Source organism: Nicotiana tabacum, chromosome 3, assembly GCF_000715075.1.
Source record: "Nicotiana tabacum cultivar K326 chromosome 3, ASM71507v2, whole genome shotgun sequence".
Lineage (NCBI taxonomy): Eukaryota > Viridiplantae > Streptophyta > Magnoliopsida > Solanales > Solanaceae > Nicotiana > Nicotiana tabacum.
The window spans coordinates 30,775,659-30,847,747 of record NC_134082.1 but is presented as its reverse complement, the minus strand read 5'-3'; the positions used below and the strand labels follow the sequence as shown (position 1 = coordinate 30,847,747).

Here is a 72,089-nt window from a genome sequence, read left to right as displayed (position 1 = left end):
ACACTCTGTGGATGTGTGGTTATCTTGGGATGATTCAGGTGTGGTATTCGAGGTGGAGGTAGTATTCATGGAGTATGGATTTAACTAAGTTGCTTAGAGGCGTGGGTTACTTCTTAAGGTATTTGTGTGCTAATGGAGCAGAAGTCGTTCGACCCATTTTGGTGGTACCTTAGAGATTTGGCCAGTGTGGATGACTCTCGAGGAGGTTCTAATGGGTTCAATATTTATGTATGGTATTTGAGGAATATTTGGATTTGTAAATGGCTAAAATCTAGGATTTATAGTGGATGGTGTCAAGACTTGCAGTATTTATATATCATTTTGGATTCTACATTTTAGCATCTGAAAGGTAAAGGAAACAATCTCAAATTCATATAAGGTCTCTTTAGAGTGTGTATCTCGGATGCGACATTTTTGGGTACTTAAGAGGGAATACAATGGCTTATGGTCTTTGAGGCGATGTAGTTTCATGCTAGGATCTATTTTGGTGAGTGTTGGGTTAAAGATCATAGTGTATTGAAAATGAGAGGTGTTAACTTGAAATCTAGTCGTGAGGAACTCGAAGAAATAGATCATCTTGGTAGTGGTTTAGATCGGCGTGGTAATGGGATTGATCAACTCTTTTGGTTCTCTTGCTGTGGTTCTACTAGTGTTTTGTGGAAATACTCTTAAGATGAGTAACTTGCGTGACTTGGTTGAGTTAGATGAGTTCTGTTATGATGACTTGGTCTTGTGCTAATGGGTTTTGAAGAGTTCTCGATGATTTCTACCACGATTTGAGATGGATATTTTCTACTGTCATGAGGAGTATGTTGTGTATCATGATTTTCTCCTGGATGGGATCAAGTGGAATGTTATTGGCTGATTGAGTATGTATCCTACATGTGAATCAAAGTTAATAATGGAATTATTGTGCTTTTATTTGATGGTATGTTATAAGAGATCTGCATGTGCAAGTTTGCGGTTCAGTTTCGACGGCAATGCCCTGACATCTAGATAGTATGGACGATTTTTGATGTTTAAAAGAATGATGGCACTCTCTGCTATCACCTGAGAAGAGTGCACATTTCAGAAGGCGCCTTGTGTTTTGACTTACGGATGCTTCATTGGTATTGCGGTACTCGCCTGGTTGATCGACTACTGATGTTATAATTTTTCTATGTGGTATGGAAGAATTATAGAAGTATTTCTCGTGAGAGGATTGTGTATGAGGGATGTGAGTCATTTTAATGGTGGATTTGGGATCGGATATGGTGATTTGTGTATTCTAGGATTTGGAGCCTAGGAGTTCTCAAAGGCAGATTGTTCCTTGGTTGCGGCCAGTGAAGGTGTGGTCATGTTAGACAACTAATAGTATGTGTTATGGTTAGGCTATTGTGGACTCTTGAAGGGTTATTTATCTATTTGGGGATGATTGGAGTTGATTTGGGGGCCCATTGGTAGGTTTGACGAGGATGTGTATTTTGACACCTGGTCAGATTTGTTTACTCAGCACATCTATTATGAAGGACATGTCATCAATTAGAGTTGATCTTATTTGTGTCTATTGGGTTCCATGTATTGCTCTTCGATGCTGGAATGGGTTGTGAGACTGTTTACTATTTACACACATAATGCGTTCTGTTTGGGCCTAGTGGTGAAATTCGAGCGAGATTGTCCTTGGGGTGTTGAATGGGTGAATGCGCCTTGGTTATGGTCTTCCAATTTTTGGTATATTGTGCTATCCATTCCTCCATGATTATGGTCATGCACTTCGTGTGTTAGTTGTTGATTTGTTTATGGTTGTTGATTTTGAGCATTATGGCTCGAGGTATTTCATGTGGACCGGTGTTTGGATTGGGTCATGCACTGCGGTGAAGTTATGTTGGGATATGATCCCTTGTGTTGATTACGTGTGTTTTTGTTTTCCTTGTGTGATGGGTTCATAGCATTGCGCTAGTGGTGTTACCCATTGAGCTTGCGAAATGGTTCTCTCATTTGAATCTCTTTCCATTTTTAGGTGCATTTGAGTTGTTTCTTATTGGTGCACAAATTGCATGGTATGTGGCTCTAGGTGTTATTGGTGTGCCATGTCAATCGAGTAGCTTGTACTGGGTGAGATGAGGTTATTGAACCTGGAATGAGCACTATCGAGATTGAGTAAGGTATGTTTGGAGATATGATGATGTCACTAGTCGGCTTAGAATTTGGGCTATGGTTCTTGTTGGGAGAGAGAGCTCCACGAATTGTTGATATGATGGGTGGTTTTGAGACTTTGCATGTTTCTTTCATCATTGACAATGTACACAGAGTTAGAACAAGGTTTAATTTGATATGAGGTTTGTTACCGGTACCTGATTCGTTATTGAGCAGCTATTATGATCGGAAATTATTGCTATGAGTATCTGAGTTATGTGGTATACCATGTGGTTACATCTTGGGTTATGGTTATGACTTTGATACAAGCTTGTTCAGACTTATATAGTGTATGAGTGTGAGAATAGGATCTCGAAATGGATTCCGGATGTTAGAAATTGGGTTCCAAAGTTTATGGTCGACGGTTTGTGACGATTCGGCCGGTTGTCTTAAGAATTTACGCCCCAATCCCCTATAAACTGCTTTCCCCGTGTTTATTTATGCTATTTTTAATTGTCGGGATGTTCGGTTTTGAGTTTCGGAGAGTTTTGGGACATTTAGTCCCTAAATGAGAGCTTAAGTGTTGTAAATTTGATCATAGTCAGAACAACATGAAGATGACCACGGAATGGAATTACGATGGTTCCGTTAGAGTGTTGGGTGATTTCGGGCTTAGGGGCGTGATCAGATTGTGTTTTGGAGGTCCGTAGCTAATTTAGGCTAGAAATGCCGAAAGGTTAAATTTTGAAGTTTCCGGTTCGATAGTGAGATTTTGATCCGAGGTTCGGAATGGAATTACGAAAGTTGGAGTAGCTCCGTAGTGTTGAATATGATGTGTGTGCAAAATTTTAGGTCATTCGGACGAGGATTGATAGACTTTTTGATCGAAAGCGTATTTTTAGAGTTTTGGAATTCTTAGGCTTGAATCCGTGGTTTATTCGTTTTTTCGATGTTGTTTTAGGTGATTTAAGGATTTGTATAAGTTTGGACAGTGGTATTAGACTTGTTGGTGCCTTTGGTTGAGGTCCCGAGGGCCTCGGGATGATTTCAGGACGTTGTCGGAAGAATTTGGAATTTGTTTGAGCAGCTTTAGCTGCTAGTTTTCTGTCATAACCGCACCTACAGTTGGGTCCCGCAGGTGCATAGCCGCAAAAGCGACATTTGCCATTGCAGAAGCAGAAATTGGGAGGAACAGCAGGAACCGTAGAAATGGCATATATACCGCACATGCGAGACTATAGATGCGGATTTTGGGTCGCAGGTGCGGCGGAGAGGTTTTAAATGAGAACCAGAGAAGCGGTTCCCCAACCACAGAAGCAATATCGTAGATGCGATGGGTGGACCGAAGATGCGGGATTGCTGGACAGAACATATAAGTTCTTGCCTTCGCAAGTTTGAGCTATTTTTACCTCTTTTCAAACGGGAAGAAGCCTTGGGGAGCATTTTCAAGAGAGATTTTCAAAGGAATTCATTGGGGTAAGATCTTTGGTCCATAAACTCGTTATTGGGGTGATTTTTATCATTATAAGCATGAAATTCAAGGAAAATCAGTGGTAATTTGTGGGTTAGGGCTTTACTAATTAGAGACATAGGCTCGAGGGGCGGTTTGGTCCTTTTACCTAATTTCGCGTATTAGCTTTGAATTTCTTTGTAGAATTAGTTACTGGAAGTGTTATTTACATTATGAAATTGAATTAAATAGATTTGGGCCATTTGGAGTCGATTACTCGTGGCAAGAGCATGGTTTCAGATTGATTTGAGCTGGTTTAAGGTAAGTGGCTTGTCTATCCTTGTGTGGGGGACTTTCCCCTTAGGATTTGGTATTGTGATTATTGAAATGCGTTGTACGTGAGGTGATGAGTACATACTTGTGCTAATTGTTGAAAATCTGGTTTTCATTAAGTAGCTTTAATTGTGTTTTCCCTTTTTATTTATTCTACTTACACTTTTAAACCTGTTGTTAGTTTAGAGAAGCATGTGTAATTTACTTAATTGCTTTATTTGCTTTAACTGCCTTATTTGTATTACGGGAAGCATGCTAGGTTAGAATTGTCTGTGTTACCTTGTTATGAAGTTGAGTTTATTTGAGTATTCCTTGTGCCATTGTTGTGTGTTTTACTTTGGGACTACGAGACGGCATCCTCGGAGATCCCCTATACGCATTTACGATTTGAACTAAAGTGCCGGATACCGAGAAGTCCCTAGCACGTATATTGAGGATACCAAGAGATCCTCGGGATACCAAGAGTTCCTTAGCATATATTGAGGATACCGAGAGATCCTCGGGATACCAAGAGATCCATATCATACATTGAGGATACCAAGATATCCCTAGCATATATTGAGGATACCGAAAGATCCTCGGGATACCAAGAGATCCCTATCATACATTGAGGATACCAAGAGATCCTCGGGATACCAAGAGATCCCTAGCATACATTGAGGATACCAAAAGATCCTCGGGATACCAAGGGATCCCTGGCATATAGTGAGGGTACTCAGAGATCCTTGGGATACTGAGAGATCCCCGGTTATTATCCTTGTGAAGAATGGTATCTCCTTGTGATTGTTTTTGTCTCTATTTTAGTTATTGAGTCACTTATATTCCTGTATTTAATTCTTATTGTTAGCTTTCAACTATGCTACTTACCTTATTCTGTCATACCTTACATTTTTAATTATCTCCGTAGGGCACTGACCTTCCTCGTCACTACCCGACCGAGGTTAGGCTTGGCACTTACTGAGTACCACTGTGGTGTACTCATGCCCTTTCTGCGCATGATTTTCATGTGCAGATCCAGGAACTTCAACTCAGTCCTATCACCTTTGAGGCGAGGTGAACGCTCCAGAGACTTCGAGGTATATCTGTCGCGTTCGCAATTCATGGTGTCCCTTTTCACTCTATCTTGTAGTGATAGCCCTTCTATATTTTCTGTTGATGTAGACATTCCGGAGTTAGAGCATTTTTATTATATTCGTAGCTTGTGATTCATGGGTTTTTGGGTTCTGGGAGAAATGTATTCATTTTTGAGAGTTAATATTGTGTATGCCGAGCGGCATTTTTAAACATTGTTTTATTACACTATTTCTGTTTTAAATTATTTTCTTCTGCAAATTTAGGCTTACCTAGTCGTAGAGACTAGGTGCAATCATGATGGTTCACGAAGGGCAAACTGGGGTTGTGACAAGCTGGTATCAGAGCTCTAGGTTCATAGGAGTCATGAATCACAAGCCGGATTATTAAAGTCTCGCTGATCGGTACAGAGATGTATGTACTTATCTACGAGAAGCTATGTAACCGTTAGGAAAATTCCACTTCATTTGATTTCCCTGTCATGCGAGATATTTGACATCACAATCCTAAATCTCTGTCTTCCATTCTCTCACAGATGGTGAGGACATGTGCTACCAGATATGATCAGACACCCGCGCCCCCTGCGAGAGCCGTCAGAGGTCGGGGCCGGGGTAGAGGCCGAGGATGTGCACGCGGTGCAGCCAGAGAATCCGCGCGAGCTGCCACCGAGGAGCCACCAACAGTTCTAGACAGAGCCCAGGCATCAGATACGCCTACTGCCACTACTACTCCAGCATTTTAGGAGACGTTAGCACGGTCCTGAGCATGTTTGGTACATTAGTGTCGTGCCCCCTCTTTTTTCTTCGCAGAATCGGGTTTATGACATTTTGGTTGGGACGAATCTTTCCTTTTGGAAAAGGGGTTTGCATTTTTGAAGAGTCGCCACCTAATGATTTAAGGTGCGTTAGGACACCTATGGGGTTCATTTATAACTATGTTAGGTAACGAGAGACAGGGCAAGGGCTTGAAATTATCTTAAGGGGAAGGTGTTAAGCACCCCTCAGGATCCACTAGTGTGGTTCCCGGCCAGATAATTTTTTGTGAATTATACAAGTAGCAAATAAATAAGTATGGCTCAGATAGTAGGAGATTTATGTTTAAATATACAAGTGCTTGAAAAAAAACAATTAGTGAAAAAGCGAGAAAGAATTACAATCTAATCATATTCGGGAATGTAAAGGGGGGGGGGTGTCCTAGGTTTGTTTATAATATGGATCACATCAATGCAATACCCGGTATGACACTCCTTAAAGAGGGGGTATACGTGGTATTAACGCACCGGTCATCATGTCCATATCTACCCTTTCCCGCCCAGTGAAGGAAATTAAAGCGAAGGTTGGTCTCGACCTCTATTGCATGCTGTTACCCGTTCCTTCCTATAAGTCCCGGAGGAATTTAGGACTCCTATCCTATAAAGGGGGTTCTAGGCAGACCCTCAAGTTTAAAGGTAAAATACTAAGGCGACATACAGTAAACAAGTAGGACTTCAATAAAGGGGAGCATGGAAGACAAATGAAAGGCTCAGATATACCTCTACACACAGTACACATAAACAACATGACTCATACGCAATTAAGGTCTAATTTCAGATCCTAACAAGGTATCTAAGTTATAACAACAGAACCGGATTTATTACATGACTCAGAAAAGAAGTCCGAATCAGGCTTGCCTCCTGATTTTTAATATGTTGACAGTTAAGCACTAATCACAAAAATGGTTCTCGTTTTATTTTAAAGTTGATTGTCTAAAGCTTGCCTAGGTGTAAAACAACATGGAACAATTACCAGAATTATTAAAACAGTTTGGAAATTATTTTACCTAAAGCATGCTATTCTAAATATTGCAAAGACATGCAGGGATTGTGACCAGTTTTACTTAAACAAGATAGTCGAACATGAGACTGTTTTATGCCCTTTTTTATGCATCAATAGTTTATCTAGGTGTGATTGAGCGAGTGTGAACAAGATCCTAAAATAAAGTATCTAATATGTACATATGAAAAATGCAGAATAATTTCAGGACCTGCAGAATTCCTAAAGCATGATTTCTAAATGGCCAAAGGGTTACAGCATGATTTAAAGATGTGCAGGAGCAACATTTTATATTAATGCTGTTATTTAGCCTAAAGCAGGATTTCTAAGTGGTAAAATGATGTCAAATGAGATACTGAAATGGTAAACCTAAGAGCATTGTATCTAATGCATGACATGCTTTGAATGGGTTGATCTTACACATGGATTCTAATGCACACATAGGAAATGTAAACTTAAGACATGGTTTCTACCCATTGATGTTGATAGCATGTATAACTACCCTCCCATTTTCACTAGCCAACCCTAATACTTGTTTACAACGGGTTATTACAGACAAACATTAAAAATGAATTACATAAGCAGAAATGAAAAATAAGAAGTTACACTATAGAGAGCCTGATTAGGACTTCCTCCCTGAGTTATGTAATAAATCACCTCAAGTGCCAAGATTGTTCCATAGTCTCATATCCGGGTGTGTCAGAGTTCCCTAAGGACCACAAGGGATCCCGGGTAGTGCTCACACCCAGATTTCATAGACAAGACAGAGTAAGTGCAGTGTGGAAAGGCCAGTTTTTATGTGTCCATGTTCAAAGGGATCTCAAGGGTCCCAAGGCAAGACTCACACAAAAGGGGCAAAACCTAGTGCTCCAAGAGTATTTGTGAGAGTACTTGGTATAGATTTAAAAGAGTTGAGTTGAAAACAGTTTTGACAAATTTAGTTTGAAATAATTTGTGAAAAGCAATAGAAGAATTTGCCTTAGTGAAAACAAGTTTGAAGAAGAAAAGAAACAGGACAATCAGCAACTCAAAACCAAATTAACATACCTAGTTCAAACACAAACAGGGAAAGGAGGAATTGGGAAAAAGTAGTTCATATGTGAAAGCATATTTGCACACAAGTTAACACCAGAGAAGTACTACGGAACTTAAATAGTCACAGCAATAGTCTATCACAAAAGGTTCATGCCAGGAGATGAACAATATTAGATTTAAGGGGTGCTAAACAGAGTTACTCATTAGGTTTGGGGGGAAGGGTTCAGGATCACATAGTAACTAGGTGTCATGCTTATAATGTATTGGGGGTTAGGGCAGAAAAGTAGTAGAAAAAAATTAAAACGGCAGTAGACATGCTGAATTACAGGGAAGGGGTAATCACATGGCAAAGTAGGCATGCTATTTGCAATGTGAGATAGCAAAACCACAAATAGAAGCATAAGAGAAACAAAAGGAAGTGCAATACAAATAGAGACATATTGTTTTGGATGTTGTAAGTTAAACTGAAAACATACCAGTAAAAATGAGAGAATAAGTGCAGAGTGAGGAGTGAAAGTAGTAAAATGAAAGGAAGTAGAGCAGTAGAGCAATAGCGCAGCAGAGCAATGTAACCACTCAGTTTTGGCTTGCAGCCGACTGAATATCAAGTAAGAGAGTAAGTATGTGTGTAAGAGAGAGTTCAGAACAGTGTAATTGTTCCTGTTTTATGCTAAAGAGAGGATAGAGCATTTATAGTCTGAGAACAGGCAGGAAAATAAGGTAATAAGTACTGACTTAGTACAATTATAGAAATAATACAAACCAGAATCAATTAAAGACTCGGACTCCCTTCAATTAAGGAGTCATAGTTCAAATGGGTACAAGTTAAATCAAATAGGGAAAACAATTACTTATAGGAATAATTTTACCAAAGTAGGAGTAGTAAAAGCATGTAGCATGTAATAAGGACTAAGTATAGAATATTTTCAAGTAAGAAAAGTACATGTTAAATAATTAACAGCATATTTGTGCACATAAATAAGGTAGAGTACAATTTTAATTCTGAAAGTTAGTTCAAAGAATCACGAATGAGATTGAAAATCATACGGAATCAGCACTAACAAAGGAAAGTATCACAAAAGTAAGGAAGCATTTCGAATAATCAATACAAAATTATAAGGAAAATACATAAAATCACAGATTCAGGGATGATATCGCAGGTCTGAGGAGATTACAAAAAATCAATATAAATTATGTGAACAATCAATAAAACAAATAGTCGGACCTATTAAAAGATAAATAACATGTGTTGAACAAAATCAGAGAAACCCTAAGAACAAATTAGAGCAGGAAGCACAAGAGCATATAGAACATACATGAAACCTAGAATGTTCATGAGAGACATGCAAGCACATCGCAAATAGATTCAAACTTCAAATGAAACCCAGAAGTATTAGGGTTTCTTAACAAAAATGAATCGAGAAAAAGGAAAGACTCAAGTGATGTTTAAACATGCTAAAAATCATAAAGTAATTACTAAAAATCAGAAAGAAATCGTTTTTGCAAAAGGGTTTTGAAACCCTAGTCATCGTTTGAAATCAGAGAAATCTTTTGAGGAAAACAGGTGAGAACCTTAAAAGACACATATATCCATCACATATCTAAAAAGATCGGATGATTTAAAGCTATGGTTTCCAGAAAAGTAGTAGCGATGATAGAATAGGTCAAGAACCCATAGATCCGTAATAAAACAAGAAGAAGTTCTTACTCACAAACGGAAAATGGCCTGAGACAGGCTGATAAACAAAGTTCCAAACCGGAACCAGTTGGGGTTCCCTTGAGAAAATCTTAAGGATCTAAGAAATCGAAGAGCCATGGCATATGGAAGACCAAGTATGGTCGGAGAAAACATAGAAACATCGTAGGAGGGGTTCACGCCGGTGACGACGTTTTAGGGTTAGGGTTAGGTCTCAGAGAGAATTTGGAGAGGAATGGATACAAGGGCGGTGTAAATGAGAGAGTGGGGTAGGGTTTGAGGGGTCGTTGGATTAAAAAAGGAAAGAAATAACGTGGACCATTGATGTGGGAGATCAAGACTAAATGGGGTAGGTGGGTTCCGAGTTTGGGTATGGGTTAATAGGGTGTGGGTCGGTTTTTTTAATTGCAAAATTGGGCTAGGAGTTGGGGTCCGATTTGGCTATAATTGAAAGCCAATTTGGCTATAATTTAATAGCTAGTTTTTCCCTAATTAATTTATAAAAAAATAGTGGATAATTTATAAACAATAATTTAAAATGATTTATAATACATAATTAGCAATTTAAAAATACAGGATCCAATTTTATGCATATAAAACATAATTAAATCCTAAAAGGGCTAATATTGTAATTATGTGCAATTTAGCTTTAAAAATACTAAATATAATTATAAAAATATATAAAAATTACCTTAGCCATATTTTGGCATAAATATAGAAATCTAATAGATGAATTATCAAAACAATAATTTTGGAAATAATTATTGGGGATTTTATGGATAAAAAGGGAGAAAATAAATCAATTTAAAACCTTAAAATTATGGAAAAATAATAAAAACCTTGGACATGCTTATATATGCATTCATATGCTTTTTTGAAGGTATTTTGCATATTGAAAATATAGAGGGAAAAATTGGGTATCAACAACTGCTCCTCTTTACCCCGGAAGAATGAAAGAGTTTCCGGGTAACGAAATGATGGTCAATTTTGACCAAGCGAAACGGTTTGAGAAATTAGGCCGCACTCTGGCTTCTGAGCTGCCTACATATCCTTGGTTCTACAGGAATCAGGTCATGTGTAATTCTGGATTCATCGGCGAAGTGTACCGGTGAAGTCATCTCAAGAGGGACGCAACATCTAGAGCTGGGTGAGTGAACGGTTTATGGGAATGGCTAGATTTGATATGGCTGAGGGAACTAGAGCGGGATCGCTCCTACTGGGATATTCATTGCTTACTGGCTTACTTGCAATAAACGGTACAAACATATATTGCGTAATTGAACAGGCCATGAAGCGTATGATAAAGGATTCACGGGTCATGAAATGATGCTCTCGGGCTATGAAGATGGTGCCTCTGAACCATGATGCCTTTGAATAATGATATTAAAAAGATTGAAAGAGATCCTCAGGCCATGACATGGTGTTCTCGGACTATGAAGAGGGTGCCTCCGAACGATGACGCCTTCGGATGAGTTGGCGACGTTTCAGCTCATGAAGGATGCAGTAGTATGATGCAGACAAGACAGAGCTTAGTCTTGCAAATTGAAGGGCAGAGCTTAGCCCGTAAGAGAAGCGAGATAAATAGTGCTTGGGATGACGCTTAGTTTCGAAGAAAAATGGAGGCAGAGCTTAGCCTCGAAAGGCAGAATGGTAGCCTTATGCAAATCGGAAGGTAGAGTAGTAGCCTTATGAATGCAGATGCAGATGGAGGTAGAGCTTAACCTCAGAAGGCATAATGGTAGCCTTATGCAAGTTGGAAGGCAAAATGGTAGCCTTATGTAATGTAGATGCAGATGGAGGGAGCTTAACCTCGGAAGGTAGAATGCTAGCCTTATGCAAGTTGGAAGGCAGAATGGTAGCCTTATGCAATGCAGATGCAAATGAAGACAATGTTTAGTCTTGGAAGGCAGAATGATAGCCTTATGCAAATTAGAAGGCAGAATAGTAGCCTTATGCAATGCATATGCAAATAGAGACAACGTTTAGTCTCGGAAGGTAGAATGGTAGCCTTATGCAAATTAGAAGGAAGAATAGTAGCCTTATGCAATACAAATGTAAATGGAGACAATATTTAGTCTCGGAAGGCAGAATGGTAGCCTTATGCATATTGGAAGACAGAGTGGTATCCTTATGCAATGCAGATGCAAATAGAGATAGGGTTTAGTCTCGGAAGGCAGAATGGTAGCCTTATGCATGAAATAAAATAACAAATGATAGTAGAGTTTCCTTAGCTGATAGTTTGCAGCGTTGTGATTACTGGGAGCATTGTGACGTACAGAACATCACTAGTGTGTGCTAATAGCAAATGTTGGCAAGTACAACGGTTCTGAGAGTCGTATTTTGAACAATGTTTGTCCCATAGGCGTACAGTATGTTTAATGATTTCGCAATCCTAGTGACTGCATCCAAAGAAAAATCGTGAGTTTTGTAAGGGGGAGGTTAGTTCATATCCCCGCTGGCTTTGCTTGACTCATTCAACTTTGATCAGGTGATACCGTCTATATCATTTGGGGTAGCGTTGCTAAACGAAGCAGTTTCAATAATAATCATTCATGATTTTGTAAAAATATGACATAAATTAAAAATAGCTTTTAGATAAACTGACGACTGTGACGTGGCTCAGGACATTACAACCTCTCTTGCTACGGAATTTTTAGGGTCCTCCTCAAAATTCTGCCCTAGTTTGATGGGTTGACGTTTTTGACTATTGCTCGTGCGGCGATCAGATGAAATTACTTCGGAATTTTGAGGGTACTCCTAAAAATTCTGCCCAGTTTCCAATTGCGGGGGAAATGGTATTTTTATTGAATTGTGACCGAACCTATAGGGCTGCATATGTATCCCCTCTTAAACGGGAATCAGGTCAGGCATAGTTCAATTACATCATACAAGGAAAGCATAAAGTTTACACATAGTAACGCTTGACTGCATCTGAATTGATCGGCTTTGGATAGACTTCCCCGTCTATTTTTGCAAGTATAAGGGCTCCTCCTATCAAAACCCGGTGAACTATGTATGGACCCTGCCAGTTGGGAGAGAACTTCACTTTGGCTTCATCTTGTTGCGAAAATTTTTTCTTTAACACCAGCTATCCCAGTGCGAACTATCTTGGCTTGACTCTTTTGTTGAAGGCTCTGGACATTCTGTTTTGATAGAGTTGACCATGGCAGACTATGTTCATTCTCTTTCCGTCTATAAGGGCTAGTTGCTCATAACGAATTTTTACCCACTCTAGTCGTCGAGCTAAGCTTCTTGTATGATCCTTAGGGAAGGAATTTCCACCTTTGCGAGAATGACAACCTCTGTACCGTAAACCAGCATATAGGGGGTTGCCCCGGTCGATGTGCAGACTATGGTGCGATACCCTAATAGAGCAAATGATAACTTCTCGTGCCACTGTCTGTGATTCTTTATCATTTTCCTCAATATCTTCTTGATATTCTTGTAGGCGGTTTCTACAGCTCCATTCAACTGAGGTCTGTAGGCTGTGGAATTCTTGTGTTTGATCTTGAAAGTTTTGCACATAGCTTTCATCAAGTCACTGTTGAGGTTGGAGCAATTATCAGCAATGATTGACTCTAGAATTCCGAATCGACAAACAATGCGGTCGCGGACAAAGTCTGCCATGACTTTCTTAGTCACTGCTTTGTAAGATGCTGCTTCGACCCATTTGGTGAAATAGTCTATGGCTACCAGGATAAACCTGTGTCCGTTGGAAGCAACAGACTCGATTGGTCCAATAACATCCATCCCCCAGGTGGTGAACAACCACAATGAGCTTGTTGTGTTAAACTCGCTTGGAGGTACCTTTATCATGTCTGCATGTATCTGACAGCGATGGCATTTTCAGATATACTGGATGCAGCTTGTTTCCATAGTCATCCAAAAGTAACCAGCCTGGAGTATCTTCTTTGCTAAGACAAAATCGTTTATATGTGGACCGTAGGTCCCAGCATGAATTTCCTCTAGTAGCCTGGATGCTTCCTTTGTGTCGACACATCTTAATAATCCTAAATCGGGAGTCCTCCTATACAGGACTCCTCTGCTGTGAAAGAAGTTCTTGGACAATCTCTGAAGCGTGCGTTTTTGAGTAGGATTCACAAGCTCTAGGTACTCTCTTTTTGCCAAATATTCCTTGATATCATGAAACCAAGGCTTTCCGTCTGCTTCCTCTTTAACATGGGAACAGTAAGCTGGCTGATTATGGATTTTCACCGGAATGGGATCATTGAAATTCTTGTTGGGATGCTGTATCATAAATGATAGGGTAGCCAATGCATTGACGAACTCATTCTGGATTCTAGGGACATGCTGGAATTCCGTCTTCGTGAACCTCTTTCTCAATGCCTGTACGTGATGCAGATATGGGAGTATCTTGGAGTTCTTGGCTGTCCACTCTCCTCGTACCTGATGTATAAGTAAGTCTGAATCTCCAATCACTAGCAGCTCTTTAACGTTCATGTCAATGGACATTTTGAGTCCTAAGATGCAGGCTTCATACTCGGCCACATTGTTGGTGCAGGGGAACCTAAGTTTGGCAGACATCGGATAATGCTGACCGGTTTCTGATATTAAGACTGCTCCTATGCCAACTCCTTTGAAGTTTGCCGCTCCATCGAAGAACATTCTCCAACCATCATAGAATTCTGCAATGTCTTCTCCTATGAATGGTACCTCTTCATCAGGAAAATACGTTTTCAGGGGTTCGTATCCTCCATCCACGAGGTTTTCAGCAAGGTGGTCTGCCAGTGCCTGTCCCTTGACCGCTTTCTGAGTTACGTAAACAATGTCGAACTCATTTAATAGGATTTGCCACTTGGCTAGCTTGCCAGTGGGCATGGGCTTCTGAAATATGTACTTCAAAGGATCCATTCTCGATATGAGATATGTAGTATAGGCGCAAAAGTAATGTCTCAGCTTCTAACCTACCCAAGTCAAGGCACAACATGTGCATTCCAATAGAGAATACCGGGCCTCGTACGGGGTGAACTTCTTACTGAGATAATAAATGGCCTGCTCCTTCCTCCCTGTTTCATCATGCTGCCCCAAAATGCAACCGAAAACTCTATCTAACACTACAAGGTAGAGTAATAAGGGTCTACCTGGCTTGGACGGGACTAAGATTGGTGGTGTTGATAGGTACTCCTTGATTTTGTCGAAGGCCTTTTGGCAGTCATCGGTTCATTTGGTGGTGGCGTCCTTCTTTAACATCTTAAAGATTGGCTCACAGATAACTCTAGACTGTGCTATGAATCGGCTGATGTAGTTAAGCCTTCCAAAGAAACTCATCACATCCTTCTTGTTCCTTGGCAGTGGTAGTTCTTGAATGGCTTTGACTTTCGATGGATCCAGTTCTATTCCTTGGCGGCTCACAATAAACCCAAGCAATTTCCCAGCAGGAACACCAAATGCGCACTTTGCGAGGTTTAGTTGTAGGTTGTATCTCCACAGTCTATTGAAGAACTTTCTCAAATCTTCTATGTGGTCAGTAGCTTTCTTGGATTTGATAATAACATCATCCACATATACCTCTATCTCCTTGTGTATCACATCATGGAAGATGGTAGTCATGGACCTCATGTAAGTGTCCCCTGCATTCTTCAGGCCGAACAACATCATCTTGTAACAGTACACTCCCAATGGTGTAATGAAATTCGTTTTCTCAACATCTTCCTCATCCATCCAGATCTGATAATAACCAGCGAAGCAATCCACGAATGACTGTAGCTCATGCTTGGCGCAACTGTCAATCAGGATGTGTATATTTGGCAAAGGGAAGTCGTCTTTCGGACTGGCCCAGTTGAGATCCCGGTAGTCGACACAGACTTTGACCTTCCTATCCTTCTTTGGCACTAGAGCAATGTTGGTTAACCATGTCGGGTATTCTACTACCCTAAGAACCTTAACGTTGATCTGCTTGATGACTTCTTTCTTGATTTTCAAACTCATATCAGGCTTGAACTTTCTGAGCTTTTGCTTTACTGGTGGACACATTGGATCGGTTGGCAGTTTGTGAGTTACAATAGACGTACTCAGACTAGTCATGTCATCATACGACCAGGCGAATACGTCCTCATACTCCTTTAGAAATTTTGTGTATTCTTCCTTCTTTGATGGCGATAGGTGAATGCTGATTCGTGTTTCCTTGATGTTTTCTGCATCTCCTAGGTTGACAATCTCGGTCTCGTCTAGGTTGGACTTAGGTTTGTTCTCAAAGTTCTCAACTTCTTTGACAATCTCGTCAGGTATGTCATCTTCTTCTGAATCCATGTACGTTGTTGCATTGTCTCATTGCATGTCATAGTCATTGGTTTATAAAGACAAGTAATAGTAATGTTGTATTAGTAGGGCAAGGAGAGAAAAATGATAGAAATAAATATCTTATTGCGGGGATTGAAAAATGCAAAAAGAAAATCATTTAGTAAATAAAACAGTGAATAATGCTTGTTTTAGCCTTGCTACCCCGAGGCACGTCAGGCTTTGGTTGTCCTGATGGTCCAATTCTTGAGATGTGCCCCTCTACTCACAACCTGTATGGAAGAGCCTTGCTCCCCCTCCTCCTCGAGAATAATGCAACAGTCCATATTACTGTCCTCTAGAAACAAGTTCTTTACTGTTGCAAGTGCTTCTTCTTCATCTGACCCATAAATAATGTCGGCTGTTGGAAGGTCTACTCCAGATGCGGTATTGGCTGCTCTAGTGGGTAGTAAGGACCGCGCCATGGTGGCGACCAGTTATTAAATTCTTCCCAGGTGTATTCATATCCCAAACCGAAGGTAGTGCCATGTTTCTTGAGTTTTATGGGTTTAGAGATTCCTTGGAGGTTCTTGCTGAGCATTTGGCAGGTTCGTGCCTACTCTAATTCTGTATACTCTCGATTTTGCTATCCCACCATTTGTCTTTGTTGATAACATTGACCCGCTCAATGTGGTAGTAAGTTTCTCCACCCAGCTTTCTTCTTCCCTCGATTTCCGGAATGGTCTGGCAACTGTATATAGGGTTGCTACCGTCGCCGTGAATGATCACTTCCTAGTGATTCCATTCGAACTTTACTGCCTGATGCAACGTTGATGCTACGACCCCAGCAGCATGAATCCATTTCCGTCCCAACAACAAGTTATTAGATGTCGGTTCATCTATTACCCGGAAATCGACCTCGAACCAGGTTGGTCCCATCTGCAAGCATAGACTAATCTCACCGACGGTGGACTTCTGAGAACCATCGAAGGCTTTCACATTGATTGCTTCATCCTTTATCTCATGCAGCCCTTTACCCAACTTCTTGAGTGTTACCAGCGGACAAATGTAAAGACTGGAACCTCAATCGATTAGGATTCTGGTGATGAAATAATCTTCGCATTGCACGGTGATGTGTAGTGCCTTGTTGTGCCCCAGCCCTTCAGGTGGCAGCTCATCCTCATAAAAGGTGATCTTATGGCTTTCCAGCACTTGTCCTACCATATTAGCCACTTCCCCGCTAGTGATGTTACTTGGTACGTATTCTTCATTTAGCACCTTTAATAGAGCATTCTCGTGCGTCTCAGAATTTTGCAGCAAAGAGAGAATGGATATTTGTGCTGGCGTCTTGTTTAACTGGTCGATGACCGAATATTCCTTGGCCTGTATTTTCCTACAAATGTCGTCTGGACCTGTCTTAATAAGGGGCAGCCGATTGGAGGCCTTCTTGCTTGATTCAGCTAGATGTTCAGGGGTATAGACTCTACAAGTTCTTGTCATACCCTGTGTTGCGACAATTTCTTCAATCCTGACCTTGCCCTTCCTTCTCGCCTCGGCTGTATAGTCCCAGGGTACAACATTTGTATAGAATGGTGGCATGGTAGACATCGCCACTGGGACCGACGCGGCTATCCTTACTTCGAACGGAACATGTGCCTTGGGTGGAAAGACTGCAACCTCAAATGATGTGGGTGCATTTGCCGGAGACACGTATTCAACCTCAATTGGTACCGGTGTCTTTGCGGGTGGCACTGCTTCAAACTCAAGAGGTATAGACATATTCACCTCAGTGTTCTCAAACAGTTGGATCTGGACTATGATTGGATTGAGAGTAATTGTCGGTTTCTTCAGGTCATCACCTTCTGCGATCAACCCGATTGATCCCTCGGGATCCCAGTCATCTTCTACTTCAATCATGTGGATACCTCCACTATTATGATCTGGCAAAGGGTTGTTGCGAATGTTTGGAGTGGGTTCTTTTGCCATAATGATCTTGTTATCAATCAAGGACTATATCTTGTTTTTCAAGGAGCGACACTCATCGATGGTGTGCCCTTTCATGCCAGAGTGGTATGCACAGGACTTGTTCGGGTTAACCCACTGAGAAGGATTCTCCGGGGTTGCAGCAGGGATGGGGGTGACATAACCAGCAGCTTTGAGCCTCTCATACAGCTGGTCGATGGGTTCAGCGATGGTCTTATACTGTTTTGGAGGTCTCCGATCAAAATTAGGTCGGGGTCTAGGGATATTTTGGCGTGCAGGGGGTGATTGATAGTGGGATGGTTGAGCATTATAAGTTTGGTATACATGAGCGGACTGGGACTATCTGGGTGAAGTAGGTTGATATGTAGGAGTTGGAGATGACTGATAAGTTGGTGGCAGAACTTGGTATGAGGGTGCTTGGTAATTTGGGGTTGGCTGGTATGTGAGTGGAGGTGTTGGGTAAGCTTGGGATTTGAGGGGAGACTTGGTCCTTTGTGCAACCATCACAGTCCCGACGTCCCTTTTCTTGGACACACCACCAGACTGTAAAGCCTTATTTGTAGCTTGCAAGGCCTCGAAATTTGTAACCATACCACTTTTAATACCTTCTTCAATTCTTTCACCTAATTTGATAATGTCGGAGAACTTGTGGTTCTCAATCATCATCAGCCGTTCATAGTACTGCAGGTCCTAAGCCTAGACAAAGAACTTGTTTATTTTCTCCTCTTCTAAGGGGGGTCTGACCTTAGCAGCTTCGGAGTATTAAACCTGAATCTGTCCATGAAGTCAGACACCATGCCTACCCAGCTTGATCACTTCTTGGGATCTTGGCTGATGTACCAAGATAATGCATCTCCTTTCAAATTCCTCATGAACAGCTTCATGCGGATCCTTTCATCCTTCCCTACTCCAACCAGATTGTCACAATATGTCCTTATATAGACCCTTGGATCACCCGTGCCATCAAACATTTCGAATTTAGGAGGTTTGTACCCCTCAGGCAGTTCGACATCAGGCTGTATGCAAAGATCCTCATAGTTCAGCCCCCCAATTCCTTTGCTTCCCTCGACGCCCTAAATTCGGGTGGTCAGTTTCTTAAGTTCTTTGGCCAAGTTCCTAATAAGAAGAACCTTTTTATTAGACTCAGGTGTGCATGAGTCAGGTTGGGTGGAGTGTGGCATGGTCTCCACGTAGATAGGAGTGTTATGGTGTCCTGGTGTATGGGTGTGAAAATAGTCGTTTGCGGAGTTTTGAGGTTCTGGGATGAGTAGTGGATTGTTGTTTGGGGTATGGAAGGTGTTGCATTGGTTCTTTGGTGGAGCAGTCTGATGATGAGGCGCAGGGTGATTCTGCTGTTTTGGGATATTTTAAGGAGGTGTAGGGTTTTGAGCATTGGGGAAGTTGATATCTGGGGTGCTGAGGGAAAATGACAGGTTCGCCAGATTCCGAACCTGATAGAGCTCTTCTGGGAATTTCAACAGTTTCTGTTCAAGTTGTGACACATTCTCATTAGGAACCCAAATACCCTAGCCATCAGTGGCCTCTACCCGTTCAGCTGTGTTCTCCTTCCTAATGTTGTTTAAATCTTCCATTTTGCCTTTGGTCTTGCCTTTAATGGGACTAAGAGGAGGAGTGGGTGGAGGGCCCTTGGATCTTGTGAAATAAGATGATGATGCCAAATTGCACGAACTAACCTTTGAGGAGGGGAATAATAAAAACAAAAAACAAAAAATAAAAACAAAAGGTAATCAAGTCAGTGAGGATTATGAAATGTATTGCAATATTTAAACACATAGTGCATGAATGTAAAATGTGTCCTAATTTGGGAACTTCTTTGTGCCCAAGGTAGACCTAGCAACAAATAGACTTGGAGAAATTTTAATGCTAATAAATGCTTCATTTCATAATATAAAAATAGACGGATCCTAAAACGATACTAAGATAATAACAAGTCACTACTGGGACTTGGCCTTATTACATTTGGAAAACGAGTAAACCTAATCTATTTGGCCACAGAAGGACCTCCCTAAGGTTGAATGCTCTCGCTGATCAAATCCTCTAGTTCGTGTAGGTTCACCAGTAAAAATGCCTTTGCTAGGTGTTCTCCTTCGTTTCCCTCAGCGTTCTAGCAATCGGTGACTCTCTTCCTCACTTTTCCTTCCAATTCCAGCAGACTATTTTCTAGATATTCCAACTTTTCGCTAGCTTTGGCAGCCTTTCCACTCATTTATTTGGTTATTTGATGAGAGACTCCTCCACCAGTATAGCAAGAGTGGGGGCGTGCTAACCATACCGAAACTAGGGACCTTGTGCCTCATTTTCTAAAAAACAAAAAGGGTTAGACCCTACCCCTACCGGACTTGACTATTTATACATTTATGATCAGCACATCGACATTTAGTTCTCCAAATTAATGCACAGAACGTGGTGATGTCCGTTTGGGTTTAGGGAAACCCAGTGGACTTTTGGACAAGGCTATCTTAAAGGTTCATTATGTGGACAACATAACTGACCCGACTAGGTTTGACCATGGTGCATTTGCAATTTAAACAAAGTAAGGTTTCTATGGAGTTTTAGACTGGTAACCTTGAGCGGACAACTCAAGAGGGAAGGCACAGAACTGTCGACTGCACCGCTGATCTACTAGTTTTACCGCAAATAAGTCTTTTCGAATTTAGGGGTAATGATATAGGAAGGGCGCAACCACTCATCAAGCGTTTCTATAGTATTTGTTTGGCACGAGTGGAGCATGATGTTGCGCATGATTATGCAATAATAAAAAGCATGTTGTCATGTATTTGCACGTTAAGAAAGCGATAAATATAGCAGTTTTATAATTTAAAGCAGCAGTAAAGAAAGGAAACAAGAAAGATATGTCAGTTTTGCTTTTGAAGAAGAAATTAAACGGTTAAAGAAATTAAAACAAATAATTGCACATAGAGAGGGGTACAACTTCACAAAAATGGTATTAAATGATAAAAGCCTAAATATCCCCAGCAGAGTTTCCATGCTGTCGCGCCCCCTTTTTTTTTCTTCGCGGAATCGGGTTTATGATATTTTGGTTGGGACAACTCTTTCCTTTTGAAAATGGGGTTTGCATTTTTGAACAGTCGGCACCTAACGATTTAAGGTGCGTTAGGACACCTATGAGGTTCATTTATAACTACGTTTGGTAACCAGAGACAGGATAAGGGCTTGAAAATATCCTAAAGAGAAGGTGTTAGGCACCCCTCAGGATCCATTAGTATGGTTCCCGTCCAGACAGGTTTTTGTGAATTTATACAAGTAGCAAATAAACAAGTATGACTCTGATAGTAGGGGATTTAAGTTTACACAAGTGTTTGAAAAAAAACAATTAGTAAAAAGCGAGAAAGAACTAAAATCTAAGCATATTCGGGAATGTAAAGGGAGGGGGGTGTCCTAGGTTTGTTTATAATATGGTTCACATCAATGAAATACCCGGTATGACACTCCTCAAAGAGGGGGTACACATGGTATTAACACACCGGTCATCATGTCCATATCTACCGTTTCTCGCCCCGTAAAGGAAATTAAAGCAAAGGTTAGTCTCGACCTCTATTCTATGCTGTTACCCGTTCATTCCTATCAGTCCCGGAGGAATTTAGGACTCCTATCCTATAAAGGGGGTTCTAGGCAGACCCTCAAAATTTAAAGGTAAAATACTAAGGTGACATATAGTAAACAAGTAGGACTTCAATAAAGGGGAGCATGGAAGACAAATGAAAGGCTCAGATATACCTCCACACATAGTACATATAAACAGCATGACTCATACGCAATTAAGGTCTAAATTTAGATCCTAACAAGGTATCTATGTGATAATAGCAGAACCAGATTTATTACTTGACTTAGAAAAGAAGTCCGAATTAGGCTTGCCTACTGATTTTTAACACGTTGACAATTAAACACTAATCACAAAAACAGTTTTGGTTTTATTTTAAAGTTGATTGCCTAAGGCTTGCCTAAGGCTTGCCTAGGCATAAAATAACATGTAGCAGTTACTAGAATTATTAAAATAGTTTAAAAATTATTTTACCTAAAGCATGATGTTCTAAATATTGCAAAGACATGCATGGATTGTGACCAGTTTTACTTAAACAAGATAGTCGAACATGAGACTGTTTTATGTCTATTTTCATGCATCAGTAGTTTAACTAGGTGTGACTGAGCGAGGGTGAACAAGATCCTAAAACAGGGTATCTAATATGCACATATGAAAAATGCAGAATAATTTCAGGGCATGCAGAATTCCTAAAGTATGATTTCTAAATGCCCAAACGGTTATATCATGATTTCAAGATATGCAGGAGCAACATTTTATATTAATGTTGTTATTTAGCCTAAAGCAGGATTTCTAAGTGGTAAAGTGATGTCAATTGAGATGCTGAAACAGTAAACCTAAGAACATGGTATCTAATGAATGAGATGCTTTGAATGGGTTGATCTTACACATGGATTCTAATGCACACATAGGAAATGTAAACCTAACGCATGGTTTCTACCCATTGATGTTGAAAGCATGTATAACTACCCTCCCATTTTCACTAGCCAGTCCCAATACTTGTTTACAACAGGTTATTATAGACCAACATTAAAAATGAATTACATAAGCAGAAATGAAAAATGAGAAGTTACACTATAGAGAGCATGATTAGGACTTCCTCCCTGAGTTATGTAATAAATCACCTCAAGTGCCAAAATTGTTCCATAGTCTTTCTCATATCCGGATGTGTCAGAGTTCCCTAAGGACCTCATGGGATCCCAGGCAGTGCTCATACCCAGATTTCATAGCCAAGATAGAGTAAGTGCAGTGTGGAAAGGCCAACTTTTATATGTCTAAGTTCAGAGGTAGCTCAAGGGTCCCAAAGCAAGGCTCACACAAAAGGGACAAAACCTAGTGGTCTAAGAGTATATGTGAGAGTCCTTGACATAGATTTAAAAGAGTTGAGTTGGAAAAAGTTTTGACAAATTTAGTTTGAAATAATTTGTGGAAAGCAATAGAAGAGTTTGCCTTAGTGAAAACCAGTTTGAAGAAGAAAAGAAATAGGACAATCAGCAACTCAAAACCAAATCAACCTACCTTGTTCAAACACAAACAGGGAAAGGAGGAATTGGGGACAAGTAGTTCATATATGAAAGCATATCTGCACATAGGTTAACACCAGAGAAGTACTACGGAACTTAAATAGTCACGGCAATAGTCTATCACAAAAGGTTCATGCCAGGAGCTGAATAGTATTAGATTTAAGGGGTGCTAAACAGAGTTACTCTTTAGGTTTGGAGGGAATGGTTTAGGATCACATAGTAACTAGGTGTCATGCTTATAATGTATTGGGGTTTAGGGGGTAGGGTAGAAAAGTAGTAGAAAAAATGTAAGAAAGCAGTAGACATGCTGAATTACAGGGAAGGGGTTATCACATGGCAAAATAGGCATGTTATTTGCAAGGGAGACAGTAGAACCACAAGTAGAAGCATAAGAGAAACAAAATGAAGTGAAATACAAATAGAGACATATTGTTTTGGATGCTGTAAGTTAAACTAAAAACTTACCAGTAAAAATGAGAGAATAAGTGTAGAGTGAGGAGTGAAAAGTAGTACAATGAAGGGAAGTAGAGCAATGGAGCAATGTAACCACTCAGTTTTGGCTTGCAGCCGACTGAATATCAAGTAAGAGAGTATGTATGTGTGTAAGAGAGAGTTCAGAACAGTGTAATTGTTCCTGTTTTATGCTAAAGAGAGGGTAGAGCATTTATACTCTAAGAACAGGCAGGAAAATAAGGTTATAAGTACTGACTTAGCACAATTATAGAAATAATACAAATCGAAATCAATTAAAGACCCAGACTCCCTTCAATTAGGGAGTCATAGTTCAAACGGGTACAAGTTATATCAACTAGGGAAAAGAATTACTTGGAGTAGTAAAAGCATGTAGCATGTAATAAGGACTAAGTACAAAATATTTTCAAGTAAGGAAAGTACATGTTAAATAACTAATAGCATATTTGTGCACATAAATAAGGTAGAGTACATTTTTAATTCTGAAAGTTAGTTCAAAGAATCACGAATGAGATTGAAAATTACAGGGAATCAGCACTAACAAAGGAAAGTATCACAAAAGTAAGGAAGCAATTCGAAAAATCAGTACATAATTACAAGGAAAATACACAAAATCACAGATTCAGGGAAGATATCGCAGGTCTGAGGAGATTACACAAAATCAATATAAATTATGTGAACAATCAATAAAATAAATAGTCAGACCTATTAAAATATAAAAAACATGGGTTGAACAAAATCAGAGAAACCCTAAGAACAAATTAGAGCAGGAAGCACAGGAGCATATAGAACATACATGAAACCTAGAATGTTCATGAGAGAGATGCAAACACATCGTAGACAGACTCAAACTTCAAATCGAACCCAGAAGTATTAGGGTTTTTTAACAAAAACGAATCGAGCAAAAAGAACGACTCAAGTGATGTTTAAACATGCTAAAAATCACAAAGTAATTGCTAAAAATCAGAAAGAAATCGTTTTTGCAAAAGGGTTTTGAAACCCTAGTCTGGAAAATGAGGAAATCATTTGAAATCAGAGAAATCTTTTGAGGAAAACAGGTGAGAACCTTAAAAGACACATAGATCCATCATATATCTAAAAATATCGGAGGATTTAAAGCTAGGGTTTCCAGAAAAGTAGTAGAGATGATAGAATAGGTCAAGAACCCATAGATCCGTAATAAAACAAGAAAAAGTTTTTACTCACAAACGGAAAATGGTCTGAGATAGGCTGATAAACAAAGTTCCAAACTGGAACCAGTTGGGGTTCCCTTGAAAAAATCTCAAGGATCCAAGAAATCGAAGAGCCATGGCGTGTGGATGACTAGGTCCGGTCGGACAAGACATAGAAACATCATAGGAGGGGTTCACGCCGGTGACAACGTTTTAGGGTTAGGGTTAGGTCTCAGAGAGAATTTGGAGAGGAAGTGATTCAAGGGCGGTGCAAATTAGAGAATGGGGTAGGGTTTGGGGGGTCGTTGGATTAAAAAAGGAAAGAAATAACGTGGACCGTTGATCTGGGAGATCAGCGGTCGAGATTAAATGGGGTAGGTGGGTTCCGGGTTTGGGTATGGGTTAATAGGGTGTGGGTCGGTTTTTTAAATTTTAAAATTGGGCTAGGAGTTGGGGTCCGATTTGGCTATAATTGAAATCCAATTTGGCTATAATTTAAATAGATAGTTTTTCCCTATTTAATTTATAAAAAATAGTTGATAATTTCTAAAAAAATAATTTAAAATGCTAAAATAATTTATAATAAATAATTAGAAATTAAAAAATACAGGATCAAATTTTATGCATATAAAACATAATTAAATCTTAAAAGGGCTAATATTACAATTATGTGCAATTTAACTTTAACAATACTAAATGTAATTATAACAATATATAAAAATTACCTTAGCCATATTTTGGCGTAAATATAGAAATCCAATAGATGAATTATGAAAACAATAATTTTAAAAATAATTATTGGGGATTTTATGGATAAAAAGGGAGAAAATAAATCAATTTAAAACCTTAAAATTATAAAAAAAATAATAAAAACCTTGGACATTCTTATATATTCATATATATGCTATTTTGAAGGTATTTTGCATATTGAAAATATATAGGAAAAAATTGGGTATCAACAATTAGTTCAGGCGGGGTTGATTCAGGTTGTACCAACTATTTCACAGATCGGGGAAGGGATCCAGACTTCCACCACCCCCACTACAGAGTAGCGAGTTCTCATTGTTCAGGTTCTAGGTGTCATGGCAACACAACCTGTGGTCCCAATTCAGCGGGTGGTGAGGACCTCTCGCCGAGTAAAGGACAGGTGGGTCCAAGAGAAAGAGGATAGATGAGGTCAGGAGAGAGAGAGTATAGGGAAGTAAGGTCACCTCGTAGACTAGAGAGACCAACTAGTCCTTATTTTGGAAGAAGAGTACGGCATGGTAGAGGTTTTGTGGGTCATCCAGCTTAGTTTGCATCTTAGATTTCACACAGTGTTTCAGGTGTTCAGGGGTCTTTGAGTACCCGTATCGCATAGTTCCCACTTCCACGTCTTCCCAGAGCTTGTTTTGAGTGTGGTGACACATGCCATGTGGTGAGGGATTGCCCTAGACTTGGGAGGAGTGTACCTCTACAGACTTCTCAGCCACAGTGCACTCCACAGAGTTCTCAGGCTATGGTCACAACACCAGTTGCTACCCCACCTGCTTAGCCAGCTAGAGGGGAAGACCAAGCCAGATATTATGCCCTTTTTGCCCATACCGAGGCTGTTGCTTCTGATTCTGTCATCATAGGTATTATACTGGTTTGTCATAGAGATGCATCGATTCTATTCGATCCAGGCTCCACTTCCTCTTATGTATCTTCTTATTTTGCTCCATATTTGGGTGTACCTCAGGATTCTTTGAGTTCTCCTGTTTATGTTTCTACTCCTGTGGGAGATTCTCCTGTTATAGACCACATTTATCAGTCATGTTTTGTTGCTCTTAGTGGTTTTGAGACCAGAGCCGATTTATTGTTGCTCAGCATGGTAGATTTTGATATTATCTTGGGCATGGACTGGTTATCACCCCATTATGCTATTCTTGGTTGTCACGCCAAAACCGTGATGCTGGATATGCTAGGTGCACCGCATGTTGAGAAGGGGTATGACGCGTATCTAGCTTATGTGAGAGATGTCAATATTGATACCCCTTCCGTTGATTCAATCCCAGTAGTACGAGATTTTCCTAATGTATTTCCAACTGATCTTCCGTGCATTCCGCCCGATAGAGATATTGATTTCGGCATTGATCTGTTTCCAGGCACTCAACCCATTTCTATTCCTCCGTATCGTATGGCTCCTCCTGAGTTGAAGGAGTTGAAGGATCAGTTATAGGAATTGCTTGATAAGGGTTTCATTCGGCCTAGTGTATCACCTTGGGGTGCACCTGTCTTGTTTGTGAAGAAAAAGGATGGTTCTATGCATATGTGTATTGATTATCGCTAGTTGAACAAGGTTACAGTGAAGAACCATTATCCTTTGCCTCGTAATAATGATTTGTTTGACCAGCTTCAGGGTGCACGAGTGTTTTCTAAGATTGACTTGTGCTCCGGTTACCATCAATTGAAGATTTGGGAGCCAGATATCCCGAAGACTACTTTCAGGACTCGGTATGGTCATTACGAGTTCCTTGTCATGTCATTTGGGCTGAGCGATGCCCCAACATCCTTTATGCAATTGATGCACAGTGTGTTCCGGCCGTATATTGACTCGTTCATTATTATCTTTATTGATGATATTCTGGTATAGTCCCCGAGTTGAGAAGATCATGAGCAACACCTGAGGACTATGCTTCAGACTTTAAGAGAGAAGAAGTTATATGCTAAATTCTCGAAATGTGAGTTTTGGTTGGATTCTGTGGCATTCTTAGGCCACGTGGTATCGAGTGAGGGTATTCAGGTGGATCCGAAGAAAGTAGAGGCCGTGCAGAGTTGGCCAAACCATCCTCAGCTACCGAGATCCGCAGTTTCCTTTACTTGGCGAGTTATTACTATCGTTTTGTTGAGGGGTTTTCATCGATTGCATCCCCTATGACCAGACTGACCTAGAAGGGTGCTCTGTTCCAGTGGATGGAAGAGTGTGAGGCGAGCTTTCAGAAGCTCAAGACAGCTTTGACTATAACCCCAATTTTGAAACTACCTACCGGTTCGGGGTCTTATGCAATCTATTTTAATGCCTCGAGGATTGGCCTCAGAGCGGTGTTGATATAGGAAGGTAGGGTGATTGCCTACACGTTCAGATAGTTGAAGGCACGTGAGAAAAATTACCCTGTCCACGACCTTGAGTTAGCTGCCATTGTTCACGCCTTGAAGATCTAGCGCCATTATGTGTATGGGGTTCCTTGTGAGATTTATACTGGTCATCGGATCTTGTAGCACCTGTTCAAGCAAAAGGATCTAAATTTGCGCTAGAAGAGGTGGTTAGAGTTGCTGAAGGACTATGATATCACTATTTTTTATCATCCAGGCAAGTCCAATGTGGTGGTCGTTGCCTTGAGTCGCCGGTCAGAAAGTTTAGGGAGTTTGGCTTATTTATCAGCATCGAAGAGGCTTATGGTGATGGATGTTCAGGCCTTAGCCAGCCAATTTGTGAGATTAGATCTTTCGAAGCTCGATCGTGTTCTAGTTTGCGTGGTTTCTCGGTCTTCCTTATTTGATCGTATCAGGGAGCATCAGTATGGTGACCCTCATTTGCTTGTCCTCAAGGATAAGGTTCAGCACGGCGATGCAGAAATGTGACTATTGGTGATGACGGGGTATTGAGGATGCAGGGTCGGATTTGTGTACCCAATATTGATGGGTTTCAGGAGTTGATTCTGGAAGAGGCCTATAGTTCACGGTATTTCATTTATCCGGGTGCCGCAAAGATGTATCAGGATTTGAGATAGCACTATTGGTGGAGATGGATGAAGAAGGATATAGTTGGATATGTAGCTCGATGCCTCAACTATCAACAGGTGAAGTATGAGCACCAGATGCCGGGTGGGTTGCTTCAGCAGATAGAGATTCTGGAGGGGAAGTGGGATTGGATCACCATGGACTTTGTAGTTGGGCTCCCACAGACTTTGAGAAAGTTCAATGCTATTTGGGTTATTGTGGATCGACTGACCAAGTCCGCACATTTCATTCCTGCGTGTACTACCTATTCTTCGGAGCGTCTAGCGGAGATTTATATTCGGGAAATTGTTCGTCTGCATGATATTCCAGTTTCTATCATTTTAGATAGAGGTACTCAATTCACATCACGATTCTAGAGGGCCGTTCAACATGAGTTGGGTACTCGGGTGGAGTTGCGTACACCATTTGATGTCCCAATGGACGGACAGTCCGAGCACACTATTTAGATTCTTGAGGATATGCTTCGCGCGTGTGTGATTGAGTTTGGAGGGTCTTGGGATCAGTTCTTGCCATTGGCGGAGTTTGCTTACAATAACAGCTATCAATCCAGCATTCAGATGGCACCGTACGAGGCTTTATATAGTAGGCGGTGTCGATCCCCGGTGGGTTGTTATAAGCCGGGTGGGGCCATATTATTGGGCACAGACTTGGTTCAGGATGCTTTGGAGAAGGTTAAGGTGAAACAGGATAGACTCTGTGCAGCTTAGTTCAGATAGAAGAGTTACCCGAACCGGAAGGTTCGTGATGTTTCCTATATGGTTGGAGAGCGGGTTCTGCTTTGGGTTTCGCCTATGAAGGGTGTCATGAGATTTGGAAAGAAGGGGAAGTTGAGTCCGAGGTTTATTGGCCCATTTAAAATATTGAGGCGTGTTGGGGAGGTTGCTTATGAGCTTGCCTTACCTCCCAGCTTGGCAAGATTTCATCCGGTATTTCATGTTTCGATGGTCCAGAGGTATCATGGTGATCCGTCGCACATGTTGGATTTCAGTTCAGTCCAGTTGGACAAGGATCTATCCTATGTTGAGGAGCCAATGGCAATATTGGATAGCCAGGTTAGAAAGCTGAGGTCAAAGAACATTGCATCAGTGAAGGTTCAGTGGCGGGGTCAACCGGTCGAGGAGGCGACCTGGGAGACTGAGTAGGATATGTGCAGCCGTTACCTTCATCTTTTCACTAATTCACGTATGTCTTTATGCTCGTTCGAGGACGAACGAATATTTAAGTGTAGGAGGATGTGGCGACCCGGCCGGTCGTCTTAAGAATTTACGCCCCGATCCCCTATTAACTGCTTTTTTTGTGTTTATTTCTGCTATTTTGAATTATCGGGATGTTCGGTTTTGAGTTTCGGAGAGTTTTGGGACATTTAGTCTCTAAATGAGAGCTTAAGTGTTGGAAATTTGACCGTAGTTGGAAGAGCAAGAAAACGACATTGGAATGGAATTCTGATGGTTCCGTTAGCTCCGTTGGGTGATTTCGGGCTTAGGGGTGTGACTGGATTGTATTTTGGAGGTCCGTAGCTAATTTAGGTTTGAAATGCCGAAAGGTCAAATTTTGAAGGTTTCGGTTCGATAGTGAGAATTTGATCTGAGGGTCAGAATGGAATTCCGGAAGTTGGAGTAGCTCTGTAGTATTGAATGTGACGTGTGTACAAAATTTCAAGTCATTCGGATGAGGATTGATAGACTTTTTGATCGAAAGCATATTTTTACAGTTTTGGAATTCTTAGGCTTGAATCCGTGGTTGATTCGTCGTTTCGATGTTGTTTTAGGTGATTTAAGGATTGGTATAAGTTTGGACACTAGTATTAGACTTGTTGGTGCCTTTGATTGAGGTCTCGGAGGCCTCGGGAGAGTTTCGGGAGGTTGTCGGAAGAATTTGGAATTTGTTTGAGCAGCTTTAGCTGCTGGTTTTCTGTCATAACCGCACATGCGGTTGGGTCCCGCAGGTGCGTAGCCGCAGAAGCGGCATTTGCCATCACAGAAGCGGAAATTGGGAGGAACAGTAGGAACCACAGAAGTGGCATATGTACCGCACCTGCGAGACCACAAATGCAGATTTTGGGTCACAGGTGAGGCGTAGAGGTTTTAAATGAGAACCATACAAGCGATTCCCCAACTAAAGAAGCGGTATCGTAGATGCGATGGGTGGACTGCAAATGGGGGACTGCTGGATAGAACATATAAATTCTCGCCTTCACGAATTAGAGCTTTTTTCACCTCTTTTCAAACGGGAAGAAGCCATGGGGAGCATTTTCAAGAGAGATTTTCAGAGGAATTCATTGGGGTAAGATCTTTGGTCCATAAACTCGTTATTGGGGTGATTTTTATCATTATAAACATGAAATTTAAGGAAAATCAATGGTAATTTGGGGGTTAGGGCTTACTAATTAGAGACCTTTGAGTGATGATTTGAGGGACCATTTGAGGTTTGATTTTGGTACTTTTGGTATGACTGAACTCATGAGAGTGTGAGGATTCTGGAAATGTAAATTTTACTTGATTACGAGACATGGGCCCTAGAGGCATTTTGGTTATTTTACCTAATTTTGCGTATTAGCGTAGAATTTCTTTGTAGAATCAATTACTGGAAGTGTTATTTACATTATGAAATTGAATTGAATAGATTTGGGCCATTTGGAGTCGAGTACTCATGGCAAGAGCGTGGTTTCGAATTGATTTGAGCTGGTTCGAGGTAAGTGGCTTGCCTAACCTTGTGTGGGGGACTTTCCCCTTAAGATTTGGTATTGTGATGATTGAAATGCCTTGTACGTGAGGTGACGAGTGCGTACTTGTGCTAATTGATGAAAATCTGATTTTCATTAAGTAAATTTAATTGTGTTTTCCCTTTCTATTTATTCTACTTGCACTTTTAAACCCGCAGTTAATTTAGAGAAGCATGTCTAATTGACTTAATTGCTTTATTTGCTTTAACTGCCTTATTTGTATTATGGGAAGCATGCTAGGTTAGAATTGTCTGTGTTACCTTGTTATGAAGTTGAGTTTATTTGAGTATTCCTTGTGCCATTGTTGTGTGTTTTACTTTGGGACTATGGGACGACGTCCCGGGAGATCCCCTGTATGCATTTACGATTTGAGCTGAAGTGCGGGATACCGAGAGATCCCCAACACGTATATTGAGGATACCAAGAGATCCTCAGGATACCAAGAGATCCCTAGCATATATTGAGGATACCGAGAGATCCTCTAGATACCAAGAGATTCCTATCATACATTGAGGATACCAAGAGATCCTCCGGATACCAAGAGATCCCTAGCATATATTGAGGATACCGAGAGATACTCGGGATACCAAGAGATCCCTATCATACATTGAGGATACCAAGAGATCCTGGCATACATTGAGGATACCAAGAGATCCATGGCATATAGTGAGGGTACTAAGAGATTCCCGGTTATTATCCTTGTGAAGAATGGTATCTCCTTGTGATTGTTTTTGCCTTTATTTCAGTTATTGAGTCCCTTATATTCCTGTATTTAATTCTTATTGTTAGCTTTCAACTGTTCTTCTTACCTTATTCTATCATACCTTACATTTTTAGTTATCTCAGTAGGGCCCTGACCTTCCTCGTCACTACCCGACCGAGGTTAGGCTTGGCACTTACTGTGGTGTACTAATGCCCTTTCTGCGCATGTTTTTCCTGTGTAGATCCAGGTACTTTGACTCAGTCCTATCACCCTTGAGGCGAGGCGACCGCTCCAGAGACTTCGAGGTATATCTGTCGCATCTGCAGACCGAGGAGTCCCTTTCCACTCTATCTTGTAGTGATAGCCCTTCTATCTTTTCTGTTGATGTAGGCATTTCGGAGTTAGTGCATTTTTATTATATTCGTAGCTTGTGATTCATGAGTTTTCGGGTTTTGGGAGAAATGTATTAGTTTTTGAGAGTTAATATTGTGTATGCCGAGCGGCATTTTTAAATGCTATTTTATTTCACTATTTCTGTTTTAAATTATTTTCTTCCGTAAATTGGTTTATCTTTCACAAATTTAGGCTTACCTAGTCGTAGAGACTAGGTGTCGTCACGATGGTTCACGAAGGGCGAACCAAGGTCGTGACAAGGTTGAAGGAAGAATCATCAGTTATGTTGAGTTGATGGGCTTATATGGATTGGGGTGACGTGGGATCAACCCTGGGTATGTGCATGGTGAGTTTACACAATGATTTGATGGCTTTAGAGCGACTCTTGGCATGTTCGAGGACGAACATATGTTTAAGTGGGGGAGAATGTAACGATCCGACTGGTCGTTTTGAGCATTTGCATTCTATTCGATGGTTTGTGGGCATCAGTAGCTTCATATAATGTATTATGACTTACGTGTATCGTCGGTTTTGGTTTTCGAGTGATTCAAAATTGATTTGGAAACATTTTAGATGCTTAAAGTTAGAAGGGTTGATCAAGTTTGACTTTTGTTTATTTGACCACGAATAGGAGCTTTGATTGTTCCGTTAGGTCCGGATGGTAATTTTAGACTTAGACGTCTGCCTAGATTTGCATTTGGATGTTTCTAGAAGGTTTTGGCATGAAAGTTGGCAATATGAAGGTTTGGAAGGTTTATAAGTTTGATCGGCAGTTGACTTTGATGATATCGGGTTTAGATTATTGTTTTTCGAGTTCAAATAGGTTTTTTATGTCATTTGGAACTTGTGTGCAAAATTTGAGGTCATTTTGGGTTGATTTGATATGATTTGGCGGGAGTTTGGAAGTTGAAAGTTCAAAAGTTCGTATAGTTTGATTTGATGTGCGATTCGTGATTTTGATATTGTTATGTGTGATTCGAGGCATCGAGTAGGTTTGTGTTATGTTTTGGGACTTGTTGGTATGTTCAGATAGGGTCCCGAGGGGCTCGAATGAGTTTCGGACCATTTTAGGCCCTTTTTAACTATTGGTTTTTGCCGACAAGGATGTACATCACGATCGCGGAGCTCTGGGCCACGATCGCGAAGAGTAAAATGGAAAATTAGACATGTGAATCGCATTTGCAGAGGATGCTTTTCATTCACGAAGAAATTTTTTTTGTTGTCACTGAGATGATTTTGGGAGCTTATATCTGGCAATCTATATAGAATTTTGATGCAATCAAAAAATGAAAGTTGTAGCCATTTGTTTCTATTTGTCTGAAAATGAAACCACTTGTCATTTAGAGTTATGTACAAAAGGTTATAGCTTATATACTACAGGCTGTCTGGGATGAGTTTGGGAAGGGTAATTGAATTTGTTCTTCGTGATTGCAGGGAAATGGCCTCAATCACAAAGAGTAATAACAGTGTTGGAAAATTTTGGAATTGAGATCATGAAGTTGGTGACTGCGATCTTGTAAGGTACCACTAGGAAGTGCATATAAGTACTCTATTTCGGATCTTTGAGTTATTTTATAATATTTTGAGTTGGGAGCTCGGATTTGAGCGATTATGGAGAGGATTTTCACCACATAGATTGGGGTAAGCAATTTCTACTCGGATTTTATTATATTTCATGATCACGTCTTTGATTTTGGAATTAAAGTGATCCATTGGCGAAAAGAGGGCCTTCCTCCTTCTTGCTTGAAGCTTTGTCAAAGAAGCATTCTATTCCGAAAAGGCTTAGGGCTAGGCTAAACCTCCCTTAAAGCCATGAAGTCTCAGATCTCTTATTCCAAGAAATGGTGATATTCCCTTAACTGCAGATTCAATGGCACCGGTTATGAACCCTAAAAACAACAGGAAAGAGAGCACTATCTACTCAGACTGTCACACCGGCAACCTTCCCTCTTCTCTGTTGAGTTTATATCGTAGAGGGAGCTATAGTTCAATAGTATGGGTATTTATCCTTAGAAGAGGGAGGGCGTTCTAAAGCGATAGGGGTAAGCTCCCACAAGGATTGATAATAAGCATAAGTCATGCCTTCTGCACAGATAAAAGGAAGATTCTTTGTAGAAGATTCTCTTTATTCCCACCTCAAGCTCGGTCATTTGTTGTGCTCCTCAATCGATTAGACTATGGAGAACGGCTTGTGTATTAGTCTTTGCGCAACCACTAGTAAACACTTAACCTCTTATCAACAAGGTATGACGAGGGGACCTGATTAGGCTCTTGAACCCTCGATTCCCGAGAAACTCGGTGATCTCGAAGTTTTTCGAAGCCTGGTCAGAGTACGACTGGTTAGAGGGAATAGGCCTATCTGGCGGGGCAATTTGGGAGCGTTGAATTAGATTGATTGTTTGGATTTTTTGAGGCTTATATAGAGTGCCCTCCACATATAAAATGAACTTTTTTACCCTATAAGGATCCTAAATCTAAAACACTAATCTTCCATACATGTGAATTTGTCGGTGTTTATTATAGTGAAGAGTTAAAATATGCTAGAAGTGTAGGCTACAAGGTAATCCCTCTTTTGGGCTACATGTTTCCAATGATGAATCTCGGCAGCCCTTTCGGGGTGTTAGTTGGCTCCCTCTTTGAGAGCCGATTAAAGGCAAGGAAAGAAGGTAATAATGCCATGGCCTATTCTAGTCAGCTAAAGGCGCAATGGCTTTTGGTTTTGATTCCGGCTAAGGTGTGAGCAAGGGTATCTTCTTTGGGGTCTGTCACCATAGCCTTTTCCTTTAGCTATTACACTATCCTTCTAATCGTCTAAGGTTGAATGTGCTTGTTCTTTAGTTGTTGTCATAGAGCAACCTTCCGTTCTTTCAGTTGTGTAAGCCTTCCACCTCTCTCTTAGCTTTGCATCATTTCCATTCGGTCCAAGAACTAAGAGCGGTCGATGTCCTGTCTCAGGGAATTGACTTGAAGGCTAGTGGTCATATTAGTCGTCTAAGGGGAAATGCCGTTTTCAAGCCTATCCCCATTTGCCTATCGCTTTCTTGAGTTGATGTTTAACTTTGCTCTTCTTCTTCGAACACATTTGGCATGGTGCTAGAACCTTGTTCAAAGATGTTTTTGCTGGTATTGACCCAGATTTAGATGCTCAAGTCAAATTTGGAGCATTCCAAAAACTTGGAGATCCAACTACAAAATGACTGGCCTATTTAGTGCCTTAGAAAAGGTAACTGGTTAGGTTGACTTTGAAAAGGCTACTAAGGACCGGGTGAAGAATGAAAAACATCCACTAGAGCCCACAGGATAAGGTTTGTAGATGCAATCATGAATCAAACCAGATCGAAACATTCAGCTGTCGATGGACAAAGTCGGTACGTCTACCCAAATAAAGGATGGCCAGGCTCCGATTCCTAGCTTTAGAGAATAATTGATGATTTTAGAAGAGGAATTGGGGGATATTTGTCTAGATATTTCTAAAAGTGAATATTTGAGATTTGAACATCGACTCGGAATCTGATTTGAGTGAAATTAGTATGATTGGACTCGTAATTAATAGGTTATCGGAATTTATGGGTTTGGTTGGATTTTGAGGTACAAGCCTGAGTTTGAATTTTTGGTTGACTTTGAGTTTTTGATTAAAGATTCGACCTTTATCGTTTAGGTTTGTTCCCATTGGCATTATTTGATGTTTTTGAGTTGCTTTAGGCTAGTTTCGAGCCGTTTGGAGGATGATTTCTGCGGGATGGCATTTCAAGTGTATTATTCGGCTTGCTCGACATTTGATTTGGCTTGCTTGAGGTAATAATCTTATCTAATGTTGGTTGTGGCACTAGTTGTCTGAGTTATATGTGATGGCTAAGTGTTATGGGTGCTTATATGTGTGGGGATTGAGCCTATGTGCAAGCACTAGGGTATTTATCCATGCTTGGGGTAGTGCTTAGGCTATGATATGCCTTGAATTGACTCTTAAGCTTTAAGCTGTGATGTTTCTTATATTTGTAGCCCTATTGTGAACTATTTGATCCATGTTTGAGGTTACATAGAGACAACTTCCCTAAAAGAACTTGAAGTTTGCTATTTTCATGATGAAATTGCCGATTTGAGCTACGATAGCACACTTTATACATGCATACACCTTAGCATGTCACTTATACAAGTATAGGATTATGACATTTGATGTTCTTGATCATATACATGTATTCTTGCATATTTTCTTTATGTGCGATATGGGTTGGACTGGTAGCTTGTGTTCACGCCGGGCAGATTATGTTGTTGTACCTGTGACCACGCCGGGTGATCTAATGTTGATCTTGTGTCCACGCCGGGTGGATTATGATTATTGGCACGTGAGTTATCCATGCAGCACGTGAGTTGTCTTTACGAATCAAGATACTGATATTATGGCATGTGAGGTGTCCGTGCAGCACATGAGCTATCTGTGTGAGCATGGTGTGCGTGTGACCACGCTGGGCGAATTATGATATTGAGCCTATGACCATGTCGGGCTGGTAGCACATTGGACTGGCCGTGCTTGCGTGTGGATATTGATCCATCCCCCTAGGGTCACCCTCTCATGTTTCTCTCTTGATGGTGTACACACGGATTATGAGAAATTAACGGGTTTATGGTTGATGTGAGCTCTCAGAGAGCTAGTTATTGGTTTGGTTTGGTTCAGTTACTAAGATTATGATGTGGGACGGAGAGCCGTGATATGATTTCTATTGGGATTGGGTTACGTGCCACAACGGATTGATATTTGGCTATTTCATATCATCTTTATTTGCAATTTCCTTGACTGCTTACCTAATTTACTTGCATATCTTCCTTATATGTAGGATTGTCGACCGAGAAAAACACTTTTAAAAAGAATTGCGAGCACCAAGGTGGTTTTATTTGTGTTTTCCTGATTTGACCATATATTTGTTCTATACTTGTTGGAAATTTATGAAGTTGTACAGGTGACTGGTGTCTATAATTTATAATTCTTTCTTCTATTAGCTCGCCGATGTTAGTTATGATACTTATTGAGTAGATGAGGTTGGTTGTACTCATACTACAGTTCTACACCTCGTGTGAAGAACTTGGAGCTGAGATGCTGTAGATGACGGGATATGGCATTGAAGATATACGTGTGTTGCAGATATGGCTACCAGTTGTCCTTGGTGGCTTTAGATTTGAATTCTGTTTATGTATATTCCAAACAAATATTTTATTACTTTATACTAGCTTGTAAATCTAAGTCTTAGTGGCTCGGGACTTGTACTACTAGTCCTTGGGTTATTGTAAAGAGATTAAGTTATTTAACTTATTGATTCATTTTATTCTCATTTGAATTATGTTTACTATTATTTGGATTTTGGGTCATGACAATCCTAGTGTTGGTCATAACCGCGCGTAGATGTGTTTGCTCGGATTCGACTTGCTCAGGAGACTTGAGGTAGAGCTGTACGGCATTCGCAGTTCCTGAAGTCCCCTTCTATCCCGTTTTTACTGTTTATTTTGTTTCAAACAGATGTATTTCATTCATATCATATTTGTAGTATTCTAGTTGCTCATGTACTTGTCACTCCAAATTCTAGGATTAGTATAGACGACATTACTTATGTCTTTATTATATTTACTTTAGAGTTTATCTGTCATTAGTTATTATTATTATTTTGTTTTTAACTTGTTAAAATAGGTTAACTTGAGTTATAAATTGCCTAGAAAGTGGATGTTAGGCACTATCACAGCCCCGTGGTTGGGATTTTGGACCATGGTAATTTATTATTGTATATGTTTTCTGTGTGATGGACTGGTTTAGCAACACGTGAGTGTTCCGTGTGGGTTGACTTATTAAGGTACGTTAGTTGTCCATGCGGTTTTAATCATTATGGAACGTGAGTTGTCCATGCAATTATGGCATGTGGTTGTCCGTGTAGCGTGTGGATAAGGATCCATCCCCCTAGGGTCACCCTCTCATGTTTCTCTCTTGATGGTATACACGCAGGTTGTGAGAAACCAATGGGTTTCTGGTTGACATGGTTTAGGGAAAATTAATCCTTGGTTGGGCTTTGCATCTGTGCTCTATTTGCAAACTCCTTCGATGTATACATGATTTTACTATATATCTTCTCTATATACTAGCTCCGGAATGTATACATGACTTTTATGCATATTTTTTCTATATGCTGCTTTACTTGATCAAATGAATCACGGTACATATCTTCTCTATACATGGATCCGTGTTACTTGACTTGTTTAATCATGCATATCTTCTCTATATGTAACTGTAGACGGATTATTTGATATTTCATGCATATCTTTTGTATATTTGACTGTGGATGGATTATTTGATATTTTATGCATATCTTCTCTATATGCAAGCTTTGACAGCTTAATGATGTAAGACGTATAGCATCTCTAAGTACACACAAGCATACGTGGACGTCAAGTAATAAAGTGACTCGAAAGTCAGATGTCGAACCCACATATACTTAGAACAATTGTTAACCAGGCTATTCAAATCAATTAACTGTCCAAGAAATGTTGTTTTTATATTAGTCTATTATTGCGGAAATTAAACAAGTAATCAACTATAGTAACAAGAATGCAAAAGTTTGTTGTTTGGACTTTAATGAGAGGAGGTGAAGATTCCAGGATTGTTGCCGGTTTATCAATCCTATTGAGTAGTAATTACATCTGTTAATCTGAATTATCTATGGTTTCTAGTTGACTTAATTATTTCTATAAATAATATGTTTCCACAATACTACCCGTCTATCCATAATATATAAATCCTATATTCCTATGGTATAAAATCTATCATGAACAAAGAAAATACGATATTCAACTAACCAAGACCGTTAGGTGTATTCCTATCCTAACTATGAAATCTTTTCCCGAGCCACGGGTTCAAAAACAAGCATTTTTTAATTCTAATCTAATTTAAACATATCTTTTCCAAGCATGGCATTGATATTAGGGTGAATTGATAGCTACAATAATTCACAAGATAAAAATAGATTTAAAAAAAAATACGATATGATAATTCGAATTAACAAAGATGTAATTGACAAACGCAAAACACACACTTAAATATGCTTGCTAGTCGAATATAGTATAATATAATATCGTATCCACAAGGATTAGAGTTAAACAATATTATCATAGTTTGTAGCTAGATTGCTATCCAAGATGATCAACAATTTATAGTTTTGTGATTAAAACTAAAATAAAGTAAGTCTCTAAACTATTGGCTAATGACAATCGATGCATGTAATAAGCAATAAAGGTTATCAATTGAGAGAAGATATTGTTTTGATGGGATAGGTGCAAGATAATTGTTTGGGATCTAACTCTAGATAATTCACTTCCAATGTTCAAGTGAGTCTCTCAAATTCACTCAAGTATTAGTTCAACCATTTAGTAGAAACTTCTCTCTCGATTAAGTCTCAACCTCACAAGATGAACTAATTTAAGCAATGTGAAGATATGCAAGAATTTGTAGTGGATTGAACTTTAGGACAACCTCTCTCGACTATTCTCCTAACTAGGTTTAATCAACAATTCAATTAGCCTCTTTCGGTTACTAAGAAGAATTTATGACTTCAACCAACAAAATAGAATGCAAAGATATCACAAGTTATGCCTCTCTTGATTACATTAACAAGTGAATATAGATACAATGATTAAAACATCCAAGATGATTCAATACATAAAACTAGAGTTAATATCCACAAACAAATATCAATACACCATATCCATCAAACCCTAAAGAGAACATAGATATGTAGTAATTCATCACAAATATGTTTAAGTTAAAGGAAAACATTAAACGATCTAAACTCTTGTCTTGACTGAAGATTGAATGATGAAATCCATGTGCTTTTGCTTCTTCACCTCCTCCTTAGCTTCCTTAGATCTAAGATGTGTCAAGAGTCCCAAAAATAATGTTTTTACATGTATTTATACTATGTAGTGTTACACACCAAGTTTTCATACGTGAGAGTACATCGTAAGTCATTGATGTAAGCTCGGAAATGAGATTCTATTTGGAAGCAAATAAAGTAAGTTAATAATGTTACCTTGGAGGTTACAAATATTTAAGATCATGAATAACGATTACCAAGAGGGTTGGAAATCTTAGAAGCTAAACCAATTGAAGAAAATAAGTTTCGTCGAAAGTTGACAAGTTTCGAATGTTATAACATGTACTTTGGGGTGAGACTAGGGTTATTAACATGATAAGGAGGTTATTCTATGAGTTATTTTAGTCGTATGATATTCATTTTCTACATTTTGAAGGCAAGCAAGTTGTGGAACAAGAGTTGGCAAAGGTCATCACAAGTTACATTCATAAATTTACTGAAATTTAGGTCAAATGTATCTGAGAATTTCTCCAAATATACTTGGAATAATGGGGTTTTATACCTACCAACTTGAAGGTCTATGAGTCTAGTTTCTAACGCATTAAACCGTTTGTCAATACGACATCGGAGTAGAGAGATATTCGCATTTTCGCGAGACCGCGCAAGCAGCTCCCAATGGGACCCACTTAGGCGGTGGTTGACCTACTTCAATTTATAAACGATTTGGACGCCTATTTTTGCTCATTTTTCAACTAAAGTTCATCTCCAAACTTCTCCTAACCCTCCTAAACATATATCACAAGGGTTTGAAGTGATTCCAAAGTGATTACACCATATTTCAACATCAAAACTTAGTTCTAGTGAAGAACAACACCTCTTTGAGGTTGTGTTGTCATTGAGGATGGTTGTGGGCTGTATTTGGATGAAATTCCAAGTTGTTGCTGCTGTGTAAGGTGAGTATAACAACCTACTAATTGTTCTTAAGCTTGCTTGTATGTTGGTTAAGTTGTTAGGATGATAAACTATAAGATAATACTTGGACTAGCTTAAGTCACTTCTATGGTGTTGTATTGCTATTAAGGGTTGTTGTAAAATGAATATAACTTGGATTTTGACTTGAAGTTACTGTAGGAGGTATGTATATTGTGTTCTTGCTTGTGCCTAAGGTTATCTTGATATTGATTAAGTTAAATGGATGGGCTAGACTTGAACTAGTGAATAAAGTTGCTAGTTGGAGATAGTTGAAGTTGTGGATTATTTTCGTTGTTATAAATATATGGTATAAGGCTGGAATCATTGATTAATGACTTCATTATCAAGTTAATGATACTTTTATGTTGAAGTAAGAAGTCTATAAGGATTGATAAGGGGTATACGGATTCCAATCGGAGTTTGCCGCTCGTCGTAATGTAGTTGTGACTTGTTGTGGTTATATGGTGTCTTGATATTGATAATTATGTATTGATGGATTGCTCTGGTCATTGTTGTTGGTATATGGTATTGGAGGAGGCCCTTGTTACAATGGAGATGCTACCCAAATTTACGTAAACGAGCTACTAGCTTAAGTTATAGACTTAGCCTTTGCTCAGCACTGATTTTGAATCTCCTTATACTATGATAGATTGAGTTGACTTGTTTGAAGAGTTGCTTGGAAGGGATTAAGGACTCAACGGGTTTAAGGTATGTTAAGGCACTTTCTTCTTTCTTTTGGCATGGTCTAAAATGAAATGAACATAAATGATACGCTATTTCATAATGACTCTACTCCTAGCAACTAAGGTTGTCCATGTTGTTCTTTCCTTATAAAATTATTCTAAACAAGTGTGTATGATCCTTAAATCCTACTAAGGTTCATATTGATGGTAGGGATGTCCATAATGTTCTTAAGTCACTCCAAAAGGTTTAGAAGATGATTCCATGAGTCTAGCATGCATTATATATAGTATCTATTTTACTCTACCGAGCCGCGCTATAGTCGGCCGGGTACGACACCTATTGTGCAACCACTGATCAGTTGGGTTTACCGAGCTCCACGTGGCCGGGTACGATTCTACCGAACCTTATGATGGTCGGGTACGCTTTTACCGAGTCCTCTTTGAGGCCAGGTACGATATGATGATGATGATGCCCACAGAGGCAAATGTTTTAAAAAGTTTATGTATATATATGTATTATGCATTTCATATCAGTAACCCCCAGAGGCACTCTGATGTTACAGGTTGTATCTCCTCTATCTCTCTCTTTACATTATTGTTCTTGTTTATGCTTTCCTTCCTAACATACTCGGTACTTTATTCGTACTGATGTCCCTTTTGCCTGGGGACGCTGCATTTCATGCCTGCAGGTCCCGATTGATAGGTTGACAGTCCTCCTAGTAGGCTATCAGCTCAGCGAAGGTGTTGGTGCACTCCACTTGCTCCGGAGTTGCCTATTTGGTCAGTATGCTTTAGATTTGTATTGATTGATATGGCGGGGCCCTATCCCGACCTTTATGATTTTATGTACTCTTAGAGGCTTGTAGACATATGTCAGGTGTATGGATAATTGTATGGCCTTGTCGGCCTATGTTTCGAGTTTATTAATGGTCATGTCAGCCTTATAGGCCCGTATGTCACATATATTAGTTTGTATATCATGTTGGGTCTTCATATGTTGACTATTCCCTTATGTTTTATTCTTGTTATCTCAGGACGAGTTTTCTAGCTCATTTACTCATGATAACATGATAAGAAAGATATGTTACGTTGGTACTCGGTTGAGTAAGGCACCGGGTGCCTGTCGCGGCCCTTCGGTTTGGGTCGTGATAGAAGTGGTATCAGAGCAGTTCTGTCCTAGGGAGTCTACAAGCCGTGTCTAGTAGAGTCTTGTTTATGGGTGTGTTGTGCACCACACTTATAAGCAGGAGGCTACAGGGCATTTAGGTCTGTCACTCTTTCTTCTTACTCTAGATCGTGCAGTAGAGCTCAGTTGTAAGAATTCAAACTCCTAAATTCGACTTTAGTCATAATACAACGATACCTACTTCCACAAAGATAGTTGGTAAGAGATTACATGTGGATGTGAAAGAGTTGAGTCAGAGGAACTCGATTTCACATCATACTTATGATGAGTAAATATGAGGTATTCAACAGATCGTGTGTGTACTAAGATGTGTATGCTTCTTAATAAGGAGCCTTAAGGCAAGGATATCTATTCACGAATATGGTGAAAATCTATGAGGGATTCAGAAGCTAGATACAAGTTTCAACAAGTAAAAGAAGTAAGGTGAAGAGGGGTACAAGGCACCCGGATAATGAAGATTATCAATATTTTCAAATCAGGCAGAGAAATATAAGCATTTTGGTACCTTCATCAATGACAGAGGTAAGTACAATTAGCCACACCTATCTCAGTTATGTTCTATGGGAGCTAACAGATATTATTTAAGAGAAAGATGGGATATCAGGATCTAGTTGGAGTTAGAGTAACCCAACAATTGTGGATAGGTTGTTATCATTAACCAATGTTTCCGAAAGATGGTACAAATGTGGTAAAAGATATCCTTCTAAGACACCCAGATGGTGAACTCTAGAGTAGTACAATCAGATACGAATACTGGAATATTCAAAAATTTCAGAATATAGGCAGTGGGATCCTAGAAGGGACAAATATTTACCTTAGTATGACTCTAGCCCCGAGTAAAAAAAAAGAATGTTAGGCATTCTAATGAGATGAAGCTAGGGGAGCTTATAGGGAAAGAACTTTTTGTTGAAGTTTTCAGAATAAAGTGATAGACAAAAAGAATATTATCCGGAGAATAAGAAGAAAATAAATGAAGCATCATGAGTAAGATGTGATATAGGGGTGATAACAGTAAATCAAAATATGACACGATGACAGAGTCTATAGTCAAAGTGAAGGAAAATACAAGAGGTGACAAGCCTTAAGGCAATAAAAGAGTATAAGCCATAAAATCATATTTTTATTTCGAGAAATGAGTTGGTGACTTCAACGTGATTACCAGGAGGAAAGGTTAGACCCCAGAGTAATAAAAATCAGTATGGGCTGGTGAACAAGATAAAACCGAACATGAATTAGGGACCGGAGGATTTGATAATGGTCGACATCGTGAGAATTTCAAAGATCGTGCTCCAAACAATAATAGAATAGACAACAGACGAATAACCTTTAAAGGTTATTTAGGAAGTCGCTTACCTAAAGCAAGCACTCTGAGCAGAGTTAATATTAAGGGACTAAATGTGCCAGTTACCGTAGGTGTCACCTTCGTGCGTAAGAAATTTAGTTATCCCTGGTACAGAAGGTTACCATAAGGTGATTAAGGTTCATTGATAATGTGAAAAGACGCCGAATATGAAAAGGTAAAACAAGTATAGGTAGATCGTCGTAGTACTAAATCTTAGTACTCCCCTGAAGGGGGAATATGGTGTGATATGGTATTAAGTCGGAGTTAAGCGGTTCAGTTAACTATGGAATGGTAAAGGAAGAATGTGGTAAAAAGGAGAAAGGGATGATGTTGAATTTATTCAGTTCCTGCAGATATGTTGCGAATCCAGAACATTATACAAGCACGACACCGGGGAGAGGCAGTAAATGTTTCCGGCCAGGATGTTATTGATAAATAAGTATGAATGGACATTTGATACATTTGGAGCCAGTGGTGAGAGATAAGTTAAGACAAAGGATATATCCCAAGAGGGATTATGCAGAATATATATATATATATATATATATATGAGAATGGACCAACGAGTAATTAGTAGTTGATTTAGGAAGAGCCCAGTTATGGCTAGACAAGAGGTCACGGATAAATCAATAGATCATGCAAGATAAATGTAGTGAACTGCAGCATAATGAATTCAGTCTCGCAGATACAAGATCGCAATCATTTGAAAAAAATTCAGATAGGAGTTGAGGCAATTAAAGGTACCACTTTTAAAGGTTTATGAAAATAAGAGAGAGTGTCACTAAGGAGACAATAAAAATTTGAGCTTAGAAGTAACCCTACGAGCACAAAGGCATAAATTTATGTAACTAAGTATTATTATAGGCAAGTAAGAATAACGAAAATTACCTTCGGGTGTATGATATATCAAGCTCGCAACTTTACAAGAGCCAGAAGGTCTCCCTAAGTACTACAATGAAAGACTAGTTGAGGAAATAAGGAAGAAGGTTTCCACCTAAGCATAGTGAGCTAGAGAGTAAATGATCCTGTAACAACAGTCTCACTACAATATTGTATACACTCCATAAGAAAGTGGCACCTATCATGGCTAATGAATGGTAAAAAAGAAGCTATCAAAGGTGATGTTTGAGATCATATAAGGTACAAGAAATTATAGTATTCGTGGGCAAAAAGGACAAGCCAAGTATTCATGCAACAAGTGATAGAACGACCATCAAAAGTAATTGCTTACATTTAAGGACGACTGAGAAGGCACAAAAGGAAATTTATGGTGCTATCAAGTTAAAGGAAGGTTGGGAGTAGTATAAATAGATCGGTGTAGGTCCTAAGGTAAAGTATTGTAGAGCAACAAGGTTTTAGGTAGATAGGAGTAAGGATATGAAAAGATGAGTGAGAAGGTGACGAGAATATGTATGTCCTCGGGATTAAACCCATCAAAACAAGGGAGCTGATGATTTCCATATGAATAAAAAACTCTATACAGCCTGAATGAACCCAGAGGAGTCTAAGACTAGGTGCATTTAGAAGAGATGGAATGTTGCCCTGGCGGTAGAATAAGGGTGTAATTGTGATAGATAAGAGGATGATTCTTAGGCCTTTGATTGAGTAATGATTTAACGAGAAAGGGATTTCATTAATTGCACGGGATTAGAATACCCCCATAAGATGAATCGCGTTTGGATGCAATGAAATATGGTTATTGAAGTATAGTATTATCCCTAGGTGGATCAGGAAAATCACTTCAGATGTTCCCCAATAAGATGTGAGCCCTAGTGATAGTGTATTACGTAAGAGGTTGCAAGTTATCAGTGATAGATTATAGATCAACATTAAGGTGAATAAACAATAGATGGGTACAAGTTCCAAAGTATGAGATGAGATTTGTTTGTTATTCTTAAGATGAATAAAAATGAGGAAGCACTAAAGGACTTAGATTTATACATATAGGATAAGCAGCGAGAGAGTAACCTGGAGTTGGGTAGCAAGTCTCGGTAATTATAAAATGAAGTAAGTTTTATGGTATAGTATAACCTGCCTAGATGTAGTAAATCCATAAGGATAGATATGCAAGGCTATGAAACAAGAGATAACAATAGTCTTAAGTTCGATAAAGTACCAAGCGAAAGACATCAATACACCTATAGATGCCTAGAGGGACAGCTTTTCATAATTCTGTATATGTTCATACGGTGAGGCTTATAGATTGGCTAAAAGATGGAGGAAAAAGGGAAGACGAGTCGCTAGGCACTCATATAAGGACACAGTCGTACATACTGCATGATATAAGGTAGCAAATGTTACGATGTTGGAAAAATTCCGACCACATGTCATGGCGTGACAAAGAGGCCTAAAAGGGGGGAATGCCCAAGCATTTGGATTTATTCACAAAACTGTTGCTTAGATGGCAAGATGAACATTAAAGTATTCGTAAGAGCCATAGTTTATGAAATTGATAAGTGCATCAGTCAACATTTGAGGACGAATGTTCCAAAGGGGGGAATGATGTTACACCCCAAGTTTTCATACGTGAGAGTACATCGTAAGTCACTGATGTAAGCTCGGAAATGAGATTCTATTTGGAAGCAAATAAAGTAAGTTAATAATGTTACCTTGGAGGTTACAAATATTTAAGATCATGAATAACGATTACCAAGAGGGTTGGAAATCTTAGAAGCTAAACCAATTGAAGAAAATAAGTTTCGTCGAAAGTTGACAAGTTTCGAATGTTATAACATGTACTTTGGGGTGAGACTAGGGTTATTAACATGATAAGGAGGTTATTCTATGAGTTATTTTAGTCGTATGATATTCATTTTCTACATTTTGAAGGCAAGCAAGTTGTGGAACAAGAGTTGGCAAAGGTCATCACAAGTTACATTCATAAATTTGCTGAAATTTAGGTCAAATGTATCTGAGAATTTCTCCAACTATACTTGGAATAATGGGGTTTTCTACCTACCAACTTGAAGGTCTATGAGTCTAGTTTCTAAATCATTAAACCGTTTGTCAATACGACATCGGAGTAGAGAGATATTCGCATTTTCGCGAGACCGCGCAAGCAGCTCCTAATGGGACCCACTTAGGCGGTGGTTGACCTACTTCAATTTATAAACGATTTGGACGCCTATTTTTGCTCATTTTTCAACTAAAGTTCGTCTCCAAACTTCTCCTAACCCTCCTAAACATATATCACAAGGGTTTGAAGTGATTCCAAAGTGATTACACCATATTTCAACATCAAAACTTAGTTCTAGTGAAGAACAACACCTCTTTGAGGTTGTGTTGTCATTGAGGATGGTTGTGGGCTGTATTTGGATGAAATTCCAAGTTGTTGCTGCTGTCTAAGGTGAGTATAACAACCTACTAATTGTGCTTAAGCTTGCTTGTATGTTGGTTAAGTTGTTAGGATGATAAACTATAAGATAATACTTGGACTAGCTTAAGTCACTTCTATGGTGTTGTATTGCTATTAAGGGTTGTTGTAAAATGAATATAACTTGGATTTTGACTTGAAGTTACTGTAGGAGTTATGTATATTGTGTTCTTGCTTGTGCCTAAGGTTATCTTGATATTGATTAAGTTAAATGGATGGGCTAGACCTGAACTAGTGAATAAAGTTGCTAGTTGGAGATAGTTGAAGTTGTGGATTATTTTCGTTGTTATAAATATATGGTATAAGGCTGGAATCATTGATTAATGACTTCATTATCAAGTTAATGATACTTTTATGTTGAAGTAAGAAGTCTATAAGGATTGATAAGGGGTATACGGATTCCAATCGGAGTTTGCCGCTCGTCGTAATGTAGTTGTGACTTGTTGTGGTTATATGGTGTCTTGATATTGATAATTATGTATTGATGGATTGCTCTGGTCATTGTTGTTGGTATATGGTATTGGAGGAGGCCCTTGTTACAATGGAGATGCTACCCAAATTTACGTAAACGAGCTACTAGCTTAAGTTATAGACTTAGCCTTTGCTCAGCACTGATTTTGAATCTCCTTATACTATGATAGATTGAGTTGACTTGTTTGAAGAGTTGCTTGGAAGGGATTAAGGACTCAACGGGTTTAAGGTATGTTAAGGCACTTTCTTCTTTCTTTTGGCATGGTCTAAAATGAAATGAACATAAACGATACGCTATTTCATAATGACTCTACTCCTAGCAACTAAGGTTGTCCATGTTGTTCTTTCCTTATAAAATTATTCTAAACAAGTGTGTATGATCCTTAAATCCTACTAAGGTTCATATTGATGGTAGGGATGTCCATAATGTTCTTAAGTCACTCCAAAAGGTTTAGAAGATGATTCCATGAGTCTAGCATGCATTATATATAGTATCTATTTTACTCTACCGAGCCGCGCTATAGTCGGCCGGGTACGGCACCTATTGTGCAACCACTGATCAGTTGGGTTTACCGAGCTCCACGTGGCCGGGTACGATTCTACCGAACCTTATGATGGTCGGGTACGCTTTTACCGAGTCCTCTTTGAGGCCGGGTACGATATGATGATGATGATGCCCACAGAGGCAAATGTTTTAAAAAGTTTATGTATATATATGTATTATGCATTTCATATTAGTAACCCCCAGAGGCACTCTGATGTTACAGGTTGTATCTCCTCTATCTCTCTCTTTACATTACTGTTCTTGTTTATGCTTTCCTGCCTAACGTACTCGGTACTTTATTCGTACTGACGTCCCTTTTGCCTGGGGATGCTGCATTTCATGCCTGCAGGTCCCGATTGATAGGTTGACAGTCCTCCTAGTAGGCTATCAGCTCAGCGAAGGTGTTGGTGCACTCCACTTGCTCCGGAGTTGCCTATTTGGTCAGTATGCTTTGGATATGTATTGATTGATATGGCGGGGCCCTGTCCCGACCTTTATGATTTTATGTACTCTTAGAGGCTTGTAGACATATGTCAGGTGTATGGATAATTGTATGGCCTTGTCGGCCTATGTTTCGAGTTTACTAATGGTCATGTCAGCCTTATAGGCCCGTATGTCACATATATTAGTTTGTATATCATGTTGGGTCTTCATATGTTGACTATTCCCTTATGTTTTATTCTTGTTATCTCAGGACGAGTTTTCTAGCTCATTTACTCATGATAACATGATAAGAAAGATATGTTACGTTGGTACTCGGTTGAGTAAGGCACCGGGTGCCTGTCGCGGCCCTTCGATTTGGGTCGTGATAGAAGTGTCGGGCCCATACGAAACTACCTTCTCCTAGCCAAAATTAGCTTGTGACTCTGTAAAATTGCATTAGTGCGGTGCATGGGGCGACGCACCACGTGGGGAAGCAGTGGAGTTTGGTAAAGAACTAGCAATTTGTCAAGGCAGCAAAAAAGGACAATCGCGATGGCCCACGCACTGCGGATGTGAAGATTCCTCAGAGTACAGATTTTCTTGACTTTTTGATATCTAGACGTGGTTCTCGACTGTGTATTCCTCTCTCCACAATGATCTTTACTGTAACTCCTCCCAACAGTCATCTCTTGTATCTCTCTCTCCATTGTCGACAAACAGCCACCTCCGGCGAGCAGCCGGTGTCGGCATTAGCTATCCAGCAATCCAGGCAGGTAGGTCCCTTCTCTCTCTCTCCTCTATCTCTCTTCTTTCCCTATTTCTCTCTCACCTCTGTTCTCTCTTCCCCCTTCTCATTCTTCCTCATTTCTGAAAACCCTAGGCTCTCTCACCGGCGACAGCTCTGTCAGGCAACCCCTACCTTCTTCTTTGCCTCCCCCTGCCAACCCCCATTTTCTTTCCTCTGTTTTCTTGCCCCCCTCTGTTCTTCCCCCCCCCCCCCTCTTTTTCCTTTTTTTCTCCCTCTCTTCTTGCTAATTCTTTGGGTTCGATCTTCGGCTACCTCCACTAGTAACGTCTGCCTCCTCAAGCATCATGTGAGTAGGCAGCCATAGCTACCAATTAGAGGGTCAATAGGTACAGTGGTGACAACCCCCCTCCTCATTGGTTTCATAGTTTTTGTGATTTTCAGGTTATCAACCTCGGCGTACGGGCAAGCAGCGGGTTCACCTCTAGCGTACAGGCAAGCAGTGTGTTTGCCTCCGATTGGAATTAGCAAAAGACAGTGGGAGTTTGGAAGGTGAGCGTCAAGCCTCGCAATCTTGGGTGTACACCTAGTCGAATTTCCAGGTTCTATTCTCGGGAGTTGGTACCTCCCGTTTTCTGGAGCCCCTCCCTCTTGTGCTACCCTATTTTTGCCATATTAGTTGATTTTAGCCTAGTCTAGTCATAGTATTAGCATGCTAGTAGCTACAACTTGTTTTCTTAGCAATTTTATTAGTTTACCGTAGGTTCTGTGGCTGTGGTCTATGATGGTAGAATAAGGTCATGTTCTTGGGTGGTGTGTGAATCGGGGTAGGGGACATGGGGTGGGGCAGGAGGCAAGAGAGATAAGGCAGAAATGGAGCCTATAAGTTGAGGATTGGTTCGTGGAACATAGGGACGCTAACAGGTAAGTCTATCGAGTTGGCAAAGATTCTCTAGAAGAGAAATGTCAATATAGCATGTGTTCTAGAAACTAGGTGGGCAGGATCGAAGGCGAAAAATACGGATTAAATTATGGTATTTTGGAGGCTCAAAGGATAGGAACGGAGTGGGTATCTTGGTAGATAGGGAACTTAGAGAGATGGTGGTAGAGGCTAGGTGGGTGAGCATTAGACTAATGGCTATTCAGTTTGTGGTTGGTGGGCTCACTTTGAATGTTATTAGCGCTCATGCTTCTCAAGCGGGCTTTGGATGAGGAGGTAAAGAGGCATTTCTGGAAGGGTTTGGATGAAGTTGTGCGTGGTATTTCGCCCACGGAGAAGTTATTTGTAAGAGGAGATTTCAGCAGGGCATATCGGGATGTCTACTGGTGGCTATGGCGAGGTTCATGGCGACTTTGGTTTTGGAGATAAGAATAGAGGTGGAACCTCTCTATTGGATTTCGCTATGGCTTTTAAGTTAGTGATTGCGAACTCTAGTTTTCCAAAGAGGGGGAGCACTTAGTTACTTTTCAAAATTCGATGGCAAGACCTAGATTTACTATCTACTCCTAAGGAGGGACGATCGAGGGTTGTGCAAGGATTTCAAGGTTATCCCAAGTGAGACACTCTCGACTCAGCATAGACTATTGGTGATGGACATTGGAATCATGATAAGGAGGAAGAAGAACGTGGTTCGGGGTCATCCGAGTGGGGTGCCTTGACGAAGGATAAATAACAGGCGTTAGAGGGGAGATTATTAGATATGGGGGACTAGAGGAGTAGCGGCGACGCGAGCAGTATGTGGAAAATGACGGCGAACTATATGAGGGAGGTGGTTACGAGAGAGATATTAAGGGTCTTGAAGGGTTACTCAAGCAGTCATAGGGGAAACTGGTGGTGGAACGCCAAGGTCCAGGGAAAGGTGGAAGAAAAGAAAGTGGCATATCGGAGGTTAGTGGAGAGTACAGACAAAGAGGAAAGGAAAATGAGCAGAGAAAGATATAAGACAACTAGGAAAGTGGTGAAGTTAGTGGTTATGGAGGGCAAGACTACAACGTTTGGTCACCTGTACGAAGAACTGGGGGGAAAAAGCGGAGACAAGAAGTTATTCCGGCTGACAAAGGCGAGAGAGAGAACAACTCGTGATCTAGATCAAGTGAGGTGCATCAAGGACGAGGAGGGCAGAGAGTTGGTAGAAGATGCTCCAATCAAGCAAAAATGACATACTTACTTTTATAAATTGCTGAATGACGAAGAGGATAGAGATATTGTGCTAGGGGAATCGTAACACTCTGAGAGTCATCAAGATTTTCGCTACTGTATATGCATTAAGGTCGAGGAGGTCGTGAGGGCTATGCGTAAGATGCGCAGCAGAAGAGCAACCGGGCCCGACGAGATTCCGGTAAAATTCTAAAAGTCGGTGGGTAGGGTGGGATTGGAGTGGCTAACTAGACTGTTTAATATTATTTTCTGGACAAAAATGATGCCAGAAGAATGGAGGTGGAGTACGATGATACCGTTATACAAGAACAAAGTCGATATCAAGAATTGTAACAACTATAGGGGTATCAAGTACTAAGTCATACCATGAAGGTTTGGGAGAGGGTAGTGGAAGTGTGGGTGAGGAGGTCGGTGTCGATATTCGATAACTAGTTTGGGTTTATGCTTGGACGTTCTACTACAGAAGCTATTCATCTTATAAGGAGGTTGGTTGAACTATACAGGGATAAGAAGAAGGATTTTCACATAGTATTTATTGACCTAGAAAAAGCATATGACAAGGTCCCTAGGGAAGTTCTTTGGAGATGCCTGGAGGTGAAAGGTGTTTCGGTTGCTTATATTAGGGTAACTAAGGGCATGTATGATGGAGCTAAAACTCGGGTTAGGACAGTGGGGGCGACTTTGTGCATTTTTTGGTTGTTATAGGTTTACACAAAGGCTCGGCACTCAGCCTGTTCTTATTTTTCTTGGCGATGGATGCACTGACACACCATATATAAGGTGAGGTTCCATGGTGCATCTTATTCGCTGATGATAATGTTCTAATCGATGAGACACAAGACGGTGTTAACGAGAGGTTAGAGATTTGGAGACAGAATCTTGAGTCTAAAGGTTTCAAGTTGTGTAGGACTAAGATAGAATGCATGGAGTGCAGGTTCAACGACATTTCGAGAGAAGCGGACATGGATGTGAGGCTTGAATCTCAAGTCATTCCCAAGAAAGAGAGCTTCAAGTACCTGCGGTCGGTTATCCAAGAGGATGGGGATATTGATGAGGATGTTACGAACCATATAGGGGTGGGTTGGATGAAATGGAGGCTAGCATATAGTGTCTTGTATGACAGGAAGGTGCCCCTGAAACTGAAAGGTAAGTTCTATAGAGTGGTTGTTAGACCGACCATGATGTATGGTGCTGAGTGTTGGCTAGTCAAGAATTCTCATATCCAGAAGATGAAAGTTGTAGAAATGAGGATGTTGAGATAGATGTGTGGGAACAATAGGATGGATAAGATTAGGAATGAAGATATCTGGGGGAAGGTGGGCGTGGCTCCCATAGAAGACAAGATGCAGGAAGCTAGTCTTAGATGGTTTGGGCACGTGCGGAGGAGAAGCATGGATTCCCCAATTAGGAGGTTTGAACGGCTAGCCTTGACGGCTGTGAGAAAAGGTAGAGGGCGGCCAAAGAAATATTGGGGAGAGGTGATCAAGTAGGGCCTGGTGCGACTTCAGATTTACGATGGCATAGCCCTTGATAGGAAGTTGTGGAGGGTGAGCATTAAGGTTGTGGGTTGGAAAGTATGAGGCTAGCGTATGTTTGTCTTAGACTGCTAGTGGATTCGATTGTGTCTATATTACTTCATTAGGACTGCAGGTTAGACCGTAGGAGACTAGTCCGATAGTGTAGTGTCTTAGGGTGCTAGTGGCTCTTGTTGTATCCATATTACTCTATTGTGTCTATAGTATTGTACCATTGTTACTGCTTATTGTTATTGCTTTCTCTATATTTTTTGGTTATTACGTTGCTGAGGTTATCTCTCTTTCTTTCTTGCTTACTCTGATATTACTGCACCACTTTCTCTTTTCATCTTCTTTAGCCGAGGGTCTATCGGAAACAACCACCCTACTCCTTCGGAGTAGGGTATGGTCTACGTACACATTACCCTCCTCAGATCCCAGTTGTGGGATTCCACTAGGTTATTATTGTTGTTGTTGTAGATGTGGTTCTCGAGCCCCGAACGCGATCCCGACTTAATACCTTGGGCTTTTATTAAACTTCAAAGCTCAAAATCACTCTAATTAGCTCCATAACATCTACATCACTTGGAATCACTCCTACAAGGCATAAAACATACAATTAGTGCAAAACACTATAGATTAAAGCTCAAACTCAATTAAAGTTCAATATATTAGAGTGCAATAAGCAACTAAAGCGCGAGATTATAGCCTACCATCAATAATTAATTAACGTCAATATTCATGTCGACCGCCATCCTAGAAACTAAAGTGTAGCTCAACATAGATGTCACACCTCCTTTTTATCACCCCGGAAGGGTATAAGGGAGATTTTCCAATTTAAGTGACAATCGAAACAGGATTATTTTATTTAAAATTTAGAGTCATCACTTGGGTTAGTTTATGGTGTCCCAAGTCACCTATTCAAATCCCGAATCGAGGAAAGATTGACTCTGTTTTACCGTCCGCAAACATAAAAATCCGGGTAAGGAATTTTGTTAACCCGAGAGAAGGTTTTAGGCATTTTCGGGTTTCGTGGTTTTAGCACGGTCGCTCAACTGTTATTTGTGGCTCAATTATCTGATTTAATTACACATTTAAAACCTACGTGCCTTTTTTAACCTTTTAGCCTCTTTTAAAATTTCAAGAAATTTCAAGGTTATTTAAAACACATTGTAAGCCACGCTATATGAAATGCACCCGTGTTTCACGACATGTTCTATTTAACCTTGTTGGAAATGAGAATCGGGTCACATGAAATGTACACCCGGATTTATAACATGTTTATTTCTTTATTATTATCAAAATTATGGTAGGGTCACATGAAATGTACACCCGAGCCCCTTTAATCTAATTTGACGTAGTTCAATTGATGAATAGTAACCCAATTTCTTTACTGTGACAAAATCATGTTCAGCTATAAACAATTCGAGCAAACACGAGCAGATAACCAAGCAAGCAAATTCAAAACCACGAGGAATAATTACAGAAACAACGGGATCGCATCACCAAACAAATAATTAACATTAAGCTCGAATAAACAAGTAGAGCATGAAAGAATTGGACCTCAATATAGCCAGAGAATTTATTGTTTCACTATTTTGAACTAAAAATGTGACAAACTGCGGACAAAACTAGAATTAGCACTAGAAAGCTCATCAACAGAACGTATATTTTGGTCATCAGCTGTGTACATGATAACATCCCCAACCATAGGCACAATGTCTGCAGGCTCTCCTTCCTTGAAGTGAAAGATACCACCCTTGAAATTCGTATCATAACTATTAAAATAACACACTGCCGCGAAATCCCGTTGTTTAAGGTAAGGTCTACTATCGTCACTGTGCCAACCAATGCTTGCTCCTCTACACCAGCTGATTAGACCTATGAATTCAACGAACAACTCATACTGGCATCCAAAATACTCCTCTGCTTTCTCCCTTAGTCTCTCTTGAATAGGAATGATGGGCAAGATGAAACGGGCAGAGTTAGTGGTAATAGGGTGAGATAGTATTGTAGACAACACATTGGGCTTGTACCCTACCGCACAACAACTCTTGTGTATAAACTCTAACTCCTTGTAGAGATCTAAAGGAAGAAAATTATAGAGAATGAGATGGTGGTGCTCGCTGTCTGTCATTTTTTGAACTGTAGCTCGATGTTAGCGCCTTGATATAAGATAAATTGGCAGCTTCATGTTTGGGCTGGTTGGTTGAAGGGAGCAGGGGTCGATGCTTCTCTAGGATTTTTGTTAACGAAGAAGAATAATCCCTTCTTTTGGAAAACGGCTGATGAGTCGTCGGCGGTGTGGTGGTGCGACTAGGTTAAAATATGAAGGGCAGGGGTCCTCGTTGTATTTCCGCCGGTTGAATAAGAAGAGGGGGGTACAATATTGGGATCCAGGGGTGTTTGGTTAGATATGGGGTGTTGTTTTTATTGAAGATGAAGAGAAATGGCGGTGGGGGGGCTTCCTTAGTGTTCTAGTGGCTGATGTCTTAGAGATGAAGAATTTGGGGTGTCATGGAAAGAAGCTTGTCTTCTTTTTCGAAATGAAGAACGATCGGGGGAGGGGGGTCCCTGTAACGGCGGATTATATCTCTCTCTAGGTCTTAGGTTTAGGCTGCCTTTTTCCCTAGGGGTCTAAAGTCTAGCATGTATTTTCAGCTCATTCCATTTATGTGTATATGTATAGGATTCAACTAAAGGGAAGAGGTGTTGGGCTAAGGGTTAATTTTGGGGTAATGGGGGGTTTTGGGCTCAAGGGCTATTCCGAAATTGGGCCATCTTCTTGCCCAAAATTGAGCTAAAATTATCTTGAATTAACTAACAATTGGGCTTCTTAGAAAATATGGGTTTCATTAACTAAGGGCCTAAGTTTTACTTATTTAAAATAGTATAAAGCATTTATAAAAATGTAAGACTACTCCTAATTAATTAAAATAAACTATTAAAGATAAACCTAAATTAAACTATTTTCTTTTTGGTATTTTTTAAAGATTAAAAATGACTACAAAACATTAGTGAAACTATTTTTTTTGTAATTTTCATTTTTTGTGATAAAATAAAGTAGAAGAGTCAAAACTAGTTGAAATAGCTATATTAGACCTAAACTAAATATTTACATGCTAAAATATGAAAAATCTTGGGGAGGGTCAAAAATCACAGGTCTATAGCTGCCCCTCTTTGACTGGAAATACGAAGTATTTTCAGACAAAGAACGACTAGATAGGTTTTTTGACCCGACCCTTATTTAAAGAGACCAAAAGCTAAAAGAAAGGAGAATGTGACCGAGCCCTGGTATCTGAGCTGCCTACATATCCTTGGCTATAAAGGAATCATGCCACGTGTAGTTCAGAAGTGAGTGAGATGCTGGAGTATAACGAGGTGGAGAGCCAATCAAGGTACCGTTCCGTCGAGGTTCTGGTCCGTGGTCTTGTTATTACATCAAAATCAAAAAAATGAAAAAGACTAACTAAGCCTGTAAACTATGAGTTACAAGATTCCTATCTCTAAGTCTTATGAAGCTTGATCTTGAGTCTTAAATGGTTCTTCATGCAAACTTTGGATTTGAACCTTGACGCTTGCTAGTTGTAGGTGCTAGTTCATTCTTCTTCAGCTTTTCAGATAAAAAACCGGACATACCATGCTTGTGACTTCAGTCATGTCTTGAGCAGCCCACATCTTTCTCTACTTCTGTATTTTGGATTCACTTCTTTCTTTTTCTTTTTTTTTTTATTATTCTGGATTGTGACTAACTTCTGTTGATCATCTCGGACTGTTGACTTGCATTCTTGTTGCGAGCTTCTTTTGTTGCTAACTTGAATTGCATTCTGAATTGAATTCCTTTATTCTCCAGGCGGGAGCCTGATTGCCAACATTCGAACAATCTTGTTTTGAGACTTGGACTGCCTTCTCCTTGTTCTCCAGGTGGGCGCTTGATTGCCAATACTTGCACTGTTTTTCCTCGAAACTTGAACTGTTTTCCCTTGTTCTCTAGGTGGGCGTCTGATTGCTGAACTTGAATCGTCTTCCTTTGAACATTGCTGCTTTTCCTTTGTTCTCCAGGTGGGCGCCTGATTACCAACATTTGAATTGTATTCCTTCCCTCTGAAACTTGAATTGTTTTCCCTTTGTTCTCCAGGTGGGCACCTGATTTCCAACACTTGAACTATTTTTCCTCGAAACTTGAACTACTTCCCTTTGTTCTCCAGGTACGCACCTTATTACCAATATTTGAATTGTCTTCCTTTCCTCTGAAACTTGAATTGTTTTCCCTTTGTTCTCCAGGTAGGCACTTGATTTCCAACACTTGAACTGTTTTTCCTCGAAACTTGAGCTGCTTCACTTTGTTCTCTATGTGGGCGCCTGATTACCAACATTTGAATTGTCTTCCTCTCCTCTGAAACATGAATTGTTTTCCCTTTGTTTTCCAGGTGGGCTCCTGATTGCTGAACTTGAACCGTCTTCCATTGAACATTGCTGCTTTCCCTTTGTTCTCCAGGTGGGCTCCTAATTTCCAACACTCATACTGATTTTCCCTTGACTCATTTTACGCCCCAACCTCAGGAGGCGCGACATGCACTCAATCGAGTAAACCCAACTGAGCAAGCCTTATCAAACACTTCCTACCTAACTCGATACGAATAAGGAAATCATGCTTTCATTCATTTGCTTAGAGGAGGAAAGATAGTGCATTCTACAAAGTTAGTTCATTTTAAATCACAACATATATCCGTAATTAAGTTCCCAAGATTACATACAATTACACCTTAGCAAAACGAGAATTTGAATTACATCATAGTTTGTAGACCCATTCGACGCCCGTACATAACCCACACATATGTCTACAGAGCCTCTAAGGAAATCCAAGACAGCGATAACAACGCCGGTGGCAAGGCCCTGGATATACCTCAAAATAGACATCTATAACAAAAGGCATGTCACAGAACCCATTGAAGGAGGAAGGGGCTCACCAAGAGTTTGAGAAGAGGATGCTCCGCTACACACGTTCGGCACTAGCCGCTATGGAGCCACCTACATTCACTTAAAAAAATGTAGCGCCCCGGGCAAAAGGGATGTTAGTGCTATCGAATAGCACTAGTATGTATAACTAAGCACCATCAAATTAGAAAGAACTTTCATACAAGAATAATAAATCACAAGTATAACTCAAAACTTTAAACGATCACCACATTATCAAATAAAAGAATCATACAACTTTCACATCATTTTCCTATAGCTTTTAGTTTGGGGCATTTCACACTATTCATTATTTGTGCACAATACCACCGCTATCTTGAGCGGAGTACGATCTCGACCAGATCGGATAGGTTGCCTCATTTGAGACATATGCTTCAATCACAATCTCATTTGCCTTATTTCCCGGATTTCATTCACAATACCTTTCCAATACCACCGCTATCTTGAGTGGAGTCCGATCTCGACCCGGTCGGCTAGGTCACCTCATCAAGGCATTGTTCCCTTATCATAAATCAATTCATTTCTCATATATCATTTCATAGGCACTTGGGGCCACGACTTATCAAATCATTCTTGGCACTAGGCCGCATTGTACACCGTTCCCAATTTTCAATATTAGCTTTGCCAGTAGGACAATGGGTGCACACAAGAACAATTTAAATTGTAAAAATAGATAAGATTTCATGTAGATCGCACAATATATTCATCCACAATCTCGATTTAGGGTCTAAACATTTTAATACATAATTCATACCTTTACCCTTTTTCAAGTTGTCAAGATAGCACGTTGATCATGTTGAGACACATTTTTCACACATAAGGTTACAACACCAATTCATGTAAAATAACAAGCAATGCAACAATTCAACTTTAATCTTACCATGTTCATACAATCACCGATGAAGCTCAATTTCTAAAAGACAGGGTTTTAGCCATATATACCTCAATAAAGATTTCCTTATTCCTTACAAAATTTCGAAACTTTTAGCACTTCGATCTATTGTGTAAGAACTACAAATTAAATCGAGAATTAGAGACGAGATTGAGATTCTAGCTTGTTTTGAGAATACTATCAAACACTAAAGGTGCATTGTGATCATAGGCCCTTTTGAGAGAAGTTTCTACCATTTTATACCCCAATTGCTTTCCTTTTTAGTTCACTACCTCCCAATATTCTATGGTGTGATATGCATGCAAGAAATTCATTTTTATACCCATGAATTACTTCACTTGTGCTCCCTTATTGCTAAGCATAGGAATAAGAGCTGAGGTAATGAAGTCTTACCTCTTGGGATGAAGATTTAGGTGCTCTCACTTGATTATCTTCAAAGATTTGGCAAGGTTTCATGGAGTAATTTGATGGGAAGCACTTCACTCTCTAAGAACCTCTCTCTCTCTCTCTCTAAAAGCATTAGGAAATATGTTCAAAATGAGCTATAATACTAAATATATCAATGAGGGGTCAGGTTTAAAATTTAGAAAATTGGAGCCCCGAGTCAGGTTTGCGATCGCATTTGTGATTGCAACGTGGAAATGCGGCCCGCAGAATGGACCGCAAAAGTGCTCCCAAAATCTGAACACACTGCCTGGGTATGTGGAGAAATGTAGTCCGCATACCCGTTCTGCGGTCGCATAATGCACCGCAGAACTGCCCCTCACAAAGTCCCAAGGGAAATGTGCGACGACTATGCGGTCCGCATTTCGTTTACACGATCACATAGTTGACCTCAAATTTTACCAACACACTGACTCACTTTGCGGCGATTATGCGGTTCGCATACCTGATATGCGACCGCATATTCTGGAAAATATTATTTCTTGACTTTTTATAGCATAGATCAGTCCAAAAAGGTCCGAACCGTGGCGAGCACTCTCGCCGCGAAATTATTTACGCATCTCTAACACATGCTCCTAACTTGGCACCACGGGATTCAGGGTTTTGAGTAGGAAATTCACAGGGCCTTACATGATGGTAGAGGACGCCCACTAATCCAGGCTTTGTATATTTCGGCCATCTATCCTTTAAACCTTAAGACCTTTTCTTTCAACTCAGATTCTGATTTAACAATTCTCCTAGACGGATCAACAACCCATGTGTCCAAGTCTTTGCCAGCCATGGCTACCTTGCTCTTTGACCTTGTATTGTATGGATGAGTTACTTAAAAACCACAAACCAACCACCCTTCTGCTCAATGAAGATAACAAAAGGAACAAAATGTGGTCATCCTGTTAACATTACGGCATTTAACAGCTAAAAATATCACATTGCATGCAATGCACCTTGCAACAATTAACGGTTCTAGAATGACTTCGAGGGTCACAAGGTCACTTGGCATCATCCCAATTTTGTTCATTTCAATCTTCTCTTTTCTTTCTTTTCTAGCACTTTTTGGCTTACTCATTCCTTCCCTCTTTTTCCTAATTATCACTCTTTTCTTTCCTCTCATTTCTCACATCCCATAATTTCATCTCTTTTTTTTTCTTTCTCTTTTTTTTTTCTTTTTATTTTAATAATAATAAAAAAATTCGATTAAATCCTATGTAGGTTGCCTACGTATCATGACGCCACATGAATCAGATTTTTGCATAGTTCGGGAAAAGTAATGGATAAATTGAACTAAAAAAATCTTTTTGGATTATTTATTACAAAACTTATTTCTTTTTCATTTTCAAATATAAAACAGGAAATATGATAACGAGAGACTCAACTCAACTATACTACGACAAATTCCGGCACCAACTAAAGAATCATTACTGGACATGATTATAAAATACAATACAACATAAAAAAGAAACAGACTCAAAACATAAAAAAAAATCTCCTTAAGCAACTCCTGGATGTAGCGGTCCTGACCAGATGGTCCTGGGGTGTCTGTCATGCTCAAACCCTGGTAAGTAGATCCACACTTGTATAAGAAAACTCAAACCAAATAGAGTTAAGGATTTAGAATACTATGTGAGACAATAATACTCCCTATTGGACACATGCAAGACATGATTGAGACTATTTTGCAAAAAATGACTTATGTGGCCAAAAGGTGGCTAGAAGTGCAAACTCAACAAAAGACCTTTAAGACATGGAAAAATTATTTGTAGAAATGGCCTATGCGGCCAAAAAATGGCTAAACCTGCAAATTCAACACAATGGACCTTAAACAAAGAGAACATCTTGGTGTGGACTCAAAACTCTAAGACACGGGTCACTGAACCACTTTTGCGAAAATGACCCCATTTTGCAACAATGGCCGATTGTGGCCAAAAGTGGCTAGACATGCAAATTCGACAAGGACGGACCTTAGAGTAAAGAGACACCTAATTATGGATTGAAGACTCTCCAGACACAATTAAACAAGTCACTTTTCGAAAATAACCCTATTTTGCAAAATGGCCAATGTGGCCAAAAGTGGCTAAATATGCAAGATTTGGCTACGACCCTCAAAGCCAAGAACCTAAGATTCACTAGGAAGACCAGACCCTATGTGGGTTGCCTACGTATCATGCCTCGTAAGACGAGAATCAGGTATCCTTAGTTCGGGCAGATTGGATACAGGCGAGAATAAAAAAAACAACTAATTTATAGAAAAATATATTTTTTTGTCTTTTGTTTTTAAAAATGATGAAACATGTAAACTCTTTTTGTATTTTTCTTTTCATTTTTGTTGATTTTTTTTGTTTGAAAAAAAATGATGGAAAAGTGCAAACTCTTTTGGATTTTTTTTTTTTCATTTTCAATTTTTGGTCTTTTCTTGAAAAAGCTTGAAAGAAAATTATAACTGGGCCCTACTTGCTTTATTTTCACAATTCACCCTCTTTTCTTTCTCATTTACCCTCAGCCATCATTGGTCCGCCAAATAACCTTTTTACCCTTGAAGAAATGCAACATGTAGCACATAGGATGCATCAGGATGGTCTTTTATTTTTGGGTACACCTGTCCTAGACGGACCCAACCCCTGTGCTGAGTCCCCAAAGTCAAATGCACGTGATGCAAACAAACATTCCTACTAGGGATCCAACATGAGGCTATGTTATTCTAGGTTTAAAATCTGGGTGTATTGCTTTAGACTTGGCTTACCCGAGCGGACAACTCGAGGGGGGGCAGCGTACCGGGAATACAGAACAGCGGCTTTGCAACTTGTCCGAACCTTGTTCTAAAATTGGGATATGACAGAAGAGAAGTCACACAAAGTGCACACTTCCCAGATGATTTAGAAGACTAAAAGAGAGGAGGGTTTCGTAACAGTTTATATACAGTTCAAACCATATCAAAGCGGCAATTAGCACATTAGGCTCAAACATATAAAAATCAGATAATCAATAAAAGCCAACTATAACAGTTATTCTACGCTTAAATTCTGAACCCTGAACCAGAAGTTCTGGGTTCTTCTCACTAGTAGAGTCGCCAGAGCTGTCACACCTCCTTTTTACCACCCCAAAAGGGTATAGAGAGTTTTTCCAATTTAAGTGACAATCGAAACGAGATTATTTTTTTTAAAATTTAGAGTCGCCACTTGGGTTAGTTTATGGTGATCCAAGTCACCGGTTCAAATCTTGAATCGAGGAAAGATTGACTATGTTTTATAGCCGGCAAACACAGAAATCCGGGTAAGAAATTTTGTTAACCTGAGAGAAGGTGTTAGGCATTTTCGGTTCCGTGGTTTTAGCACGGTCTCTCAACTGTTATTATTGGCTCAATTATCTGATTTAATTACACATATAAAACATACGTGCCCTTTTTAACCTTTTAGCCGTTTTTAATATTTCAAAAAATTTCAAGGTTATTTAAAACAAATCGTAAGCCACGCTATGTGAAATGCACCCATGGTTCACGACACATTCTATTTAACCTTGTTGGAAATGAGAGCCGGGTTACATGAAATGTACACCCGAATTTATAACATGTTTATTTCATTATTATTATCAAAATTATGGCAAGATCACATGAAATGTACACCCGAGCCCCTTTAATCTAATTTGACGTAGTTCAGTTGATGAATAGTAACCCAATTTCTATACTATGACAAAATCATGTTCAACTATAACCAATTCGAGCAAACACGAGCAGATAACCGAGCAAGCAAATTCAAAACCACGGGGAATAATTACATAAATAACGGGATCGCATCACCAAACAAATAATTAACATCATGCTCGAATAAACAAGTAGAAGATGAAAGAATTGGACCTCAATATAGATGGAGAATTTATTGTTTCACTATTTTGAACTAAAAAATGTGATGAACTGAGGACGAAACTCGAATTAGCACTGGAAAGCTCATCAATAAAACGAATATTTCGGTCATCAGCCGTGTACATGATAACAGCCCCAGCCATAGGCACAATGTCTGCAGGCTCTCCATCCTTGAAGTGAAAGATACCACCCTTGAAATCTGTATCATAACTATTAAAATAACACACTACCGTGAAATCCCGTTGTTTAAGGTAAGGTGTACTACAGTCACTGTGCCAACCAATGCTTGCTACTCTACACCAGCTGATTAGACCAGTGAATTCAACAAACAACTCATATTAGCATCCAAAATACTCCCCTGCTTTCTCCCTTAGCCTCTCTCGAATGGGAATGATGGTCAAGATGAAATGGACAGAGTTAGTGGAAATAAGATGAGATAGTGTTGTAGATAACACATTGGGCCTGTACCCTACCGTACAACAACTCTTGTGTGTAAACTCTAATTCCTTGCAGAGATCTAAAGGAAGAAAATTATGGACAATGATACGGCGTGCTCGTTGTCTGTCATATTAGCACCTTGGTATAAGATGAACCGACAGCTTCATGTTTGGGCTGGTTGGTTGAAGGGAGCAGGGGTCGATGCTTTTCTTGGATTTTTGTTAACGAAGAAGAATAAGCCCTTCTTTTGGAAAACAGCTGATGAGTGGTTGGCGTTGTGGTGGTGCGGCTAGGTTAGAAGATGAAGGGCAGGGGTCCTCCTTGTATTTTCGCCGGTTGCAATGGTCACATGGCCAATATCTTCGGAACAATTTGATAATGAGAATTTGGTTAGAGATGTGGTGTTTCCGTTGGTAACTAGCAATGGTCTAACCAGATGGATACAAGCAGACTTTGCATAAATAAGGGGCTGATGTCTTAGGGATGAAGCTTGTATTCTTTTTGGAGATGAAGAACGATCGGGGGAGGGGGGTCCCTGTAACGGCGGATTGCAGCTCTCTCTAGGTCTTAGGTTTAGGCTGCCTTTTTCCCTAGGGGTTTAGAATCTAGCATGTATTTTCAGCTCATACCCTTTATGTGTATATGTCTAGGGTTCAATTAAAGGAAAGGGGTGTTGGGCTAAGGGTTAATTTTGGGGCAATGGGAGGTTTGGCTCAAGGGCTAGTCCGAAATTGGGCCATCTTCTTGCCCAAAATTGAGCTAAAATTATCTTGAATTAACTAACAATTGGGGTTCTTAGAAAATCTGGGTTTCATTAACTAAGGGCCTAAGTTTTCCTTATTTAAAAAGTATAAAGCATTTATAAAAATGTAAGACTACTCCTAATTAATTAAAATAAACTATTAAAGATAAACCTAAAATGAAACTGTTTTCTTTTTGGTATTTTTTCAAGATTAAAAATGACTACAAAACATTAGTGAAACCTTTTTTTTTTGTAATTTTTATTTTTTGTGATAAAATAAAGTAGAAGAGTCAAAACTAGTTGAAATAGCTATATTAGACCTAAACTAAATATTTACGTGCTAAAATATGAAAAATCTTTGGGAGGGTCAAAAATCACATGTCTACAATAGACATGATAGAAAAATAACAAATCATCTAGGAAAACATAAAAATTACTAAGCTTGCAGAAGAAAGATGGAATCTGATAAGTTCTGGCCTCCATGGCGGCTCTATGCTCTCCCTACTTCAAAAATTAAGTGAAAATTGTGTCTAATGACAATTTGTAGGTGTAGGAAAAAGCGTAGATGAAATAACTAAGTCCACGTAGGCAAAATAACTAAGTCAAAGACCAAAAAGGAGACAAGATAGCCTCGGACCCAGACCATCGGTGCGTCGCGACACATGTGGTGCCGAAATTGGGCTGTCTCATAGCGTGAAACACGGCTGCTTTTCTTGTGATATATAACACCTCGAAAAGAAATTCATTTGCTATGAATGCAGCAAAATGAGACATCCTTCAAGTGAGATCAACACTTGTTAGGGGCAAGTGCACAGATAGTCGTTCTCACGAATACTATTTAGATATTAATAAGTATTTATTTTTTCCTAAAATTTTAAGTTAAATATCTTAACTTCAGGACAATTCAGAACATTTGTCCTAAAAAATTAAACTGAAAAACTTAAATTCAGAACGCACTAACTAATTCCTAAATAGCATCCCTTTAGAGTGGCTACCTGATGTCATTTCTACAACTTGTTGCTGCAAATTTACTTTTCCTAAGTTGCTTTTGCCTAACTTTTCCTTTTCAAGTAATGTCTTTGTATCTCTTTCTTTATTTTCACTTCATGCATCTCATCTCATTGCATCCTAATTGATCATTATTTAACCCATTAAAAGAAGATGACTCATATTCCAATTAGTAAGACAAGATGAACGCTTTTGAATGGCCCAATAAACATTTTTCTCCAATTTTGTTATTTTTGCTCCATAACCCCTCATCAATGTACCTACATTATTTGTTAATACCTAAATAAGTATAAAGCTCAATATTCATGTCACGACTCAAAATCCATCTAGTCGTGATGACACCTAACCCAACCCGCTAGGTAAACCAAATAACTGTCAACACAATTCTAATAAACAAAATAATAAGGAAACAATAAGAGAAATAACTGAATTTCCATACAATACCCCAAGGATTGGTAGTTGTTTTATTATGCTTTTATATGGCTTTTTGGTACTATCCCTTCTTGTCTATATTTTTATTAATATGGTGCTTATGCTTTCCTGAGCCGAGGGTATATTGGAAACAACCTCTCTATCCTCACAAGGTAGGGGTGAGATCTGCGTACACACTACCCCCCCTAGACCCCACGGTATGGGATAATACTGGGTATTTTGTTGTTGTTGTAACCCAAGGATTGGTAGTACAAGTCATGAGCCACTAAGACTTAGACTTACAAAGATGGTATGAGAATAAATACATCATTTGTTTGGAATATACATAAACAAATTACAAATCTAAAACTACCAAGACAAGTGGTAGCTATATTTGGGAAGCAGATGCATCTTTAGTGTTAGCTCCCGTCATCCACAATATCTCATCTCCAAGATCTACACACAAGGTTCAGAAGTGTAATATGAGTACAATTGACCCCATGTACAAAGCAAGTATCATAATTGATATCGGTGAGGTAATAGTGGAAAGAATTATAAATTATACTTGCTAATACAAGTACAGAAGAATAATATGATCAAGTCATGAATCACAGAAAAAATTACCTTAGTGTAAACAATAACTTAGCGTACTTTTCCCAGTGAACAATCTAGCATATAAAGAAGATATGCAAATAAATAAGGTAGACAACCAAGGAAAATTGCAAGTAAAGATGAAATAAAATAATCAAATACCAATCTGTTACGATGCACAACCCGATCCAAATAAAAATCACAATACTGCTCTAAGGCCCACATCAGAATCTTAATAACCAAAGCAAACCACTGATTAACCTTCCCAAGGCTCACATCAACCAGAAACCCGTTGGTTTCTCACAATCCGCGTGTATACCATCAAGAAGGAACATGAGATGGTGACCCTAGGGGGATGGATCCATAAGCACACAATGCACGGACAACTCACATGTCAATAATAACAATATCTTGGACCATCATGGACAACTCACATGCTACACAGAAAACTCACGTGCTAATAATATCAATCGCATAAACAACTCACATGTTAATAATATCAACCACTCGACTAGTTATAGTCTCAATATTACAATCCACCTAGCGTAGTCACAATATAAATATCATAATCTACACAGCATGATCACAGGCTACCAGGACAATCTATATCACACAAAAAGTAGATATGCAAGAATACATGTACATGATCAATGAACATCAAATTTCTTACTCTTGGACTAGTATAAATGTAATGACCCGATTGGTAATTTTGTGTAATTATGCTTCATTTACACTTTTGGTTATTCACACATGTGTGTTTATGTTTTTATGACTTATGGGATTGATTAGTTTTGCTCTATGAATATTTCGGATTGAATTGGACCCTTTGATTCTTGGCTTAGAAGCCTAAGTTGTTTATGTTGACCAATGGTTGACTTTTGTGAACACCACCCCAAAATGGTATTTTGAGGGTTTTATTATCTTTGTATCATGATTTTGGACATGGGCATATGCCCGAATTGAATTGGGAAGTCCGTAGGCTGATTTGTGTTGTTTTGCTGAAAATTGGCAATTTGAAGTTTAGAAGTTTGACCATAGATTTACTTTTAGCTATCGGGTTTTGAATTTAGTTTTGAGACTTGGAATACATCCTTTATGATATTTAGAACTTTTCTACAAAATTTGGTGTCATTTGGAGGTGATTTTATTGGATTCAGATGCTTAGTTGCAATTCTAGAAGTTCTTGAACTTTACTTCGAAATTCATGCGTTTTGGTGTCCGGTTCATAGTTCCATACATTATTTTTGTGTTTTGATCATGAGAGAAAGTTTGTATGATGTTCTTATACTTTTTTGGATGTTTGGTTTGGAGCTCCAAGGGCTCGGATGAGTTTCAAACATGTTTAAGAATGTTTTGGACTGAAAAATAGAATCTAGTGTTCCGATGCCTCTCATGTCGCATTTGCGAACACCAGGGTTGCAATTGCAACCTTAGTATGGGGCCTCAGGTGTCGCAATTGAGATACTTGGGTCGCAATTGCAAATAGTGACAAGAGGTTGGGTAGTTCGAATTTGCAACAAAAGAGTCGCTTTTGCGATGAGAACATGCTTCGCAAATGTGAAGCCAATGTCACATTTGCCACCTCCTCTTAGGTTGCCAGTGGTCGCATTTGCGAGGATTTCTTCGCGATTGAGAGAGTTCACAATTGCGAACCCATGCCGCAATTGTGACAAATTCAACTGAATAAAAAGTTAGAAAAGTTGGGATTTAGTCTTATTTCTCACATTTTAGAGCGCGAGACTCGGTAGGAGGCGATTTGGAGGAGATTTTCATCTACAAATATTGGGAAAGCAATTCTAATTAACTTTCAACTATATTTCATTAATATATCTTAGATATAACATCAAAATCATGTGAATCAAAGCAAAAATTTGTGAAATTTTTTCAAGTTTTTGAAAAATAAGTATTTGAGTTTTGAGAGCCGATTTGGACTCAGATTTTGAAAGCAATCATATATTTGGACTCGTTGGTTTATGATAGTTGGAATCTACCCTTGGACCTGGGTTTTGAATGGGCATGACCGGGATTGACTTTTGTTGACTTTTTGGGAAAAGTGTGAAAATCATAGCTTTATCTATTGTAATTGTTTTCCCTTGCATTGCTTGATAATATTAAGTAAAGTTTTGTTAGATTTGAGCCGTGTGGAGGGAGATTTTAGGGTAAAAGCTATTTTCGAGGGTTGAGTTGGCCTAGTTAAGGTAACTACCTTGCCTAACTTTGTGGGGGGGGGGAACTACCCCTTAGGATTTGGGATTAATTGTACTATATGTGTTATGTGAAAGCCGTGTACGCAGGGTGACTTGTGGGTACACGGGTTATATGTAGAATTTGACCGGTTTAGGTTATTTAGACTCTTTCCATGCCTTTAATTGAATTTTCATATCATGTTTTAATTCTCACTATCAATCTACACTTACTTGTGTTAGTCTATCCTTACATGCCTTAATTGACTTTGTTAATACTCATTCCACTTCTTACTTGATACTTTGCTCTTATGCTTTAGTTGAAGTTATTGCTTTCTTTATTATCATGTTACATCCTTAATTGTTGAATTACTCTTACTTGAAGTCATTATTTCATGAATTATCTTCTTGTTGAGTTATTGGTGTGAAGTTGTGAAAGCCGTTCTAACATTGATGCAAAGTTGTCAATTGTTGAGTTATCTACCTTGTTAAGCAATTCACATTCATTGTTATTGTTGATATTCTTGTACATATTATAGTTGAGCCATTGGCTATTTGCTGTGAAAATATTGATATTGTTGATTTTGGTAAGTTGTGGTACATGGGCCCCTGTAATGCGAGTTGTTATTGTGTTGTGATATTGATGCACATGCGGCAACACAAGGATAATGCTTAATATGCATGCAATGGCATAAGGTGGGATTTATGTGCGTGTTTCTAGTAAGGTAATTACTAGAAGCCACGCAGTGTCATAAGGTGGGCAAAAGTGCTGTAGCTATTTCTGGAAAAGTATTTTCAAAACTATCTAAATGTTAGGCTCACGCGGCGGTATAAGGAAAGATTGTGATTTAAATTGAGAAATGTGAATACGAGGTAGTACCTCGGTTGTGATTCTTGTTGTATACGAGGCAGTACCTCGGTTATGATTCTTGTTGCATACGAGGTGGTACCTCAGTTGTAATTCTTGTTGTATATGAGGCGGTACCTCAGTTGTGATTCTTGTTGTGCATCTCAAGTTGAAAAGAGTTATTGGTGGAATAGTTTTTGTTGCCTTCATTCTTCCTTGTCTTATCAGTTTAGTCTGTATTTGACTATTGTGGTTCTTTTTATTTGCTTCCTTCTTGTTATCTCTATTCTTAGAATTTTATCATTAGTCTACGTTATTAACCTGCTTCGTTATCATTTATTTTTCCACTTTCCATTACTTCTCATTTTTATATTTTTGATGTGTTTATTATGTCCTAATCGGTGTCTTGACCTGGCCTCGTCACTACTCTACTAAGGTTAGGCTTGATACTTACTGGGTACTATTGTGGTATACTCATACTATGCTTTTACACATCTTTTTGTGCAGATTCAGGTATGTTTTCCCATGCTGGAGGTTAGTGATTGACTTGCTAGCTGTCTATTGGAGACTTTAAGGTTACCTGCTTGGCGTCTGCATGCCTCGGAGTCACGTTCTATATCTTTTCATTTGTTGTTTTCTTATTCAGATAGTATCGTAGTAGACATTCTATATTATTCTATAGAGTTTATGACTCAGTTCCACCGGTTTTGGGAGAAGTGTTGTTGAGATCCTATTTTCAGAGGTTATATGAGTTTATCAGTTTTACTTTAGTATTCCTGTTTGATTATTTCTGCTAAGTTATTATTAAATGTTAGGCTTAGAGACTAGGTATCATCACGACATCCTAAGGTGGGAAATTTGAGTCGTGAAAAGTTGGTGTCAGAGCACTAGGTTCATAGGTGCTACGAGTCTTAAGCAAGTTTAGTAGAGTCATGCAGATCAGTACATAGACATTTGTACTTATCTTTGAGAGGCTAGGGAACTATTAGGAAACTTCCACTTCTTTGATTCCTTATCATGCGAATAGGTTGACTTCAAAATCTAAATCTTTGACTTTCTATTATCTCGCAGATGATGAAAACACGTACTGCTGGATCCGATGATAAGACACCCTTGCTAGAGCCATGAGAGGTCGGGGCCGGGGTGGAGGCCGATAAGGGGCATACGGTGCAGCTAGAGCACCTGCCCGAGATGTGACAAAGGACCACTAGTAGCTTCAGTTGAGGGCAGGCGCCCGAGGCGCTTGTTGCCAACTCTGCACTTCAGGAGACCCTCGCTCAGTTTTTGAGCATGTTCGATTCTTTAGCTCATGCATAGTTGATTCTACTTGCACCAGCCACATCTCAGATGGGGGAGGAGCTCGGACTCCCGCGGCCTATACTTTAGAGCAGCTATTCCATGTTGATCAAGTCCTAGAAGTAATGCCAGTGCAACATATTATTCCAGTTTTTCCCGAAGTTATGGCAGTGGCATCTGAGGAGGAGCAGCTTAGACTAGAGAGGTTCAAGAAGTATCATCCTCCTACTTATAGTGGCTTAGCTTCTGAGGATGCACAAGGTTTTCTAGAGAAATGCCATCATATTCTCTACACCATCGGTATTCTACAGACAAGCAGAGTTGCTTTTACTATATTTCAGCTATTAGGAGCAGTGTATTAGTAGTGGTGGGCTTACAAGGAGCGTATCCCAGCTGATGCAGCTTCACTTATATGGACTCAGTTTTCAGAGATGTTCTTGAGGGAGTTTGTTCCCGGACCCTTCGAGCTGAATGGCACACAAATTTTGAGCAGTTGCGCCCGGGTACTTTGATAGTGTCAGAGTATGCCATCAAATTCAGTGAGTTGTCCAGACATGCACCTACCTTGGTTTCTACAGTCAGAGAGCGAGTCCCCCGATTCATCGAGGGGCTCAACAATGGTATTGGATTTAGATTGGCTCTAGAGTTAGAGATAGATACTCCATATCAATAGGTGGTAGAGATTGAACAGAGGTTGGAGAGTTTGCGGGGCTGTGAGAGAGAGGACAGTGAGGCCAAAAGGCCTCAAGGTACTAGAGGATTTAGTGGTGGCCATGCTGCAACAACAACCCATCGTGGTAGATGCTATGTGAGTTGTCCAGTTCATTCAGCACTTCCAGCTTCTAGTAGTGCTCTTACTATCTCGAGGCCTCAAGTTGCACACTTTGCTCTGCCACTTTCTAGTGCACCTCCTACACGGAGTGCTTTCAGCTATCAGTCTAGCCGACCAGGCCAGGGTCAGTTTCAGTAGCCATACCCACCAAGATCTTGCTTTAAGTGTGGTATTACCTATCATATGGTAAGGGGATGTGCTAGACTTAGGAGGGGTGTACCTCCACAGTCTACTCAGGCTCCATGGATTTTGCTAGG

The 72,089-nt window shown here is 39.6% G+C and overlaps 2 protein-coding genes across 2 annotated transcripts; one reads left to right on the top strand and one right to left on the bottom strand.

Annotated features, from left to right (window-relative positions):
* The first annotated feature begins 51,391 nt into the window (after window positions 1–51,391).
* On the top strand, window positions 51,392–51,805 carry LOC142175993 (uncharacterized). The gene has a single exon (XM_075243017.1). It carries the CDS (start codon window positions 51,392–51,394, stop codon window positions 51,803–51,805), a length of 414 nt encoding a protein of 137 aa, XP_075099118.1.
* Window positions 51,806–54,921: 3,116 nt separating this feature from the next.
* Window positions 54,922–55,455, bottom strand: LOC142175989 (uncharacterized). Its single transcript, XM_075243009.1, has one exon. It carries the CDS (start codon window positions 55,453–55,455, stop codon window positions 54,922–54,924), a length of 534 nt encoding a protein of 177 aa, XP_075099110.1.
* Between the last annotated feature and the right edge of the window lie 16,634 nt (window positions 55,456–72,089).

Coding starts and splice junctions, on each gene's coding strand:
- LOC142175993 (XM_075243017.1), top strand. CDS start 51,392: ATGACGGCGAACTATATGAGGGAGGTGGTTACGAGAGAGATATTAAGG.
- LOC142175989 (XM_075243009.1), bottom strand. CDS start 55,455: ATGACAGACAGCGAGCACCACCATCTCATTCTCTATAATTTTCTTCCT.